This window comes from Haliotis rufescens, unplaced genomic scaffold, assembly GCF_023055435.1.
Source record: "Haliotis rufescens isolate VD_foot unplaced genomic scaffold, xgHalRufe1.0.p SCAF_95, whole genome shotgun sequence".
Taxonomy (NCBI): Eukaryota; Metazoa; Mollusca; class Gastropoda; order Lepetellida; family Haliotidae; genus Haliotis; species Haliotis rufescens.
The window spans coordinates 980,099-1,038,822 of NW_025964389.1; the positions used below are offsets into that span (position 1 = coordinate 980,099).

Below are 58,724 nucleotides of genomic sequence, written 5' to 3' on the forward strand. Positions count from 1 at the left end.
GTCACATTGGGCTTTCTTCTATTTATGCGCCGAGAAATACTTTTAAAGACGTGTTGTATTCATTCTGCTCACTCATTGATATGGAATGTATTTTATACATTGAATGCAACGGTTAACCTATTTACGCTGTATTACATTACTATGATTTCAGGGGCGGTCGGGTAGCCTAGAGGTTAAAGCGTTCGCTCGTCACCCCGAAGACCCGGCTTCGATTCCCGACATGGGTACAATGTGTGAAGCCCATTTCTGGTGTCCCGTGATATTGCTGGAATATTGCTAAAAGCGGCGTAAAACCATACTCACTCACTCACTACTATGATTTCACATATTATTTCCGTCAGTGATATTGTGTTTGAAACTTGGAAATTGTAGTTATGCCCCTACGTTACACGGTGAATACGCCGAAACTATTTCATTATTCTTCACTGTGTTTAATTCAACACTGAGGGACGAAGAAGAAAACGCACAAGGAAATTGTTTTGTAGCTCAAAGGGAAACGGGAAACACATTTCCTTTTTACGATGAATTAGTATTGAATGTGAGGGCGCACAAACTGTGATGCTTTGATATTTGCCATCTCTGTATTGGCTCATACATAATCATAACATATCGGTAATATGATAGGAAAGTTTTCAACAAATTAACAATTGTAAATAAAGTAGCCATCATCTATGTCCGCAAGTTCATCGACGATAAAAGATTACAATTACATGCAAACGCACATTTTTCTTCTTGCATACAAAATTATACACAAATATGACGATAACGTTGAAACACTGACACGTTCATAACAATTCAAGATACATCAACACATGTACAGTTACAACACAGAAATGAAGATTAATCATTATTTGGTAAATGTCTCTTTCAAAACACGTGATGACTCTATGCTGTGTATAATGTGAGTGAAATAAACGGTTTCTGCATCCTGAAAACACTGTACATAACAATAGATGAAATAAAATCCAAATGTGATATTCATAGTCAGAATAGAATAGAATAGAATCAGAACACGTGATAAAATATTTCCCTCCAAACCGTTACAAGGTAATGACATAATACTTGAATACGTCACATGCGACCTCTGCCTGTAATCTCGTGATAAGTTATATAAAACCCTTTCGATAGAATAGAAATTCCAATAGAAATCACTGCACAAAGACGAGTCGATTGAATGATTCCGACTATATCATGAGCATGTGTTATTCAGAAGTTATTCAGCATGGTTGGTTGTGTGATTGTGTTTGGTATGTTTTCTTTGTGGTAATCCCATGTCGCAATGACTCGATGCTTTCGTCAAGTGACTGTCTATTCATGTTATAAAAACTCGTCCTAATCAAGTTTAACACTCGAACGTATGCTATCAAAAGGTTTTGTATCTGAAAACATAATCATACACGTGAACAGCAAAATATGGTTAACAAGTTTTGTGGGCGGTGAAAAGAACAGTGGAAAAAGGTTGGATAGTCTGTGGAGAGGGTCAACCTCCATTCGTTCCGGCCTTAAATCTGCTAACGCTGGCCTCGTTATGCTTCCTGACTGTATACATATTATCCAGCATAACTCCAGTAAATAATATTACAGTGTAATAACTGAGAAATTGGAACAATGTCGTCATTGTCATAAAAACAACAAAAGGTTGTCCCCACCCAACGGAGAGCGACATGCACATTCCTTTCGATCTGCAGATATTGAAGGTAGTCGACATTTATCACCGTCTCACATGGAGTAAACTAGTGAGTGATTTGGGTGTAACGCCGCTTTCAACAGTATTCAATGCCAACAATTCAAGGTTAAAGCAATTGAGAACACTTTTCCATTTACATATATTTTAGTTTCCATGCATCACAGGTTCAACCCCAAACTACGCAAATCTGTTGTATTAACGAGTTATAATTTCCGCATCTCCTTACCACGAAACCCCATTATTGAGAACAAAATCGTTCCGACTGGAATCGTCCTGATTAAGAAATTTCAGGATAGAGAAAGCATGGCTCATTCAACACATTTACCTGGGATAACAATTACATATGCCAAAAGTTGGAAGATACTTATGAATAAAGAATAATACATATGCCACGAGCTTCAATGAATTTATGAAAGAAGAGAGCACTAACTTCAGGACATGTTGAGGTAGTTGAAGACAAGAACGTATTTTGTAATTGAGTAGAGCAGTGATTTTGTTCACCGACCTAAATGACAGAAACAAGTTTGGTATCCATCCCTATACTCCATGGAAAGTAACTTCAGCTGGATTTTGATTTATAACAAAGTGGCTCGACGTCTTCAGTCCATGGTTGGCTTTGTACACTATGTTATGTCAAGCAAAGTTCATTAAGCAAGACCACATTCATATATACAAGCAACATCTGACACTAAACGCCACGTTTCAGTCCTTAGTGAAAAGGAAACTGTAATAAAATATTACAATTTCTTGACTGCGTTTTATGCAGTCATTAGTCTCACAAGGTAATGTTTTCAATGTGTTTATTTCATTAGGCCTTCAGCAACCCATGCTTGTCGTAAATGACGACTAAGCTTGTCGCATAAGGCGACTAACGGGATCGGGTGGTCAGGCTCGCTGACTTGGTTGATGCATGTCCTCGTATCCCAATCGCGTGGATCGATGCTCATGATATCAATCACTGGATTGTCTGGTTCAGACTCGATTATTTACAGACCGCTGTCATATAGCTGGAATATTGCTGAGTGCGGCGATAAACAACAAATAAACAAACATTAAATCCCAGATGTAGGCATAATAGCTTAAATAATCATTGCAATCGTGCGGCGGTGTGGCCGCTTAGCGACTAAAGCGTTCGCTTTTCGTGCACCCGTCATTCACACAATTTTCATTAGAAATAATTGCCAGTGAGTAAATATATGCGAAAACTCTATGCAAAAGCCATAACACAGGACGGCATCGTGAATGTTGCCCAGAATGTTGTTCCTCCGAATGTCTACCTTGACCTTTGTATACGGATTCAAGGAGGACGTCAATGGTTAAACCTTTAATGGAGAACTTGGCTGAAAGCAAGATGTGTCTTTCCGTGAAAACTAAAAGAAAATGGTATATGTTGCTATATACGGCTTCTCGGTTATCATGTAGGTTCTTGATCGGGCTAATTGGCACTGAGGCTTTTCATCGCGCACAAGTATCCTGTCGATTCCTCTATATCTCAGAGCACAGCCAGCTACTCGAGCTCCATTAGCGTACATAGTGAATACTTCGAACATGGCACTGTTCACTTTTTTACTGATAGCCAAAGCCTTTGTGTACATCTCGAGCCTAACGAAATGTCTGAATGTAAACACATTCCTTAAGTGAAATATAGTAACATGTTGCATAAACAAATAATTGACAATGGTATGTGTGACGCCTCTTGATGCTGTGAGAAAGCTATAATAACATTTGGCTTCGATCGAATGCCTATTTATAGTGTAAATTACTAAGCCGATTAATGTTTCGTTGAGACACTTTGCTACCTTTAATCAATGCTCACTGGCATTTACTGTAATGGATGGGTGGTCATGCCTGGTTGACAGCATGATGTCGTGCCCCAGTGACATACTTGTGATACTAATCAAACCCCTGAAGATTGCGGGGTAGAATAGGTCTTCAGCAACCCATGATTGCCGTAAAAGGCGACTATGCTTGTCGTAAGAGGCCACTAACGGGATTGGGTGGTCAAGCTCGCTGTCTTGGTTGATGCATAATTCTCCTGTCATCTTGATATTGATATTATTATTGTATCATGAATTTATATTATAATGTTTCTCATGTACCACCGTTGGTGTTTTTTTCTGAGAAAAATAAACTGAAACTGAGCTAGATGCGACGTCAGTCAACAAACATACACTTACATTTTGATGCAAACTGTTTGAGTGGCGGTTATTACCGGTAGAGCAGGACATGCTTACCCTTTTCGTGGACGCATGAGGTCATCACTGCTTTCGGCAGTTAATCGAGACTGATTAGACTGACGTTTTGAATTTACACTTACAACGAGTCAGGTACAGTCAGCCAACTATATTTATCCTTGAAATCCGACTGCTTGATCCGTGACAGAATAACAAAACCTGTTTTTACAAATGACCAGATTTAATGCCATTTAGACTTTGAGCGTAGCACCACTGTATGTGGGAGTATAAAAATATCTACTGTCAGATAGACGTTTTACCATTGCTGAGTCTTCAGCAACCAATGCTGCCGTAAAAGGCGACTATGCTTGTCGTAAGAGGCGACAAAGGGGATCGGATGGTCAGTCTCGCTGACATTGTTGATGCATGTCATCGTATCCCAATTAAGTGGATCGATGCTCATGTCAATCACTGGATTGTCTGGTACAAACCCGATTATTTACAGACCGCCGTCATATAGCTGGAATATTGCAGCGTTAAATAACAAACGAACAAACAAACTATTGCTGAACCTGAGGAAAACACAGGACTAATCCATGGATCTATTAAAACTATTATTCATGATTTTTTACAGATGAATTAGAAATATGAAAAAGAGATTAGTAACGGGTGATGAAACATGGTCTACCACGGGGATTACGAGTCAAAACGTCAATCCATGGAATGGCACCATTCCACTTCTCCGGCTTCAAAGAAATTCAAGTCTTCAAGATCAGTGACGGAAGTTATGGCCACTGTATTCTGGGATGCAAAGGGTGTGATGCTTGTTGATTACTTAGACTACCAGTGCCTGCTATGCTGATTTCCTTCTTCGCCTGAGATATTCTGTCAAAGAAAAGCGGCGAGAAATGGTGACTGCTGGAGTTCTACAACTTCATGACAATGCCTTTTCTCACACCTCTCGACTTGCAAAGGCTGTTTGGCGACAATGTTGGTTTGAAGAGCTTCATCACCCTCCATGCACCAAGTGATATCCACCTCTTTCCTAAACTGAAAGAACACCTTCGTGGAAAGTGCTACGACGACAACGATGACTTCAAAGCTGCCGTGGATGTGTATTTCAGGGTGGCTGCTGAAAACTTCTTCCTGAATGGAATTAAACAGCTTTCCTATCGATATGAGAAGTGCATTGTAAAGCATGGAGAGGGTGTTGAACAATATTATCTAAAAACACTTTCACAATTCTTTGTTTTGACAAACAAAGGCTTAGAACATTTTGACAAGCCATTGTATTATAACAAATTTATGACAATATCAATATTATGCTGCCTTGTTACAACACGTGCAAAAAAGGGCGGATAGAACATTATCTCGAACGATGTCGTCTCGGTAGCATACGCACCTGAAATTGCCATTAACATGGAAGAGTTGTGTTTTGACATGAGTTGTGATGCGATCCCATATACTATTACGCTTGCACCCCAAAACTGTAGACGTTGAGTAACACAAGCATGACTGAAACATTGACCTGGACGCCTGTAGACCCTTGCACGACCATCAGTGCTGTCCAGATGAAACCTGGACTCATACGTGAATAGTATGCTGTGTCAGCCTTGCCTTCTGTACCTTAGATGCTAACTACACCAAGCTGTGCGTACCTGACGGTGACTAGGGGGCGGATGTTGTGCTCCCTCAACTCTGCGAACATTTCTGCCACTAACTGATCTCAACCCAGGACTTGTCCGAGTTCTTAATGTAGGAGTCTGGTATCGACCCCATAGAAGCACCAACCGAATATGGTTTTCAAGATGACGTGACGTCACACGTGATCGACCAATCTGTGGCAAGTCAGAGCCCTGTAGATAACATCTCCAAATATATGATAGCGTATTTTGATGAATAATAAAATGTCTCTGCACTTCGTGTTGCGCCATTGCTGTTTGCAGCATACCCGCAGCGTATAGACGTTGATTTTCTGCAAGCCGTTGCAATATGTAAGCGTATTTTACGGCTGAACAAAAGTGTTTTATGTGCACCTGATAGCTAAACAATCAATGTGTGCTGTTCACATCTTCCTCTTATGTTATTCGCATATTACATTCAAGATAGATGATGTTTGGATAGTGACCTTGGCCGCTAAAGTAGTGGAGAACCTGCAACAGAGAGACCAGGTTCCAACTTCTCAAAGGCCAACAGAAGATCGGCTAGCGACCATTTTTGACTAGAGTTTGTGATGAGACTGTTTTTGTCATCCATTAAGAGTAAAAGTTGCATTTGCATTCAAATACATACCAAAAATATCGGTCAAAAAGACTGGTATCAGTCTACCCTTTTGATTTTGGACACAAGCGAAGCAAAGATCGTTGTCGTGATACATCCATGTTTTTTCTGACACAAAATATTAACTTAATGATTTATTTATTGACCTTAAACAAATTCCTTGTTTAAAACAGAGACATCTTTTATATTTTTAGATTTATAAATACTGTCATAAAGTCACGATGCGGAAGCATTTTCGAAAACATCTGAAACAGATTTAAATTCTGATCGAGCATTTGGTGACTAATATTCGGTATCGCCAGTTGTTCGTACATTTGCATATTTATGTATGCTCCTCATGAGTACGAAATAACAGGACCCCATTCCTCATTCTGAAACACTTTCAGCTTCCCAGCGAACAGGAAACCAACAAGAATGTCTACACAAGATTAAGTGACCTTAGCATAGCAACAGAATCACTGAATATATATAATAAAATAGTAACAGAAAAGTATCAGCTTAATAAACATTTATTACTCGAAATACATTTCAAACCATGTTATGCGATATCTTTTCGCGAACACTTGGTCTCTTCATAGTGATTCACCGCCTCCGTGGTCCAGTTGTAGTGGGTCCTCCCGGAGAGCGGAAAGTCCGGGGTTCGATTCACGGCCGCGTCATACCTAAAGACGTTTAAAGATGGTACTTGTTGTTACCCTGTCTGGCGCTCGGCGTTAAGGGGCTTAACAAGGACTGGTCGGCTCTGAGTTAGTATACTGTGTCTGCGTGGGGCATTTATGTTAAACTGCGGCATGGTATCTCAATGAGCTAGCACTATAAATCGACATCAGTTCGGACTAGTACAAACACACACACACGTCGCTGTATAAGTGCAGTTATCTTGAAACGAAGTTAAACCCAACTCCATCGTGATTCATAATCCAACATTGATCTGTAGCAATTCAGTTCCTTTTACGTTTTATTATTTTTTATATGTTGATACATGTATGTACCCATATTGCATGTCAGTTGACATTTCTATAATGATCGTATTTCATGTATTATGTGGAAGTTCCAACCATGATACAAGTGACACGAGAAAGTTGCACTTGGGATCAAACCAGGACCTAAAAAACATATTTAAAAAACTCGTTTTTGAATTGTACTTGATTTTCAGTGTATTGACCTCCTAAGTGAACATAGTTGCACTGCATGTAGTTGAACATTATAGATAAATCTAGCGCATGTGTAATTTGCAGAAGAATGTAATAACCGCCTGTCAAAGGCATAATCTCATCATCGTTTATGTTGTGACTAAATGTATAATAACGTTCTTTCAATTTTTAAAAAACACGTTTGATTGATAATAAAAAAACGTCCAAATACAGGGTAGGTTATGTTTGAAGTGTTCTTGTAAACACGATCATGCAAATATTTGACTCGACTATTGCAAATTGGATTTATGAAACAAAAGTTCACTGCCACATATAAATGTGATCTCTATATTTCCTCGGTTAAACATAGAAAAGTAAAAGCGACATTGTGAAATGAATGGGCGTATCTGACTGGGTGCAGAAATTTGCTAAATGGGATTGAAAAATGAGTGTGAGCGTGTAATCTGATTGGTTAAAACATATTTTACAATGTGATTTTCAATGATTCCTTTTCGTAAAGTGAGTTTTCTGAGTGAATATTGATTTATGCAGCTTTTAGCAGTACTCAAGCATTATCATGGCGGAGAACACAAAAAAGGCTTCCACAAATCGACCAATGTGGGTAATCGTTCCTGGGTCTTTGGTGTGACGAGCTAATGTTTTAACCACTTTGGTGATTATAGAATTGGTGGTTAAGTTTACCAAATCTTTCTATAATATAATAACATTTTATGACGCATTTCCTTGATCCATTTTAGATAATTCCTGCCATCGAGTGTGTCAAGTTAGACGTCATCATTGTCACATGATGCTCTCAGAGGCATATCCTTAAGGAGCACATTGTTTCGTATTGTTTTAAGTCGCACACTCAGAGAAAAAAATTCACTGACCGCATCACGACCTACGAATGTTGTAATTAGCTGTCAACCAAAGTCTGGCTGTCCTACATGAAATGTTTGTGGTTATTCCTCACATTCATACGCCTGAAACAACATAACTATTATATGTGAGCATCACTACATTAATTCTTTGATCAAAGAACCTGGTTTCTGGCACAAAATATATGTGTCAAAGATAACCGTAACCTCAAATACAGTTAACGAATCACAATATTCACAGAAACTATTTGAAACAAGTTGAATTAATACCATGTGGATTATCGGAGACTCAAAGCATTTGCTTGTGCTTTTGAAATGTTACAGATGAATCAGGCTCATTTGTGTCAAAGATTTTCGTATTCGACATTGTACACCACTGTACCACATGAGACTTTGGCCAAGAAGTAATTACTTAAGCTTCAGGTTTATGGATGATCTGGTATTGCATAATAACAGTCAAATAACAAATACCCTGCCTCGGAGGTCAGTGAGGCCACCTCACATCTCCATCTATATATCTATGCATAAAGATTCAACGTGACAAAATATGATGTGTGAGTAGGAGGCTTATGTGAACTTTCCCTTATTGTCGGGCAATATCCATGGTTGAGATGCTTTCAGGGAGTGTAGAATGACCACTGTTGTTTGATCTGGTTTGGGGCATTCATGGCCTCAGAAAAGCTTTCAAACAGTTTTGTGATGGACATGTGAGGGGTATCCCGGATTTGGTGTTTCAGAACCTCGGGTGATGTCCGACACAGATCCCTACTTTGACTTGTGCCGCTTGTTCCCAGGTGTTTGTTTTGCGTGTGTTTGTGTCGAGTGGCGCCAGTAGGACGGCGTACGCTCGTCTTTTCGCGGGCATGTGGTAAATCGATATTTGATAGTGATTCATGACTGCATGCTTAGAATGAAAGAGGAGTTATTATATATGAGGACACTTGTTTTTAGATAATGGAAGGCTATTCATAATAAAGTATTGCTGGTCTAACACTGTTACTGACAGACAGACAGACAGACAGGCAGATAGTTTATTTATGTCTCACCTTGTGCGTATATACGATATACAGAACAAAGTAAAACATGCTGAATACCTGCAAGAGGAATAGGAAACCATGAGAACACCAACGAATGTCGTATTTACAAAACATCGTTGTGCCAGTTGTGTTTCTTTCACAATGCTTAATCAGATAGTGAGCACACTTTGTCAAAAACGCATATTACTAGTATTACACAATATCTGAATGACAAGTACACGCAAGAGGAATACGAAACTCATCAGCTGAAGTGTGCTGTGATTAAGTTGACATATGTGATCACTGAGCCCTAGATCATAGTTTCTATTTCCATGTACCACAGGTTATTTAGGAGGAGGCCCGGCTCTAGAGTGCAGTATACCCTCTGTCATCCACATGCAGCTGTCAGTGCCTTCATGAATGTGAGAGTTGTTACATGAATAACGTGTCAAACTTATTGATTGCTGATTTAAGGTATTTTTAAGGTATTTTTATATACTTTGCTATTCGTTTCGTTGCACATCAAATAAAGTTTCGTAAATACGCATAATCTGGTAATCTCATTTATCATGTATTTCAATGTATTTTTTATAACTATTAGTTTACACGCGTTATCTTAAGCTTTCTACATTTCAGATAAATAATGGCTGGTGTCGTACTTGTAACTATTGCCTGCTTGATTCTTTCAACAAGAGGTAAGATCGTTTGTCAATATGTTTTACATAAACATATAACAGATCTCTTCAATTTTCGAAACATACAACTATCAATAATGGTGATTTGTTTAAGTTCTCTGTATGGTCTTCGCCCGTGTTTGGTTGAACATTAATACAAAACATGACGTAAGTCCTACTGACGGTTTTTATTTACAGCCGACCCCTGTCGTGACGACCAGAAATGTTCAGTGTGTATTACGGCATCAGGAAACTGCATCACAGAATGCGAGACTGGATATTACGACCCAAAATGCAAGTCCGTGTGCAGCAAGAATTGCAAGCTCAAGAAGTGTAAAGAACAGGAAGTTTCAGGCACAGAATATTGTACCGAAGGTTGTGAACCTGGATACCATGGTGTAAACTGCAATGTAGGTTGTCTCGTTCCAACGGGGAAATGCACCAATTGTCCAGGGGGATGTGAAGGGGAATTTTGTTACCAAAGCGATACATGTTTCTCGGGATGTCACAATTTCTACTTCGGCTCAGATTGCAGGAATTGTTCCAGCAGGTGCGAATCGTGCAATAGGACAACAGGTACGTGTGACCATTGTCACCCACCATATCATGGCCTGAACTGTGAGTACTCATGTAATAACTCTTCAGGGTCGTGTGAAACTGGATGTGCACCGGGATTATATGGGGATCAGTGTGTCGACATGTGCAGTGAAAAATGTCGTTCTAATCCAGCGGTAATTCCTGACAAGCGGTGTACAGGAGCAGATGTAAACATTTCAAACTTGTGTATTCCTGAGTGCCACAAAGAGAGCGGAGATTGCGTCCATGGTTGTGTGGCTGGCTGGTATGGTCCATTGTGTTCATTTCAGTGCAACTCGAACTGCATTAACAAACGATGTAATATCTCCGGGGAATGTGCTGAAGGTTGCACCGAAGGTCATTTTGGAAAAGATTGTAAACCATGTTCTGAGAACTGTGCCAATTACACTTGCATTTCAAACAGCGGAACTTGTTTAAAAGTGTGTCACAATGGGATGTATGGACAGTTCTGTAATCTCACCAGAACTCTGTGTAATGATCATGTGTGTGATCAGCCGACTGGAAAATGTATCAACGGATGTTTCGTCACAGAGGAAGGATGTACTCTGAATTGCTCAAAGGGTTTTCCAACAACTGAGCGCACAACTGAATCTAGTGGCAAAGGTAACTTTTGAAAACCCTACGTTAACATTAGTGACTGAGCTTTAAAAACATTGATGTTATTTAGATTGGCAGGGTTGTACACGTTTTGTGTAAATATTATTTTCAATTATGATGTCATTTTGGTCAAAAACGTCGATACATGTTAACTGAATGTAAATGATATGAATAGGTGGTTTAACTTCTTTTTAAACGTATTTTCCGTCATATTACTTCATTCGTTAATAATACATCCCGTAAGTTATTTAAGAATTTACTTCCACATGCGACAACAGTCGTACAATGTTTTGCTCTCATTCTTTGAAAGACAGTTCCTTAAGTTTTTTATTTCACTATTTAATACCTCGAGTGATGTAGCGCTGGATCTATACGTGTGAATTCATGTTTACACTGACAGCCATACAATTGCAACAACCAGCTGTATCACGGAATAAAATAGTTCCTCAAAAGGTGACATGTGCGTAGATATGCTCAACTTGCTTCACCGGGATATCTGTTGCAGCTTGTTCACAAGAAATACATTCAAATAATATTATCATTGGGTGAGAAAGGTCTGATAAACATTAACATCAAGTGCACGATAAACGTGACGTTAGAGGTTTCCGAAGTTTTCAATGAAACCTTAGGCGGTTACATGTGTTAGCCATCATTGATCAGTTGGCTGATCATTGAAAGGTGATTATAAATATTTTTCAAATATACTCAACAACAAAAATAACCTGTGACACCAATATTTTAGTGTATTTTTCATACAAGGAAAGGTGGGTTTTCACTATTGTAGTACATGTATGGAATCAAGTCACAAAAACGCAACTGCTACAGAAAAGCATGCATGCCCCATGCATTTCACTGCCCAAGAATGGGTATAAAACCATGCACGTTAACGGGATTCCATATGCATTGTTTAGCATCGTGCTGACAACAACCACTCAGAAAAACACCAAAATTACGCAACTATTCAACATTACGAAATGCCACGCCTGTCCAAAAATGAGCGTCTGCGAGCCATTGGTATGCTTGAAGCAGGATCGAGTCAACGTGATGTTGCAAGACAATTTAACGTCCACAGAAACACCATTTGGTTTTTATGGCAACGTTGTCAAAAGGCGAATGCAGTCAGAGATCAATCTCGGTTTTGCAGGCCACTCGTAACCAATAATTGACAAGACAACTGGATTCGAACAACACACCTACGAAATCGATTTCAGCCAGCAACAGTGACTGCAAAAAGCATCCCTGGCCTTCGAAGAATATATTCACAGACCACACGTCGCAGGGACTGTCGCCAGAAGACCCGCAGATATCCCAATTTTGACAGGAAACCACCGTCAAGCACGTCTACAGTGGTGCAGACAGCGTCTACGCTGGACGGCCATGCAGTAGGGACAAGTTATATTCACTGACGAGTCTCGCTTTCACCTCAGCCACAGCGATGGACGGATTCGAGTGTATCGACGTCGAGGTGAACGTTACGTCAATCATTGTGTCATGGAAGAAGGTCGGTTCGGGGGCGGCAGCGTTATGTTATGGGGCGGGATTACAGCAAGACAGAGGACCCGTTTGATAGTGGCAGAGAGAAATCTCAATGGACAGCGCTACCGCGACGAGATCATCGGCCCGGTTGTTCTACCGTGTTGCGTGGTCATGGCCCAGGCATCACCTTTCAAAATGACAACGCCCGGCCTCATATTACTCGACTTGTTCAACAAAACAACGTGAATGTCATCCCCTAACCGGCTCGCTCCCCTGGTCTCTCGCCAATCGAGCACATGTGGGATTTATATGGATCGGCGCCTTCGACGTCAACCACGTGTTCCACAGACGCTCTAGGAACTTCGAAACATGCTCCAGCAGGTATGGACAGATATCCCACAGGACTTTGTGCGACGCCTGGTCCATTCCATGAGACGAAGATGTGTTGCTTGCATCGCAACCAGAGGTGGATACACACGCTATTGATTTGTAAATTGAAATTTTGGCATGTTCACGGGTTTCTTTTTATGAAATCACGCATTTTTTAAGTCAAAATGTTTCAGATTTGGTAAAAAACATAATTTTGCATTAAATCTTATTCAATGTCACAGGAACTTTTGTTGTTCCATATATATATAAACTAAGGTAAATTAAAAGATTGCTGTTGACCGTAACCGTCAGTCTAGACACGGATTGGGTCGATACTTTGATAGGCTAGTGGAGAGCATTTCTTCGTCTTGTTCACTTGGATGGGTCGTAGCGAGCATATTTGTGAACGATCATGCAGTCGAAATCCAAATGTATGGTATAACGCTGAGTTCAAGATTAAAGGATTTAAATGATCAGAAAGAATGCTTGTATGTATTTATGCAAGGGAATTCCCAGGGGTTTACGCCGGAAATTGGAAGTAGTCAGTCAGTGTTTACGTCAAAATGTGTCGTTCATACACTTTCACCGACCTCTCTTCCATTTATCATGTAAACTTCAAATTAAAATAGTATATAGCGTAGACATGAAGCGTGACATCATTGTTTATACCATCAGTGAGACACATTTTTTCCCATTTTCATTTTCGTTTAGATAAATCGATGGCGAGTGGTATCTTCCTGTATGCAGGTTCACTGATGGCAGTACTGTGTGTAGCAGTAGCTGTGTGCTACATCTGCTACCGCATGGGTATGTCCACATCAAGGTCAGTATGTACAAGTGACATATATAATTCTCGATTTCTATGAACCAAACATTCACAACCAATTCTTACGAATAAATTCTTTAACATTGGTGGAATCGTCAGGTTTCATAGTGACTGATGAACACATGCTCATGATAAAGTCGGAATTGTATAAAAGGCTTTTAGCAGATATTTCTCATTATTAAGGAAAGGGGTTCGTCACTTTTCCTTCGTGTCCACATTTTATCCATGTATTCAATCTACGGTCATATTTGATTCAATATTTACCCATCTTATTGTTCATATCTGCGACACATTTTACATTGTTTCAAAGAACGTTACCATGTCCTTGAAATATTGTAAACACAATGTTACAATGTGGTCGCAGTCAACAATGTTTCGATACAACGTCTAGTTGAATACAAAGAGGATGTGATATCTAAGTAACTACAACGTTCCCTTGTCTGGTGGGGAAGAGTCATGCTTACCCACCTATGTAGGAACAAAGACATATATGGTGCGGTTTATTTATATGTAACTGATCACGTTCATTTTCTCATATTTTGTAGTAATCAACCACATGATGCAGGCCACAGTGCTGTAACAGGACAAGATGAAACAGTAGAGTACCAGGCCTTAAATCGATACTGGGAAATTAGAGAGGCAGACATGAACACGACCTGTGAGCCACCCAACAGACCAGGACAAGATGAAACAAAAGAGTACCAGGCCCTACAACGACACCGGGAAATTAGAGGGGCTGACATGATTGCAGAGTGTGGGCCATCACATCACCAAGATATAAGTAAAGAGGAGGCTTCCATCTTCCCTGTTACAGAAGAAGGTGTCCCTGGCGAAGATGCAGATACCAGTTCGTCTGGAGCCACTGAAACAAACACAACCACAGGTGCAAGATATATATCGCCAATTAGTGATGACTACATTGAACCATATTCTGAATAATTACAATGTATGTTGTTTCCATTTGATTGCCTCACAGCTAATAGAAAAACGACACCGAATCCACTTGTCAAATGTGATAAGTATACGCATGAAACAAAGCTGTTATTACAAGAATGGTTTTCCATCTTAAAGATGTGACTGTTCATGTTTGACGGGGACACTGATGATATCAGAGACGCAACCATGTCAAACAAACTGAATGCATTTAAACGGGTGGTCCTTCAAAGCTATCAGACGTCAACAGGGCTACCTTTACACGAAAATCAGCCCATCAGTGAGACAAAATGGCAAAATCAATGCCTACGGACGGAAGACATTGCTTTCATTTGTACGACGACTGCTATTAGCAACACATCCCTGAATACTGAAGTGACAATGTCCAATCAGTCCGTATCCAACCGTCAGAACCTTGGGTAATTGCTTCAGAGCAGCAGGAATGGCTTCTACTGACATATCACCATCAGAGGCTCCGTTTGACATGGTCTTTAGTACAACGAGCTTGGAACCTGGGAACCTGATGGAAAAGTCATTGGGTGGATGCATGCAGGTTCCTGCTTCATGTCAGGAAAGGACATCTGAGGGTTTTTGCGGCACAGGAATACGGCCTATATGTCCAGGAGCATCAGTCTAACTATCTCTGATGGGGAGGGGGAGCTCGGTAATTTAGGGGTGTATCCCTCACGATTGCCAGCTGGTCCTGGTCACCGTTCAAGGAAACTCCCCGTTTCGACAACCGCCAACTCGACACAGAACCTTATATAATTGATGGTAATGTCAGACCCCACTGTCCCCAGGCAGTGACGGCCTACCCCCCAGAACAATGCTGTGACGACTTTCCTTGGCCCGCCAGAACTGTTCATTGTACACAGGCACTGGAGCCCTATGTACAAAGGTAGCGTGAGTTTGAAGCTTCTATGCATCGGGAGTGGCTGAAGAGATTAAGCACAGGGGGATGCCATGTAGGATTTATTAGCTACCTAACTTTGAAATTCGGGTGTCATCTAGGGCCTCAAGTGACATTTCATCATGTAATACCCATCTGATATCGTCGTATGAACTCTGCAACGCCATACTATAAGAGATGTTGTTGTTGGCCAACAATAATGCCACTAAATCTATACTCAGCAGACAATTGTAGTTGTTCATGCCACCAGAGGGTCTTAGCACATCGTGTCAGTAATGACATTCAAAAGCACTTGTTTCATTACTCATTGGATGTGGTTATTGGTGCACTGAACATATGTGTGATGTAAAAATGTAATTGTCAAATTATTCACCTCTGTAACGCAGTTTGCTTACATATTTGCTAATTTGCTGTTATTAAACATTGTACTCATGTTTTGCACATTTTATGTATATGATTCCCTTGGAAAGGGAACTGTTATTCTTTCTGTAGATACACATTTCTTTCCACAGAAATATAAAAAAAATACCTTCACCTGGTGTGACACAAGGATCTTATTTACAAAAATGTCTAGTTTTTGAAACTCGTCATTTTAAGTGTTTTGGCCACACAAGTGAATAAAGTTGAAACTCTGTTGAACATTAGAGATATTTCTAGTGCATGTTTTTTTTGCAGAAGATTGTAATAATTGCTTGTCAAATAAAATGAAGATATTTCAAAAACACAAGCTTATCATTTATGTCTTCACTGTTTTTGTAATAAGGTTCCTTACGTTGTCTATGAAACACGATTGATTGATAATGAAAACAGATCTGATTAAGAGTTCTTGTTCAGACCATACAACTGATTAACATGTGTCATTTTTCGTGAAAAAAGGGTGCGGACCTTGACGATGTCCTTAACCTTCAGTGCGTAAACCCCGTTACTGATACTGAGTGTGCAATGTATTACGCCCCTACAGTGAACATTTCTTGAATTATCATGTCAAAACATCTATTACGAGGGTATGGTAGGGGATTTGATCCTTGCCAAAAGTAACAGTCAAATCAAAACAATTCCTAAAAATAAAAATGCTACATATTTTTGGAAATGTGGTCCGATGCATGTAACTGACAAGTTTGCCTCAATATATATGAGATAAACTTGATATGACACCACTTGAGGTCATTGAAGGTAGCAACACATATCCAACAAGCCCGATGACACAACCATTAAATGCTTAGAAAGTGTTTTGATCCCGGACGTTGCCGCTTTCACTTCGCATGCTAATTTAATAATAATTTCCTCGTGTTGCATACTCAAAATCATCTCAAAATATGAAAACACATCACGTTTACCTTCCAATGCGGAGCCGGAAATGTTTCGAACTTTTCACTGCATATAAAGATAAAAACAATTCTTTTGACAACATAGATACCACGTTGTATCAGTGCTAATTGTGTTCTACATTATCATAGCAATGTTTTTTTTCCACAATCTGTTGAGCAGGCGAGTCAATGTCGGAAGCATGTGGCATAAGTCACTTTGCATGAGACTGCCTCATTGGTCTAGTGGCATGAGTCCGCGCGGAGAGCTGAAGGTCCGGGGTTCGGTCCCCGGCTACGTCATACCAAAAGACGTTAAAAGATAGTACTTATTGTTACCCTGCCTGGCGCTCGGCATTAAGGGGCTCAAACAAGGACTGGTCGGTTCTGAGTCCGTATACTGTGTCTGAATTGAGTCTTCATGTTAAACTGCATCATGGTATCTCAGTGTGCTAGCACTGTAAAGTGGGTATTATGTCAAGACTAGTACAAGAAGCCATACAAACGTGCATGCACATTGCTATATAAGTGCAATAATCTTGAGCACGACGTTAAACCCTATCACACCCCACCTCACATATCATGACGCATCATCGCATTCCAAGGTAGCGTCTTAGCATTCCAGAGTGACGTCATGACGTTCATACAGCTCTGCAAGTTCAGGTAGACAGTGTTTAAGAATGACATATTCTTTATGAATTTTACGTCGCTAAACATTATGTGCTTGCAGATTTGCACCAAGAAATGTGAATGTGGCCAAATGTTATTTTTTCACTTTTTAATTAAAGTACAAATTCTCGTACTTTTGGGGGGTTGAGTTCCGTCCGGGATTCGAACCCACACTGCCAGAGTTAGACATCTGATCGCCAGCACACAGTCAGCGATTTAACCCACCCAGCCACCGATGCGTCCTCAAAATGAAAGTCTGACAACCTGTAGTCTAAATCACGTACTTTGTGTACCCCTCTGACAAGTGTTTATTGGGACTGCTCCCATGGCCGAAAGCTATAAACACACAATGCCTTTAACAAAGTGGTCAAATGTAACAAATGTTATATGTTCAGCGTATTTCTGTTTTAATTATGTTGACATTTTCATTATCCTCCAAGAATTTGTCAATATCTCTGTCGTTGATCATCCAGGATATCGCCTGTCGCTAAATCATCAAGAAACGACTGATTTAGGTTTGGGGGTATGGCAGTCAATGTTTCTGGAAGAACATGTAGCCGATAACGAGGGACTCACCGGTCTCTGTTTTGATAAAAAAAACGTTGAAATTGTTCAATGGTTTTATACTATTCACAAGACTTCCAACCACATTTCCATTGATCTTGACAAGATCATTCAATTTTATTGGAGATAGGATTGTCTGTGTACTACCAGGTAGCAGAGTTTAAATTTCAAGAAATCCTATCAATTTATATGTTTTGTGTCTACCATAAGCAATGGCAACAAGTGTAGTGAGTGAGTGAGTATGGTTTTACGCCGTTTTTAGCAATATTCCAGCAATATCACGGCGGGGACCAGAAATGGGCGTCACACATTGTACCCATGTCGGGAATCGAACCCGGGTCTTTGGCGTGACGAGCGAACGCTTTAACCACTAGGCTACCCGACCGCCCCGGCAACAAGTGTAAACAATTATCCTAATTGGAAGAAAATATATATTCAGTATATTTTTTTATGTTCAATATGAAGCCTCACATGTACGTTCGGGTTTGTTCGTGGGTAAACGATGAATGAACAAAGAATGAGGAATGTTATTCGGGCAACCAATCAAATGGCAGCATTTCTATACAGCTAATCAGCTGTAAGCGAACATATACTTACCTGCATCTCCCTGAATATCGACAAAGAGAAAACAACAAAGAGACAGAGACTTAACAACACATTTTATGTGGGTACCTTTTACTCATGATTACCATTTAAAGAACTCGTGAACAAATTAAGGTTCAAGGTGTCAATAATAAGCTGAGCGTCATGTATGATCGCCATGACAACATTCATCACTGCATTTCCTACACTGCATTTCCTATGACCTTGAATATAATTAATTTAAACCAAAATAACTTTGGAGACAGTGGAAAATCTTTGGACAAGTTGTTATCATTAACGGCAGCTGATGCAATGCTGTGCATATTTTTAGTTGTTCCACAATTTTGTTTCTTAACGCTAGTTGCAAGCATAGTTCAAACATTTAAACAGTCTGCTGTCTCTTGACATGACCCGGTCGTCTCTCAGGCTCACCTCCCATACAAAGTTTGATATCACAAAGGTACGTTTTGTCTCTTTGAAGGCGGAATACAAATGATTCTCAGTTGGTATTATTTCTTGTTCGGATTCCACAAAGATGCTTTGTACCTACAAGAACCTACGTGCGTGTTTCAGTTGTTACTATATGTTGTATGTTCTTTCACATGTCGCACACAGAGAGGACACCTAATATAATAATGTGGTATTTACAAAACATTGTTTTGCCAATTTTGTTTCTTTCACAATGTTTAATCAGATGCTGCGCACACTTTGTTAATAACGTATATCACTAGTAAGACACGATATCTGAATGACAAATACACGCAAGAGGAATACGAAACTCATCAGCTGAAGTGTGCTGTGATTAAGTTGACATATGTGATCACTGAGCCCTAGATCATAGTTTCTATTTCCATGTACCACAGGTTATTTAGGAGAAGTCCCGCCTCTTGTGCGCAGTATACCCTCTGTCATCCACATGCAGCTGTCCGCGCCTTCATGAATGTGAGAGTTGTTACATGTATAGCTTGTGAAACGCATTGACAAAGGGGCTGATTTAAGGTTTATATACTTTCTTATTCGTTTTACTGATACGTTGATTCTATATGTGCGTTTATTGCACATCAAATTAATTTCCTAAATGCGCATAATCAGCTTAACTCGTCTTGTCATGTTTTTTATTGTATTTAATAACCATTAGTTTTACGCGTTATCTTACGCTATGACCATTAAAAGGGTGAAAGGCATATTATAACGTCGTCTCTTGATTATGTATTAGCATTACTCTGTACACAACATAAGCGTAGTTTTATTTTGTTTATATTTCAGATAAGTAATGGCTGGTGTGGTACTTGTAACTATTGCCTGCTTGGTTCTTTCAACAAGAGGTAAGATCGTTTGTCAATATTTTTACATAAACATAAAACAGATCTCTTCATTTTTCGAAACATACAACTATCAATAATGGTGATTTGTTTAAGTTCTCTGTATGGTCTTCGTCCGTGTTTGGTTGTACATTAATACAAAACATGACGTAAGTCCTACTGACGGTTTTTATTTACAGCCGACCCCTGTCGTGACGACCAGAAATGTTCAGAGTGTATTACGGCATCAGGAAACTGCATCACAGAATGCGACACTGGATATTACGACCCAAAATGCAAGTCCTTGTGCAGCAAGAATTGCAAGCTCAAAAAGTGTAAAGAACAGGAAGTTTCAGGCACAGAATATTGTACCGAAGGTTGTGAACCTGGATACCATGGTGTAAACTGCAATGTAGGTTGTCTTGTTCCAACAGAAAACTGCGCCAATTGTCCAGGGGGCTGTGAAGAGGAATACTGTAACCAAGGCGATAAATGTTTCTCTGGATGTCACGATTTCTACTTCGGCTCAGATTGCAAGAATTGTTCCAGCAGGTGCGAATCGTGCAATAGGACAACAGGCACGTGTGACCATTGTCACCCACCCTATCATGGCCTGAACTGTGAGTACTCATGTAATTACTCTTCAGGATCGTGTGAGGCTGGATGTGCACCGGGATTATATGGGGAACAGTGTGTCGACATGTGCAGTGAAAAATGTCGTTCCAATCCAGCGGTAATTCCTGAGACACATTGTACAGGAGCAGATGTAAACATTTCAAGCCTGTGTACACCTGAGTGCCACAAAGAGAGCGGAGATTGCGTCCATGGTTGTGTGGCTGGCTGGTATGGTCCATTGTGTTCATTTCAGTGCAACTCGAACTGCATTAACAAACGATGTAACATCACTGGGGAATGTGCTGAAGGTTGCACCGAAGGTCATTTTGGAAAAGATTGTAAACCATGTTCTGAGAACTGTCCCAATTACACTTGCATTTCAAACAGCGGAACTTGTTTCAAAGTGTGTCACAATGGGATGTATGGACAGTTCTGTAATCTTACCAGAACTCTGTGTAATGATCATGTGTGTGATCAGCCGACTGGAAAATGTATCAAAGTATGTTTTGTAACAGAGGAAGGATGTACTCTGAATTGTTCAGAGGGTTTTCCAACAACTGAGCGCACAACTGAATCTAGTGGCACAGGTAAATTTCATGTGAAAACCATTGTTTGTTTCACTTACTCCAGAAGTATGTAATACTCATAACAGATATCATGAAATCATCAGATGAAAGGAACGATTAGTTTTGCAAAGATATGTCCACATCCTCCCTATTTTACGATAATTTGGAATTGATATTATAGACACGTTTTATGATTGGTGACCGATATTAAATAAAATGTTGTCTCTTAAGTATAGTTATACACAAGTTTACATTCACTTTCAGTACACTGTAATATTATTAAGAGTCAATTTGATACCAAACTTTACCAAGTTGTAAATGTAACCAATGTGAATGTTATGAAAACGGTATTTGAATTTCTTTAAACTTGTAGGCTGTCTTTTGCTTGTATTCTTTATAAAAATGTCATAAAGTGAAGCTCGTACAAGCTCTTATGTACTGACATTTTTCTTTGTTATAGATAATTCGAGTAGTATCCTCCCGTATGCAGTACTCCTTACAGTAGTACTGCTTGTTGCAACAGCTGTATGCTACGCCTGTTACCGCATGGGTCGGTCCTCCACAAGGTCAGTGTGTAAATTTGGGATATATTCTATAGCAGTTGCAATAGTTTATTCAGCCAGTCAAAATTGTTTAATAAGAATCAGAATTAAGTCTTGAAAGTCTGCTGTGATATTCTTTTATGTTCAGTTAGTATCTGCTGTAATTTATGCTGCTTGTGGCTGTATTTATTTTATCAAACCAAATGTAGTTCACTGATGGTATATGATCATACTATGTCTATCACTCGGCATTAAAACGAGGACTAACTCAAGCATTGGAGCCTCACTAGGGGTATTATTTCGGATAACCTGAGGTACTGAACAGCTAATATATATGTCGTGGGCTTCTAAATACTTTCATTTGGAAAGTATTGTCAGTAAGGAGTCGTATCTGTAACCTCATCAATTTGGAACCGTAACATTATTCATATTTTAATTAAATCCATCTGTTAACACATATGCTTGAAATAAATCCCCCGCCGTGATAAAGCCTTAATATTGTTATAAATGAAGTAAAACCAAATTTCTTCACTAACTCAAATACAACCACATCCAAAAGGTTGTGTAAAAATAGTGTAATTCGCCTTCCTAAATGTGTCTTGTTTTATCACAGCATCACCTACCAGGACGAAATAAGCTATTCGCAGAATGTGGATGAAGGCGAAGAAGAAACATTCCCACCTGACGCAGATGTTGCTACCACTTCGAAACAGCGTAACTCTGAACATATTTACCAGGAGATTGACACAAACGAGATGGGGCCAGTGATTGTGTTTCTCTAGACCGTGGTCATCAATAAAGGGGATATAGTGAAAGAGTGCAATTGGCTTTACACTACCAAATGATACAAGAAACATAACTGAAAATATTTTATGCTCGAACTTACAACCAGTAGATACTAATATTATACAACATCAAAGGCGTGACAAATACAGTGTATTTTTTTTTATGATTTTACAAGGCCTTGTTTTCAATATTGGACGAACTCTCAAATTTGTCGAAGAGTTTTTATCGGAGAGAAACTTTGAACCCACAGCAAATAGATACTGATATTTTAGACTCCTGCATGTTATGGAGTCCAAACTTCGTGGATGTTCATGATTTCAATTTCTGGGCTTTCTGGTCAAGACTTTATATTTTACAGACTGCTGACATACAGCTGGAATATTGCTGAGTGGAGCGTTGAACAACACACAAACAGAACGAACATCTTCACTTGATGCAATTTTATGCATGTTGTCTTACCTAGTGTATTTGTGTTTTCATGATTTTAGCGTTTGGTTGATATTTTTGTTCGTTTCCGAAAATATTTCCTTTCCCTTTCATCATGTGAATAATATAAAGGGACATAACTTCTTTTTTGTTCTGTGTCAAAAAAACTTGCTATCAGTCTACAGTGCGCAGTGCCTTGAAAAGCTGTGTATAAATACTTTCGTTTACTTTGTGTCCTATCATGTTCATATTCCCTTATGTCTAAACATGATCACCCCTTGCACGGAAATTATATTTCACTATTATTTGGTATGTTATACATTGGAGGTTTTGAATGTAGGATACAGGTTTACGGGTGCAAAATGTTGCCGTGAACTACCCATATCATGTTTATCGCGCGTCTGAATCAGGCAGGTCAGTTATTGTGCAACTGACAATAGTGCAGTTATAAATATGCTTCGGCTCGCCACTGTAAGGTGTGTAATGAAGGGTGCGGTAGCGAGACCAGTTTGTGGATAGCCCATTTTCTGCGTAGTTGTGACAACGGAGTTTGAAACTTTGCGAACCCGGTAAGCGAATTATAAATGTTTTCATCAGGGTACTAAACTGCCGGACAAAAAACAGTGTACACCCATGTTTGATGGTGGCTAACAATGAATCATACAATAAATGTGTAGTCGATGGTTATGTATTTGATACCGGTAACATAGTTGTGCTTTGGACCTTCAGGTGTGCAGTGTTTCGGCGACTGTTTTCAGCCTTGTAACGGTTGTTTTTCGTCAAATAATTTTGTAAGTGTATGCTTTCATTTCCAGGCAGTTGAGTATATGTTGGTCCTATTTTATTGTCGTAAAACTTGCTTGAATTACTAATTTTGTAAGGAACGGCAGTTTTTCTTTGTGTTTATTTATTAACCCATATTTTAGTTTCATTGTTGTTGAATCTTGGTTGTCGGCTTATGTATTCAAGAGCGCCTCGGGGATCCCACGGTGGCACAAGACCTGTATTTGTCAATACCCATGGACGAGTTGTGGTATACATATTACTTAACATGGTAATTATCATTTGTACATGCATTTTTTCTTTATTTTCCCAAAGGTTAGGACGAAATAACGTTTTGTGATTTATACCTTGTATATGTACTTGTGTGGTTAAGGGCCGCTCATATTGTTGTGATAGTAAAAAGGTTATAGACAATCCACTTATGTGAGATTGGGTACGTTAGAATACCTTATCAGGATGTGACACGTCCACACTTTCACAACAGACCTTATTGTCGATTCGGAAGTAAATAATAAAGGGCGTGACTAGCATTGGGAGCCATAGGTTCGCTGCAACCTATATTTGTGTGTTTACAGGGCACAGTAGTATTCTTGAAAGCAGCATCAACTAAGAAAGAAGGACACAAACATTTGTGTTTATTTTTTGTTGTTTTATTCAAATCACCGATTGATTATTACATTATGAGAACACAATGAAATTGTATGTTTTATATACGTTTGTACATAATAGATTACATATTATTCTTACTTTATCGCTTTGACCGCAAACTGAATCTGTCTAATAGCATTACAAAAATCAAGATCAGATGTGACTCTGTTCCTTTGTGGCCTCATTCCCGAACTGTCCCGAGGAGACTCCGGGGTGGTATTGGTCCTTAGTAACCTATGCTTTTCACAATAGGCGAATAGGTCATCATAATAATAGGCACCGTCATATGTAATAAATGGGGCGATAAACAACCATTTTAAACTTTTTGTAGGTACATATCACACTACTATTAATGGCTGCTAATATCAACGAATTTGTTTATGTTTATTTATGTGTATTACATATATATTAAAGAACAACAGCAGCTACTAAAGATTTTATATGTATTACCGATACACTGAGAAAGTCATGTGTCTCTATATCGTCAATATTACACGAGTCAGTATACATTACGTTCTCCCATCACCAATGAATACCTACAAAGGTGTAGTGTCGTTGAGAAGTGTGTCGATGTTATGATAGTGAAAGTAATATGGGCGTTTATAACACATGACAGTCACATGAGCCTGCCTTCTCGCTGTATTATTACATCGTGTAAAATATTGCCTACTTTTGAGGCAATGTGTAGATCAAATGACTGCAAGGCTGTGGCCGAGTTGCACAAGATGTGCGATGTGATATGAGCGTTCATTGTGCTAAGCTTTGTTTTCCCCTCCCTGAAAACTGGCTGTGGCTTGATTCGTTGGTGACAATATCCAGTACACAGTCACGCGTTAGTGAGGCGGGTGATGGCGGACCAGGGTTAATACTAAACAAGTATTGGCGATAGAATCTCTGTAAGAATATATTTTCATTGCGAAATACGTGTTCGTCATGTAACATTGTTATGGTTGTTGTGTATTGCAAGTTTTTTCACTGTTTTGATGTTGATATCTAGCAGCGGCGTCAAACCCAGCATGTAATAAAATATTTCCTTCCAAACATCAGGGATCTCTTTTTAAGATCTAATTTTCTGGTTCCAACACGAGTCGCAATTCAGGGTCATAATAAGTCCCTGTGGACACGGGAGACCCAATCGTCTAAGGCGCCGCAGTTCGCTGTGTAGGGTTGCGTCCCTTTGCCACACCAGAAACCTATGCTTGTGGGTTCGAATTATGTTTCTAGAATTGGCCGTGTTCGTGCTCCTAGGTAAACTTAGGGTTTTCCTCCCACATTAAGGTGTATGCCGTCATATAACTGGAATGCTGTTTGAATCAGCGTCAGTCCCATCTCATTCATACACTCATGATATGTCCCCATTAATCATGGCTGTCTACGAGCTGAAAAGCTGACACAAAAAAATTAGAGAACATTCTTGAAGGCATTATGGTTCATTGTGAGAAGCAATGCCGCTCCAAATAGAACATATAATGTACTTTAAAAATTGTATGGTTAGCAATATGTAATGTATAAACACGCCGGAGAAACAGTATCCGCCCAAACAGATTCCAGTGGGTGTTAAACGCTAAAAAGCGGTCAACCTTACATGAATGGATCACTGAATGGATTCAAAAATTCTTGTTTGCTTCTTGCCTGACACCGCAAAGCAATACACCTGCCTGTATAATATAGTACGGCATTGGTAACTGCAGGCGTTCACTCATTGTTGATGCATGTATGGGTTGCTGGTCTTCAGGATACAATTACCAGCCCCGTGAGGTCGCTTTCCCATGACACACGCAAACCAGTTTAAAGTACCTTTCCTCACGCTTTCATGGGAACACTGTATACACTTTATTATAGTGCTTCCAATTATTGAAAATACCGACCTTATGCTGTGTGACTTTGCAACATCAGGTCCAATGCCTCCATGGATTCTTGGGTAAGATGCGTTGATTGTCGTGAGTAAGTGGATTGTTCGGTCCAGACCCAAATTTTTACAAACCACCGTCATATTTCCTGAGTGCAGAGGCTATCACCAAATAAAACAAAACAAAATCGTACTAGCTGTGTTCCCTCTAGGTGTGCGAATAGCTGGTATATTGTTGATGCGGCTTAAAGCAACACTTACTCACTCACTCACTCTAGGTGTGCAAGAAACATATCCTCGTTGAATCTCTGTTCGCTCCGATTATATGTTTCTGGGTACACCCACATGCTCGTGGGTTTCATCAAAGTGGCAACCTGCATCATTTCTGGCGTTCCTTGCACATCATACATATACATAGTGTAAAATAATCGTAACTGAATATGCTGTTGGAAGCGACAGTAGCCACACTAACCAACACTCATTCACTCCACGATCACTCGCAACTGTGTGCTACGTGTATATGTTCACATATCCGTAACAATGTTACATAAAAATCACTCGATCAATACTTACCTTGTATATTGACTTCTTAAATCTTTTGAAAGGTGAATACGCCATGCACACGCGATAGTCATTCTTCCTTACTTTCTTAAATTGGGGATTTAACGTGCGCTTTCCGACATATGCGTAATTCGCGCACAAGAGTCATTCAAGACTTGCATCTCTTTTATCCAAGCAGTATACATAGATGACAGCGTGTACTTCAAATGGCGCAAAAGTAATGGAAGTCCCCATGGAAGTCCCCATGGTCCCTAGTGTGGTGATCTACCTTCAGTTGCTGGCGATCTAAGGCCCTTTTTATATTGTATTGTTCCATATAGTGGTATCGTTTTATGGATATATGCTAGTTTTAAATATTCATCTGTGATATTTTCTGGTTATTTTACTGTCCATCGTTGACAGATTTTTATTAAGTCTAAATATAAGTACTAATAGTATATAATTTCTCGTCACGATATGGCTGGAAAATTGCCGATGTGACGTAAATCACTCACTCACTCACTCGGCTCTATTCCTGGCTACCGATGTTGAATAAATGTTGTAGCTGTAGCAAGCCGTACATTTGCTCCGAACACTAAATATAAGGGTGGGATTATGCGCTCAATCTATCACACATATCAGAAAATCAGGTGGGCAGTAGGGGTATGTGTACGTTTCCTCATTGTAGCAATTATCATGCTGCCATTGGGACATCATCGATCATTAGATGGGTTTTTTTAGTAGCCTTTGTCGATGAGGAATGTTGCAAGATAATTCAACGTCCACAGAAACACCATTTGGTGTTTATGGCAACGTTGGCAACAGACGAATGCAGTCAGAGACCATCCTGGGAGTGGCAGGCCACGCGCAACCAATAATCGACAAGACAACTGGATTCGAACAACACACCTACGAAATCGATTCCAGCCAGCAACAGTGACTGCAAAAAAGCATCCCTGGCCTTCGACGAATATCTTCACAAACCGTACGTCGCCGCCTCAGATGTGCATGGATTATCGCCAGAAGACCCGCCAGACGTCCCATTTTGACATGAAACCACCGTCAAGCACGTATACAGTGGTGTTGAGAGCGTCTAAGCTGGACGGCCATGCAGTGGGGACAAGTTCTATTCACTGACGAGTCTCGTTTTCACCTCAGCCACAGCGATGGACGGATTCGAGTGTACCGACGTTGAGGTGAACGTTACGTCAACCATTCGGCCTACCTTTAGAATACAGTACCACAAACTTTTTAATCACGTGACAATACCCTATGACGTAATTTGTAGTATTTTGTTTCCGGTCACACCGGCGAAACAATGCCCTGTGACGTCAGGGGTCATCGAGTGTGCATAAACTCCTCCCAGTGATCTATCATCTCTACACGAAATGTCATTGAATACGCCAAGCGCTAGTTTACGAAAGCACTTTTATTTTTTATATATTTTTTATTTCGTTTTTCTCGTAATTCAAGTGGCTAGAAGGGTTATAAATGGGAACTAATATACATATATTATTTTTTCGGTGCATTCATTTCCATTATTATGCACAAGAATTATGGATGAACACATCCAAATATCGCTAGTGTTAGGGTAGATTACCCCGAATTCTGTCCTTAGCCCTTGGATCCCCTTTACGATTAATCATCCCTTCACGATCATTAGGGTTCGGTAAATCTACCCGTTTAGTTTCTATTATAGATTCTATAGCGACTCCTAATATTCTTCACACGAAAACATCGAGTAAAAAGAATAAAATGGTTTTGTGTCGAATACTTTGGCTACTGGAAACTGTCCTGGAACATTTACACAAACCACTTTCACCGGCTACATTTTTTCGGTACTTATTCAAAAGCGAACTCACCGTTGTGTCGTCACTAGCCATGCACATGCGCCTCCCTCGTTCCTTGCAACATACTCCTTACAGTGTTCCCTACCACACTTTTCTGTCACAAAATCCACCCGACGAATTATTAAATAACACGTCATTCATGCGTACTCGCGAGTTCGACGCCTGGAGCCGTTTTCAGTTCGCGCCATATCGGATCATTCCTCGCCACTCGGTATCTTGTAGATTACGGAATGGGACGAGTGTGCCAAATGGCATCGGGATCATTCGTAAGTGTCGATAGACTAAAGTCACGAGTCACCATGCCTACCCGTAACCTTCGTAAGGGTCCGTCGCCTATTCGACCCTTCTCGTTCAATTCCGTAACGTCGTAGGCATGACTAGGTAAATTTGCATTTTGTTTCACAGTGTGGACGTAGCTCAGTCGGTTAGCTGTCGGGCTAACAATCCGAAGGTCGCGAGTTCGCGTCCGACGGATTCTCACAAAAACTGGTTGCTTGTCTTTGAGACATGTGACGTACGACGGAGACCGTCCTCACGAGAAGTTGTGGTACTGTATTCTAAAGGTGCTCAAATCATTCTGTCATGGAAGAAGATCGGTTCGGGGGCGGCAGCGTTATGTTATGGGGTGGGATGACAGCAAGCCAGAGGACCCGTTTGATAGTGGTAGAAGGAAATCTCAATGGACAGCGCTACCGCGACGAGATCATCGGCCCTGTTGTTTTACCGTTTCTGAGTCGTCATGGTCCAGGCATTAGCTTTTAACATGACAACGCCCGGCCTCATATTGCTCGACTTGTTCCGGATTCTCTTCAACAAAACAACGTGACTGTCATCCCCTGGCCGGCTCGCTCCCCTGATCTCTCACCAATCGAGCAGATGTGGGATGAGATGGATCGGCGCCTTCGACGTCAACCACGTGTTCCACAGACACTCCAGGAACTTCGAAACATGCTCCAGCAGATGTGGACAGATATCCCACAGGACTTAGTGCTACGCCTGGTCCATTCAATGAGACGAAGTTGTGTTGCTTGCATCGCAACCAGAGGTGGACACACACGCTATTGACATTTAGGCATGTTTATGTTTTTTTAAGAAATCATGCATTTTCTGAAGTCAGTATGGCAAATTAAACCATTTGAACATTTACAGGAGTCTTGTTTTTGTTGCAAACCGAAATTGTTTCAGATTTGGTAAAAAACATAAGTTTGCATTAAATCGTATGCAATGTCACAGGAACATTTGTTGTTCAGTATATGTAGGAAAACACAAATTCGCTTTCACCAGCTGAGAAACATCCGTGAAACAATGTTTTAAGATAACGTCATACAAGTACTATTTGTGTAATGATCATACTGTAAAATACATAACAATTTTAATTAATTACTCAAATTCTGGATTAAAATTTCCGATATGAAATGTTCGCGACTCGTGAAAACGAGGCATGTAGTAATGTGGGTTCCATTGTCACCGTGATTATGGATGATGTTACTAATGTGACACAAATGTGCTAAAAGCATTTACATATTTGTAACTTGAGTGAATGCACGATTCCGACTTTATCATGAGCATGTGTTTAGGAATCACTATCTAATAGTAATGACACCAGGTGTTCGCGAAAAGGCGAGCGTATCCTGCCCCACCGGTGGCACCCGTCACAAACACATGCAAAGGCATGTAACATAACAAAAGCCCAAGGGATCAAGGAATGAAGGTTTTCTTAAGGTTTTACATATTGGATAGTGGTAAACAAAGTTGAAAAGTCAAATGTTTTGGCATAATAGAACCTGGTTCTTTTCTGTGATTGTCCAGCAAATTCTGTCAGTTTGTTTCTGTTCACACGGTAATACATCCACTTATCTCTGTAAATATGACGAAAGTCCTTCCTTGATTGCATTTATGATTGTGGTTAATTATTGAGACAGGGATTTAGTAGTAGATGGAACAGCAATATATTGGTAGGAGGCTGCTCTCGCTATTTTGGCCCATATTTGAATAACAACTGACGAAGGTTCTTATTGTCAACAACAGAGAAGTTTCTTTTAATTATATGAACACCAGGTTGGTAGCAGTATGATAGGTTTTGGCAGCCAGAAGTTGTGGAATTTACATTATTAGCTGCTAAGTCCATGTCCTGCAACGCTTTCCTATAATTGAACAACCTCAGTCGATACTTTGGGCTCTAACTGTTTACAGACCCACCTATAACCAAAAGTGTCTGGAGTCGTTTAATTTATATCAACCACATAGAGTATGATCTTGTTCTTACTTTGTGCAATGCCAATGGTACCTGCAGGAGAGGCAACAAACCTTATAAATAAATATTTACCACCTTCGTCCTTTTATGTGGCCTTGGCTCTGTTTTTAGGATGCTGAAAACAGCCTCAATACATTGACGTTGACAGTTCGTTGGCACACCAGGAACATCTTGTATCATCACTCAGTGGTAGTAATTCATACACACATGCTTATGATGTTGTTAGAAAAGTACAGAACAATAATCAAAGATTTATTTGAAAAGTGTTTTGTCGCTGTTACATATCATTATGACATGTTCATAAAACATATTATTTTAGTGAGTAAGTTATGTTTACGCCGCTTTTAACAGTATTCCAGTCATATCAAGGCGTGTCAGCTTAATGTGGGAGGAAAGCCCGAAGTGATGCAGGTCTCAGACGTTTACCACTTCGGTGAAACCCACGAGCACGGGTATGGTACTGACAAACCTAGAAACCTGTACTTCTACGCATGACATTGTACGAACCTATTGAATGTGAAGATTATGTATTGTTTTATCTTTTCCAGGCACGAAAGTCAAAGGTGAACCAGAAATGTTGATTACCTTTCTTATTCTTGTCATGGTACTTGGTTAGTATTCTTCGTTTTTGTTTATTATCAAATATAGAGACCCATGGACCTATGTAAATATAAGCAGCACAACCCTTTTCATATTCATAAGAAATATCTGCTAAAAGCCGAATCGCTTGTACGATGGTATGTGATACTATATTGGTTGTTAACTTGACACAGGTATTTCCAAGCATAATAATAAAAGAAGTAAAAGCAAAATTCCCACAGAGGTTTGAGTTGGTGTACATGAATTGTTGTATCAGGTTTGTATTCAAATTCTACATATTCTACTTCATCTTATCTGGACGTTTGAATAGTATTTTAATGAATATGTTACTACCTTCAGACAAATGTAAAAAAATAAATATTCACAAAACCTGTGAATATTACAGCCAATCACTTTCCATATCATTCTAATATACCACATCCACTGGTTATGGGTATCCATATTAATACTTGATTATCAACTTATATATATAATAAAATAATAAAGTCTACGTTAGTCCATCATCTTCTTTATATCAGTTTCATACATAGTACTTTCGCTGTCTCATGACACTGAAGAGCTGTCATGAGACAGCGAAAGTACTATGTATGAAACTGATATAAAGAAGATGATGGACTAACGTGGACTTTATTATTTTATTATATATTACATGTACACCGAGTGAACATTTACCTCATTTTTGTGTATATGTATATATATATACAATCCCTCTGCTTAAATCAAAAATCAAATAAACACACTTTAAAGAAAACATGTGTATAATTTAAACATTTAATACTGCCTTGTAAGAATTTTACTCGAAATTCTGGGAAATACTCACCCCTTCAAACCACACACGCATCCGTCTCTTTGTAATGTTGGTAAATGAATGCTGCTTCATGTACAAGTGCCCTTCTACATACAATTGATTACTATTTCCTGTGTTGCAGTCCCAGGGATATGTTGCGAGAGTCCTTGCCGTGCGGGATTATATGGACAACTATGTGACAAACCTTGCGATTCTAGATGTCGACCTCGCGCCAACAAAAATACCTATTGTGATAAAGTCACTGGAGCCTGCTTAGAGGGTTGTGTTCCTGGATGGTGTGGCGATAAATGCAATATTCCTTGCAGCAATAATTGCATTGATCACGTATGTTATCAACAAACTGGGCAGTGCGTAAAAGGCTGCAAAGGAAACTACAAAGGGATTATGTGTAACGAATATGAAGGTAAAATATTTAAGCTCCATGTACATGAGTTTAACTTTGGTTCACGCCTTGACCGTATTGATTTTGCCATCACAAGGGATAACTATTTCAAATCATCATCTCTTAAGGATCGTTTTAATAGTATCAGTTGTCATTTAATTGTGGGATGTTTAAGAGCAATAGAACTTATTGATAAATTTTGATTGTGTAGATAGTTGATTTTTATAATATTGGTAGTGTTTAATGTGTAACTCAGATGGTTAATGGCTGTATCCTCAAAGGGGGTTGAAGTAGTGTTAAATTATTGTCCCCCTGAGAGGATATGTAAGACCACATCCTGAAAGTACGTTTATTCATACCACAGATTTTAAACGTAGTATATTTGTTTTGTTTAAATTATTGCTTAATTGCGTACCATCGCCAGCAGCTGAAGGGATGGTGTAAATCCTGCTGGGGAGCCGTGCGGGTAACAGAAGTATTGTATGTCCCCACGGTCCCCAGTAAGGTGGCCTAACTTTGGTTGCTGGCGATCTGAAGCCCGTTTTTATAATGTATTGTTGAATAGTAGGTTATTCTTTTAATTGTTCTAAACTAGCTTACTCATAAACTGTGATATGCTAGTTGTTATACTGTCCGTCGATGACAGTCTTTTTAATGTCAGTATTATAAATGTTCTCGTCACGATATGGCTGAAATATTGCCGATGTGACGTTAATTTTTAACTCACTCACTCACTCATTTGGTTCACGCACACCACACACTATTACATGATGAACCAGAAAAAGGGTTCAGAAGCGCGACAATATCTCAGGATCTAACTGTGAAACAGGGAGGATATAATTTCCTGTTTGGAACATATTTATTGCAAGCATTCATAATCCACGGTCAGAGGAGGCCTATTCCCTGATAGCTGTATATGCATGGTCAGATTACACATGCCACCAGCACTTCCCCCTGCACGCTTACCTAAGTGTAATTCCGTTTCAACTCTAATGTTATCTGTTGTTGCATATGAGTAAAGTAACAGATGCAATTTCTGCATTTGTGCATGCTCAATCAAGCCAGTTTAGTTTTGCTTTACTAAACAATAACAGCTCTGAATAAAACGGGGAACTTTGTCAGGCTTGACATCTGCAGCGAAACTTTTTTTCCTGTCTTGTCAGACTACCAAACCTACAAATGTATAATAGAGAAATGATATTCACAAAACACTGGATGCATTGTTGTAACCATATTTCTGTTTTGTTAAAAGATAATGATTCAAACAATTTCAAATGCAAGATAAATGCACATTCGCAGTGTCACACCATACACCAACTGACATTTAAATAAAATATCCTTTTATCATATATTTCAGTGTGAAAGATATTTTCATTGCAGTGAACATAACACTATTGTCATACAAGAGTAACCTCCCCTGAAATTCTCTCCCTTTATCGTTAGTGTCAAGCCTGTACACAAGCTGTTGAGTGAGCGAGTTGGGTTGAACGCCGCTTTAAACAGTATTCCAGTTATATCGCGGCGTGTCAGCTTAATGTGGGAGGAAAGCCCGGAGTGATGAAGGTCTCAGACGTTTGCCACTTCGGTGAAATCCACGAGCACGGGTATGGTGCTGACAAACCTGGAAACATAATTGGGGCGAACCGGAATTCAAACCCACAATCATAGGTTTCTGGCGTGCCCAAGGGACGAAACTCTGCACAGCGAATCGTGGGGCCTGAGACGCCTGGGCCACCCGTGCTCACACGAACTGTTGACGTCTTTTTTACGTTAGTTCAACATTTATGGAGTTAATATCACTTCGTACCGTTTGTTATTTTCTCGGAAATGTTTCGTTATAAACAAATTTAATTCATTTAACTCGTTAATCGAGACTGTTCGTTTCGTAAAGCGCCATTTTTGTTACTTGACCAGCGTGTATTCTTTCGATTCCAACAGCGGTCTCCTTGTTTTCAAGAATGTTTAAAGTAATAGTTGATTTTGTATATAATCATATCGAAATGTATGATAAAGAGCCTAAATATTTTGTCCGACTGTTGTTTATTTTTTTTAAGATTTTGCAAACACCAAACTACTTTTAAAGTCGCAAATACACGGGGTGGTGAACCATCCCAGTATGTAAGGTGTGGAAAATTTACGGCAGAATTTTCCGGCAGAATACGACACAAAAAGAATATAATAAATAAGATATTTCATGTGTCTCTCGTCTCGTGACGGGGAAAAGGAGATAAAAGGTGAAAATATCTCCTTTTCCCGTCACTCGATGAGAGAAACATGATATTTTACGAGACACATGAAAAATCCTCTACATATTCCATATGTAGATGAAACAAATAATGTGAGGATGTGTTTAATATTTCCTGGGTCACCCTACTTCTAACTTGTATGTCACAATGAAGAGAATTATAGGGAATTCTATATACAAGTAGCTCCATGTTTCATTCGCTTATTCTGATATTACTTTACCTAGAGAGAATAACCGCTCCACCAACAAAAGACACACCCAAAAGAGATCTACCTGACGAGACACATTCAGGCAACGGGTTCATCATTGCGTTCTCAGTTAGTGTTGTTGTCGTCGTCATTTGTGTCGTCATTAGTATCGTCATCGTTTTCAGAAGGTCAGTTTACATATCATATAATTCAATTCTAATTCGTTAGTTTCCACTAAACAACATTCTGATAAGTATTTATAACAATACTGTTTGCTGTGAATTCCGAGCAAGGTTTACAAATGTAAGAGCTTATCTTGACATATTTCAATTTGAAAACCTGATGCGGTTTGTCGAAAAGTGGGAGTGAACAAAACGAATCAATTTATGTATGCGAGTGCATTAATTCAGGCCGTTTCATATTGAATTATTCTCTTTGCAGAATGTTTAACACACACTGGAAAGGCAGGTAAAGAAAACTGAAACTCGCATAAGCTTATTTTGCATCTTTATTTTGTTCATATTATTCCACGCCTGCAATACTATCTTACTGTGTACACACTACCCGTGGGAATCACGGGTTATAACAGGTCCCTTGCAACTTATGCTGGTCGTAAGAAGATTGGTGGTCAGGCACAAAGGCTTTTATTAAATGTATGTCATTGTACCCTGACGACGTGGATCGTTGTTCACATTATCAATCAATGGATTGTCTGGTCCAGTCTTGATTATTTACAGGCTGTCGTCTTATAATTGAAATATTTCTGGGTTAAGCAAAAAAGTAAATCGCTAGAATGATATGACTTACAAGATCGATAAACCATTTAACTGTACAGGTGGCTCGATATATTACGTATCATTGTATCCTTCATATTTATTCATTTGGTCGTTGCTCATATTAGTTACTGAATAGTTTTTTATTATGTTTATTCAGCAAGGTCACGTAGGCCATCGGCCCATGTCACAGCAGTTGTACAGCAGCCATTCTTGTAATTGAAATTTACATCAGCAGTTTTGTCCTTAATTGCATAGACTTATTAATATGCATAGCCAAATTTCTTATGATATTACATTTATCACTTGACATCAAGACATTGAATTTATGTAATGTGGGAAAAACATAGTAGTTTCTTGGAATGTACTGTTCACGCAATTCGGCATACATCGTGTATACAAACAAGAAATGATACTCATCCTCAACGAAACCTTTTTTTACAAACATTGCAAAACCTTTCATTTCTTGGAACATTTGCATATCTGCCAGTCTCTATTTTTAGTTGGTGAGAACTACATCTAAACTTTACTAAAGCTACACGAAACCTATGGATAGAAATATACCTAATATAATACTCTTGACACATTAAATGTGAATAATTAAATGTTTTTGCACCATGTGACAAGGATGCATACCAGTCTTGCTGATAAATACATTTTGCTCTTATCATAAATTCTGATAAAAATGATTGAATACTACCAATGCTTTGATTATCCCAAACAAAGCCAAATCCCATTTTCAATAATACATATTTAGTAATACATATTTAGTTGATCCAGACACAATTACGACAGGCCTTGGTACATATTGCTGCGATATTGCTGCGTGCGGACCATTCAAACAAATCAAATGATTTAGGGAGCTTTATGCAATTTTAATGTGTACTTCCTTGATAGGCGGGGTTGTGTCTGGCGACGTTGAAATGTACGTCAAGCCAATGTCAACCTGAGACCTCATGACAGATTAGCGGTGGATCGGTTATGGTATGGCTAACCCTCCATCCCCTAACCCCTCATATTGTGCAAGGAAGGGTCATTAAACAGTACTATCGATGCAACATACTGACACCCTTTGTTGTCCCGTTTGCATACCAGTGGGTTGACACTTTGTTTTTGAGGACGACGACGCAGGTGCTAACTGTGCACGCGTCAACCATGCCCACCTCCAGCAGCATAACATCCACAAAATGTTATATATAGTCAGCAGAGAATCCAGACCTTTCCACCGTTGATCACCTCTTGGACATGATATGGAGTTGAGTGCGTCAAAGTCATAGGCCGTCGACCACGTTGGCTGAACTTAGCTCGGCACTGAAATAGGAGTTGGACAGACTCCCTCAAATCGCCATTGGGTGACTCATACTTTGTAGACTGACTGGATGTGACAAATCGTGGCGGTATTACGCACTACTGATCCAAAAACGTCAACTTTTAAAATATCCCAACTTAGCCCCATCGTCCTTCCAGATGGTTGGCAGTCATAACATCTACTGTTGTAATATGTTCCCAATCCATCATTATTATTATTCAACTATTACTAGAATCTTATATTTCTACAATTTTGGAAATTTTAAGTTATTTCCGAGTATCACCTAATTATTTTAAGAGTCTATATTAGGTAACCAAGACACAATGCATACATTTTCGTAAGTGGGTTAGCCATTGTTGAATATATAAAGAGCGATATTTATCATGATAATTAACATTAACTGTATGTATTTATCAACTTCAAGTGGCATTTTTTATCTTGTATTTATTACTTTTTCAGTTTGGTCAAATCTGGTAAGTAATTAGTTATAGTTGACACCGATTCATATCATCAAAAACTTGAAGATTACTTGTGACGATGACTTAATAAGAATTATGTAAGACCAATATCTACTGAAGATTCGTATTCACGGTTGAACCTTTTCTTGGGCAGATATTTAGATACCCATGCCAGATATCTATATGACAAATGAGCTATGTGTTTGATAGACATTTCTTAGAAGTTAAGGGATGACAACTGAAGGTAGACAAGAGGAGTGTCGATAACAACTTTAGTATAGTGTAAAAGCGACGTTTCTACATAGTTCCCCATACCGCTGACAAGCAAGACTAAGCCGTTAATGACAACACTGACTGAATCTCATGATAAAATAACATGATGAAGGTACCAGTTCAGCAGATGTGTTGTCAAATGTTCACAATAATCTTGGGCAGCTAATGATTTCAGTTCAGGGAAAAAAACCTAAACTGAAACATTTCCTCCGACGTAAATCTAAAAAAGAACAAATGTAAAACGTCATGACATCACAAAAGGCTCAAGTTCAGCACTTGGCACATTTTCACAATCCAACCTTTACTTCCACAAGTGTGCTACCTTCACCCTTGGTCACAAATAGAAACGTAAGCAAATATTTAACATCACTCCCGAGACATTCAGGGTGATAACAAGTACCTAGCAACCGACCCTTGTCGTAGGAAGTGACGTAACTGATCGATCATGGTTATACTTGATTGACCGCGGTGATGTAGATCGTTTCAGCCACGGCGCTTCCATAGAAATGGAAGCCAGGTTACTCGTAATATAGATCATGTACTTTGTATACTCCTCTGATAGCTGTCAATTGGCGAGGCTCCCTTGGCCGAAAGCTTTGGATAGAGAATGCTTAAAAGAATGTGGAGAAATGTAACATTTGTTATATCTGTCATTCCACTTTTTAGTAAAGTAAGAATTCAGGTACGTTTTGGGGTGTAGCCCCATCCGGGATTCGAAGCCACACTCTCAGAGTAAGGCACCTCGCCAGCACACAAGGTCAGCGACCTAACCCACTCAGCCACCGAGGCTAGCACAAAAATGGAAGTCCAGCAACTTGTAGTCTTGTTCAGGTAAGTGAGTGAGTGTGTGAGTTTGGTTTTACGCCGCTTTTAGCAATATTCCAGCAATATCACGGCGGGGGACACCAGAAATGGGCTTCACACATTGTACCCATGTCGGGATTCGAACCTGGGTCTTCGGCGTGACGAGCCAACGCTTTAACCACTAGGCTACCCGACCGCCCCCTTGTTCAGGTAAGTGCATATTGGCACAGATCATATGTCCAAGCTATGACTAGACAAAGCCTTTTAGAAAGTCGTCAAATGGTATGTCCGTGCTTTGTGCTTTGACAATGCGTGGTTTTCAATTACCCACAAGGCCCAAAGTCCGACATTATCATAGCCAGCACATCTTTGCAGAAAATGTTTCCGCAAAAACAAAAAGCAGACAATTATCAATTGAAAAGTGTCAATAAGATGACTCTTCAAACGTTTATATGTCGCAACTGCTTCTGCAAAAATACCTGGTACGTCGTGGCTGTATGCCATCACCATTCTTAAAGGTGTCAGGACCAGGTTATGAACTGATGAAGTGGTCTGATGACTCGATATTGACAACAATGACATAATATACATTTCAGATACATACATGCTGTATGTATATATGTGCAATTTTGTTCAAAGGTGGATCTATCGCTGAAGGCATTGATGAAGATGACGAGGAGACAAATCGTCTTTGGCGTAAGTGTAAAAAAAGTAAAAAGAAAACCAGTATACTTAGTACTATATAAAATATTTATATACGATATATTTAGTATTTTGGTATTTCGATTGTGCTTGAAATCTTATGGGATACATTTGTTATCCAATGTTCAAGAATTGATGGGACTTAATGACGCGTACATCCTGAACTAAGTGTGTTTAAAATATTAGACAAACAAATCAAGCATGCCCTTTTTCAGAGGATTTCAAATAGCGCCAAACGACTCAAAAGTTGTTTGCTAACAGTTACAACACTCAAAACCTTAAGTTACTATACTCTTCAAAACAAGAAATGCAAAGCCAGATTTGTGTGAGGTAAGAAGGAGGAGTTGACTTGCTTTGCATGTGTTTATTTTATTCACATTCTCTGTAAATTAATTTTTGGCTCTGAAAATATTTCTCTGGAGTTACTAGACAGAAAGCAGAACTCTTGCATGGTTTTTTTTGTCCTTTAATGCTCTCTTTAAATTCTATGCATGAACATTGACTATTAATGCTTACACAAACTATTATGAAAGACTAACCATGTAGCCAAACATTTATCAAGATGAGCTACAGTCCCATCGTATCATTTGTTTACTACTCACTACGCAAAAGGATCACTTCACTTCTTGGGAGTTAATTGAAGGAACAGAAGTATGTATTTCTTTATATATACCAGAGACATGGGTAATTTACCTGGGATGTGTGGGTTTAAATAGATGAATATTTCTCACATTACAGTCAAGTGTCTCCCCTAAACTGTACAGAGAAGGTTTCATCATTTTGGGGTGTCTGTGTACATGTATTTCTTGTTTTGATTATGTGAGTTTTGCGAAGATTTATATGTAAGAATATATTTATTTCTATTTTTATATAAAAACAATTTGTTGTAGCAACGCAAAATCCTTCAACCAAAGAACCCAAAATGCTCACTGACCTCAACGATGCGAGCTACTGGGGAGACTTGTCTCGTGTGAAAAGCATTTTGTCAGATGGAGAAGTAGATATAAACTGTGTCGACGATTATGGGAGGACACCATTAATGTGGGCGGCACGGCAGAATCAGAAAGAAGTGTTTGACTTTCTTGTCAAAAAAGAGGCTGGCGTGTCACTACTTGACAAAAGCGGAAATAACTTACTTCATGCAGCCTGTTGTGGCGGAGATAAAGATATTGTACGGTCTGTTCTCTCCCGTAGGTTAGTGGACATCAACAGTAGAGATAAATACGGTAGGACGGCAGTGATGATGGCAGCAAACGGCGGTAATCAAGACGTTTTTGACTTACTTGTGATCAATAATGCTGATCTGACATTCGTCGACAGCGCTGATGATACTGTTCTCCATGTTGCCTCTCTTGGAGGTGAAATTAAATTAGTGGAGTATGTACTTTCCCACAATATTGTCAACATTAACGCGAGGAACAAGGGTGGAAAGACAGCAGCTATGCTTTCAAAAGAAAATGGTCATACGCCAGTGTATGATCTTCTTGTGTCGCGTGGCTGTCCCGAGAACTAAGTCTGATATAGTGAATACATCAGATTGATACTAGTACATAACACATAGCATATGTTTGTGTAACGAATTGTCCAGGTAAGTTGTCTACCTATCTGAAAATGATGTTATTTATATTTTCGATTTGCACTTTGAAATTAAAAGCACACATTCCAAATATCCGAGGGAATGGGACATAATTATGCTAAAAACATCAGCTTTGTTTTCATGTTCATAGTGAAAGTAATGATAGTGATCGTTATGATTCACATATAATCACCCACCAAATTACAAAACAAACTGATCGGAAACCAAAACCGGTGTCTGAAATACTCGTCCTCAAAGCATTCACATGCCGACTGTTCAGACTTCAAACCGAAGTTATTAATCAGAATCTCCTTTTGTGTACATGTTACATACACACAGTGAATATATATAAATGTAGATGTAGATGTACCACATGCTCACTTTTATATACAAGGAGTGTCCATGTTGCCATGTGTCTTTAGTTAGTTTGGATACACAATGTTTTCCCCAACTGAAGTAGACCTATTTTTCTTTGCATATATATATATATATATATATATATATATATATAGTGATATTCTTTGTAATATTTAATTGTTATGACAGTTCTTTTATGCTTGATACCATGTAATGATATCTAGTTTAACAGACACACTGTATATATATATGTGTGTGTGTGTGTGTGTGTACATACATCACATGTGTTCCTCTAATACGTGATATATCTTTGTCTCAAACACTGATTTTACGAGTTTGTTTACTCATGAGTGTCTCCCAAATTTATCCTTGTTTATGAAAGGTTCGCTTTCAATCATATTTTGCTTTTCCGTGTGAATAACTAATTGCTTGTTTGAAACAAGCAAGCTGTACTATCATAAATACAAGATACTGAAAGCTCTACCTGGAAGGATCAAGTAGCATAAAGTATCTGCCTAATTGGTACGTTAGACCTATAATAAACAAAGTAGCTATAATCACCAGTCAGAGAACAGGATTTTGTTAAAGTGAGTGAGTTAATGCTTTACGTCACATCGGCAATATTTCAGCCATATCGTGACGATTTTTGTTGTTGTTGTTGTTGTTGTTAAAGATAAGCTTATCCACAACCAATGCCATGTGAGGACATCCCTCCTGCTGGGGGATCGATTAGTCAGGTTAGATACTGTTAGTCCCCTGATCTCCTTTATGGCTGGCTAGATTTGTTGCTGAATTCCAAAGTATAGTTCCTATGTTTGAATATGTTTGGCATATTACCTTCCTGTATTAATTTGACATAATGACCATACGTTATGCCGTAACGTTTTGTCGTCGCTGTATTGCAGAAACGTTACTGATCAATGTTATACACATGTAACACACAAGGTCGCTGTAATATATATTGTTTATAGTTTCATGTACACATGTTTTAAGTTTAAACTTGTTTATAGCTACCAGTACCTTAAGAGATCGACGACGCGAGGCACAAGCGAGAAACTGCTATAGACAAAACAATGTTTCCCTCTCCATTCTAAAACATTCTAAGTATCTTATTAAGTTAGAGACAATGGCCCAATGTTCACTTTTAATATACAATGTGATTTGATATTCAATCGGATATTAAGGCCGGTTGTTTTACCAAGTGATTAAACCGTTGGCTTGTCAGGCCGAGTTCCCGACATGGATACCTTATTGGAAGCCGATTTCTGGTGTTTCTTCATTGTGGCATTTCTGGAATAATGCTTAAAGCAAGAAAAAAACACCTCCTTTCTAACTCGCTCGGCGGTATTGTACACTGTCGAATTTACTCGTATCTGGGCACAAAGAAGTATGTTTGTGCATGGTAAGTCGTGCCCTCACAGGTAGGAGTGTGGATATATTAGATGATTAGGACAGGTTTTACTCTGTTTCCTATGTGCAAGGTGATGTGTTTAGGAAAGAGATGATTTCTGTCTCTACGATGATTTAATTATGCCGATGATGACTTCAATACCATTTTAATTTTTAATACGTGTAGATTCCATTGAATAAGAAAATGTTTCTAATTGTAAGATATCTTAATTTAAGTGAACTGTAGGCCACAGGCCAATGATACAAACATGTAAAGTGTACATTGGAAGTTACATATACATGCTGTACAGTTGCTTGATGGATAGATGACATTAAAATATTAAATCTTTGGTGTGTTGAAAATTCGTAATATTTTCTTTGTATGAATTAGACGCGTAGAATATGGTAACCTTTGCTTAGTAGAATGCCATTGTACTCATCTTCAACATTTTAAAATAATATTATACATAATATGCAAGGTCGTTCCACTATTGCTTCCGTATTGTGTGTCACGCATCCAATCCGAAGATGATGGGAACTACACCGCAATGTGCCAATGTGCAAAGGGCATGTCAACATTTAGTAACATTGTAATATATATTTCCAGGCCATAATGTTGCTTTCACAAATATTGTTTAAATGATTTTGAACTTTCTGTAAGAGATGTATCCTAGTATTGTTCGCAGGATTGTAATCTAAACAGAAATACGTTTGTGAACATTCGTGAACAGTGATGTTCCCATGCAGGGCTTCTAATTGTTTGATACGAGATACATTTACCAGTTTGCAGAGCCTGCAGTTGCATATTATAACAATTCTTTTCATATCTTCAGGGGGCACGGGTGGCCTAGTGGCCTCTGAAGCGTTTCGTTCCTTGGGCACGCCAGAACCTATGATTGTGGGTTCGAATCCGGGTTCGCCCCTATCATGTTTCTAGGTTTGTCAGCACCGAACCCGTGCTCGTGGGTTTCACCGAAGTGGTAAACGTCTGAGACCTGCATCACTTCGGGCTTTCCTCCCACATTAAGCTGACACGCCGCGATATAGCTGGAATACTGTTAAAAGCGGCGTTAAACCCAAATCATTCACTCAACAGTTTTGTGTACAGGCTTGACACTAACGATAAAGGGAGATATTTTTTTTGTATGACAATAGTTCCGTCAAAGTATTATGTTCACTGCAGTGAAACATCGAGTGTTGTGTTCACTGCAATGAAAATATCTTTCACACTGAAGTATATGATAAAAGGACACGCCGTGATATAACTGTAATACTGTTAAAAGCGGCGTTAAACCCAACTCACTCACTCACTCACTCTTCAGTCTACCATTTTCAAAACAATACAAGAATCCTTTACATCTCCTTTATATGCATACATGTAGATACACAATGTATAACGTCCACACTCACCTTTCACAACATCATTTGAGGTGAAAAAACTACTTAAATTGTTTGCAAGCAATCCCATGATACTATCAATTTCGTTACAATTTCCCCAACTCCTCTTACTCACCTGCTTTACATGGATGACCGCGAACTGTTTGCCAAAGGAGAATTCACACTAGAAAAAACACACATTTCAGCAAGTGAAACAAGTCAGCCTGCTTTGTTCTGGATGGATTGAAGTCTAATCCATCTTGGAATATAACACGCACTGTATATTTTTATCACTAAGAACGTTCCATGCTGAGTTTAAATAACCAACTCACCTGTACAAATATGGCTCCATTTCGAAAACAAATTTCACCACTTGAAATGTTACTGCTCATAAGGTTTAATATTGAATAACAGTCAGTACTGACTGGGAATACACGTCACATGCATGTAAAATTATTGTTATACCTGGCGGACCTACTGTGTGTACTAAACAGTGGTCTGTATGGGCGAGTTATTAACCTGTACCTCCTCATGGCTTGTAGAGTGCCACGAACTCTGCATTACACTGATCCACTCAGGGTGGTTCAGCACAAGCCACAAAATTCCCAACATGTAGTTGTGAGCCATGATTCACTCAGACACTGAGCACCATCAATCCGGACATTGTGGTCGTTAAATGGGACATATATCCCATGATTACCATGTCTGGGCGTCCTGCTTAACTAATCACAGATATATTGTCTTTATTTACTCCAGTATTGAAGATACATTATATAAGATAGATGTATGAATATAGATTAAAGCTAAACAATGTAGTTTCATGTCATAGTGCAGGGGGTATGAACAAATGCTGCCACTTGTTAACATAATGAGAGACTAGTAACATAGTTTCGCCCCATATGTTAAGTTCAATGTTTCTCATGCAATCAGACAGTCCGTCTAAGAGGAAAGACATGATGACATCATCATCATTCGACGATAGGTCAACAAAGCAATTCGCATCTGATCGTTTCATATCTTTCTTGCATATTAATAGTACATGACATAAAATAAAAGTGTGTTTGACTATGTCAAGGGCTACAGTTCCGCACTGCCATTCTCGCGATTTTATCTTAGAGCATGCTATTTTGACCATATCAGACAGAACATAAAACTTTAAAGGAACACGTAGTGAAAGTTGTCAAATCCTGTGTTGACCTTCTGATCTTACACTAATATATCTTAACAGGTCTTGCCGGTCGCACATTTGTTTCACAAGCATTAAACAATCTACATTTCTCATCTTTTCACTCATAAGACAAGCTCATTTACATTAACTGGGAACCTTGCAATTAGCTATGCAATCATTCATGACATGGAAAAGATCGTGTTAACGAACAAGGCGCAGCAGGTTGAAACAGGGAGATTTTTAACATCTTTTGTCAAAAGCTGGTTGACATTTGTATTGCCCAAGTTTGCCAATAAATAGTTGCTTTGAAATAGAAGTCACAGCTAGAGGGGGCACAGGTGGCTCAGTCGTCTAAGGTGCCGAGATTCGCTGTGCAGAGTTGCGTCCCTTTGGCACGCAAGAAACCTATGATTGTGGGTTCGAATCCCGGTTCGCCCTGATTATGTTTCTAGGTTTGTCAGCACCATACCCGTGCTCGTGGGTTTCACCGAGGTGGTAAACGTCTGAGACCTGCATCACTTCGAGCTTTCCTCCCACATTAAGCTGATACGCCGTGATATAACTGTAATACTGTTAAAAGCGGCGTTAAACCCAAATCGCGGTGCCTCAGACGACTGGGCCACCCTTGTCCCCCGACCCAGATAGTGACCCCGAGGTAAGCGGAGGCCGTAGCCAGAACAACCAAGCTGGCAAATGAGCTCATTGATATATAATGTGAAAAGCCAGGCAGATGATTCATGTCCCTGACCAACACATTGATAGATAGAAAATACATCTAAGCTATATCCCATGATTACCGTACCATGACTAAAAGTCTTGCTTAACTTATCATAGTATGACACTCAAGGAAGAGAATATATGGATAGCTGTTGAAGGAGGTGAAAGTTTCCTTGAGATTGTCCTTACATGTACATATATATCCCTTCCACAGACCTGATAGTATGACACTGTTATTCCTCATGCTCTATTACGTACAAACATATGTGTTATATGTGTTATACATCAGCTGACAATTATCCTGTTTCAATGAAAGATCAACTAAATATCAACCGCCGAAACATAACAAAATATAGTCTCAAGTTAATCATGAAAAAAGCTGCAGCTAAAACGAAAAAATCCTCTTTCAGAAAAGTAAAATACAACATGACTGTGAGTCCAGACAGTGTTCAGGGTATGTATTCATGTACGCTTTTGAAACCATATCAAAACTCTTTGTAAGGTACTAAATATTAATATTAGCTCGAAGGCGAATTCACTGAAGGGTTCGAGCGACGTTACCTTGACCTCGACCGCCCCCCACATTCAGCTGACACGCCGCGATATAACTGGAATACTGTTAAAATCGGCGTTAAACCCAACTCACTCACTCACTCACTCACTCACTCACTCACTCAAATTGTATTGCCGTTTATGATTGTAAACCTTCTGTCTATTTCTAAATAATTTGTTGAGTGTTCATTGATCTTTTGTGGTTATTTACTGATTTCACAATATGGTTCTGTGAACACGATTTCTTTGTTAATCATCGCGTTTCAATGTGAGAATCGACCCGTGAAGATCGGGGGTAGAATAGGTCTTCTGCGAATAGGCGACTTTGCTTGTCGTAAGAGGCGACTCACGGGATCGGGTGGTCAGGCTCGCTGACTTGGTCTATGCATGTCAACATATCCCAATTGCATGGGTCGATGCTCATGAAGTCAATCACTGAATTGACTGGTCCAGATAAACAGCTGTCATATAGCTGGAATACTGCGGAGTGCGGTTTTAAACAACAAACAAACAATGTGGAAATCAACTAGTCACATTTGTTATAGAAAAACAAAAGGTCAGATCGCATTTAATGGTAATTTCAGTTGTAGGTTTGTCATTTCCTTTTTCAGCAAATAAAATATTTTGTGAACTTCGTATACTGCAAACGGTGTTTTTTAGCATATTTTTTTACGCTTCTTTTGAATAATGTAAACGTGTGTAATTTGAGCATAAGGACGCGATTGAAAGGGTTATTTGCATGGCTCCTTTGGGATTATTGAAGACACGAAAACCATGAATATGACAGTATATTTCACTTAAAACCTGGCAAATACCGATCTACATACAAAGTCCTGAAGGAACAGTATTGTATTTACTTAATTAATAGCTTTTCGCAACAAATAAAATGGTTAAAATATTGCTGAAAGCAGCGTAAAACCATATTCACTGCACCACGAGGTAGTCTTCGTCTATTCACTGCAACACAAGGTTGTCTTCGTATATAACATGTCTGTGCCTGGTATGTTCAGTGTTCCACGAGGTAGTGCTCGTCTATTCACTGCTCCACAAAGTTCTGTCTATATATGACATTCTGGTAGTTTGCTTATTGACTGCTCCTAAAAGGTCTCCTCGCATATGGCACACAAGTTCCCAGTCTTCTCATTGCTCCACAATGCTAATCTTTGTCTCTTCACTGCCGTATATTATTCGATTTCTCAGCTGCGTTAGGAGATTGTCAACCATGGTTCTTTTATGTGTGTTTCTTTTGTCTGTTAAATTTTTATTTCGGCAAAGTACATGGGGTCAGCTGAAGCTGCAGGTTTGTGTATGGTGTAAAGGGTCCATTACACCAGGAAATCATAAGTAGCAGTGTTGTAAAAACGGTTAGTGTTTGTAAAATGGTACATGTAAATTTCATGTTGAGATGTGTATCATAAAATCCGACAAAAATATGTGTTTTAATCAAAGCATGTAGCTTGTGAGCTGGTAACAATTTGTAACAGTTCTTACTTCATTTTGTTATTTATTGTAGCTACCAGTCTACAATAGGCCTGCATAATAAATGGTCAGTGCATTTATTGGAGAAAACTGTCGATCAATCTCCTTTGTTCAAGTTTGAAGCAAGGAGTTGTCAATCTACCGTCAATCTCTCGTGATGCGATCACAGCCTTGAACTGTCGTCTCATGATTCCAATAGTGTCTGGATGGTTGTCAAGGGAAGATTGTTCCGCTCTTCATTAAGAGCATTGTCGAGTTCATGTAGAGTTGCTGGAAGGGCAGATGGTCGCGAGAGGGCGTTCTGCATGTCGTTCCACATGTGTTCGATAGGGTGGAGGTCTGATGACCAGGCAGGTCACTCCAAGCGGGGTGAATTGGTTTCAGTAACATATGCTTGCCCTCGGCAAAAGGCGACTTTGCTTGTCGTAGGAGACGACTGGTCAGGGTGGTCAGGCTCGCTGACTTGGTTGACACATGTCATCGTGTCCCAGTTGCGTGGATCGATGCTCATGATGTCAATCACTGGCTTTTCTGCCCCAGACTCAATTAGTTACAGACCGCCGTCATATAGCTTGGATATTGCTGAGTGCGGTGTTAAACAACGAACCAAACCAAGCGGACAACGATCCCCTGCTGTATATTGGCATCATATTTGAACCCGAGAAATATTTAACATTAAAGGAAAAATCCTTTGAACAAGCAATTTATAAGTTAAGAATCTCTTTAGAATGTTTAAAAATACAAGATATTAGGAAGAAAAAAGATATTGACTATTCAAATATCATGTGTATATATTGTAAATCTGGGTCTATTGAAGACTAGTTTCATGTCCTATTATCTGACATGCCTTTGCTTCCCAAAGAGAGATGTTTTTCTTCCTTGTCTTTTCACTCACCACAATGTCCTCCCTGTATATGACATACCAGTCCCTTGTCTTCTCCCTGCTCAATAAGGTTCACCTTGTATATGACATACCAGTCCCTTGTCTTCTCCCTGCTGCATAAGGTTCACCTTCTGTGTGACATACCAGTCCCTTGTCTTCCCACTGCTCCATAAGGTTCACCTTGTATATGACATACCAGTCCCTTGTCTTCCCACTGCTCCATAAGGTTCACCTTGTGTATGACATACCAGTCCCTTGTCTTCCCACTGCTCCATAAGGTTCACCTTGTGTATGACATACCAGTCCCTTGTCTTCTCCCTGCTCCATAAGGTTCACCTTGTGTATGACATACCAGTCCCTTGTCTTCACACTGCTCCATAAGATTCACCTTGTGTATGACATACCAGTCCCTTGTCTTCTCACTGCTCCATAAGGTTCAAAGTGTGTATGACTTACCAGTCCCTTGTCTTCGCACTGCTCCACAAGGTTCACCTTGTGTATGACATACCAGTCCCTTGTCTTCGCAATGCTCCATAAGGTTCACCTTGTGTATGACATACCAGTCCCTGTCTTCGAACTGCTCCATAAGGTTCACCTTGTGTATGACATACCAGTCCCTTGTATTCCCACTGCTCCATAAGGTTCACCTTGTGTATGACATACCAGTCCCTTGTCTTCGCACTGCTCCATAAGGTTCACCTTGTGTATGACATACCAGTCCCTTGTCTTCTCACTGCTCCATAAGGTTCACCTTGTGTATGACATACCAGTCCCTTGTCTTCGCACTGCTCCATAAGGTTCACCTTGTGTATGACATACCAGTCCAATGTCTTCGCACTGCTCCATAAGGTTCACCTTCTATATGACATACCAGTCCCTTGTCTTCGCACTGCTCCATAAGGTTCACCTTGTATATGACATACCAGTCCCTTGTCTTCGCACTGCTCCATAAGGTTCACCTTGTATATGACATGCCAGTCCCTTGTCTTCGCACTGCTCCATAAGGTTCACCTTGTGTATGACATACCAGTCCCTTGTCTTCGCACTGCTCCATCAGGTTCAACTTGTGTATGACATACCAGTCCCTTGTCTTCCCACTGCTCCATAAGGTTCACCTTGTGTATGACATACCAGTCCTTTGTCTTCCCACTGCTCCATAAGGTTCACCTTGTGTATGACATACCAGTCCCTTGTCTTCTCACTGCTCCATAAGGTTCACCTTGTGTATGACATACCAGTCCCTTGTCTTCCCACTGCTCCATAAGGTTCAACTTGTGTATGACATACCAGTCCCTTGTCTTCTCACTGCTCCTCAAGGTTCACCTTGTGTATGACATACCAGTCCCTTGTCTTCTCACTGATGCACAAGGTTCACCTTGTGTATGACATACCAGTCCCTTGTCTTCTCACTGCTCCATAAGGTTCACCTTGTGTATGACATACCAGTCCCTTGTCTTCCCACTCCTCCATAAGGTTCACCTTGTGTATGACATACCAGTCCCTTGTCTTCCCTCTGCTCCATAAGGTTCAACTTGTGTATGACATACCAGTCCCTTGTCTTCTCACTGCTCCTCAAGGTTCACCTTGTGTATGACATACCAGTCCCTTGTCTTCTCACTGCTGCACAAGGTTCACCTTGTGTATGACATACCAGTCCCTTGTCTTCTCACTGCTCCATAAGGTTCACCTTGTGTATGACATACCAGTCCCTTGTCTTCTCACTGCTCCATAAGGTTCACCTTGTATATGACATACCAGTCCCTTGTCTTCGCACTGCTCCATAAGGTTCACCTTGTGTATGACATACCAGTCCCTTGTCTTCTCACTGCTCCTCAAGGTTCACCTTGTGTATGACATACCAGTCCCTTGTCTTCGCACTGCTCCATAAGGTTCACCTTGTGTATGACATACCAGTCCCTTGTCTTCTCACTGCTCCTCAAGGTTCACCTTGTGTATGACATACCAGTCCCTTGTCTTCTCGCTGCTCCATCAGGTTCACCTTGTGTATTACATACCAGTCCCTTGTCTTCTCACTGCTCCATAAGGTTCACCTTGTGTATGAGTGAGTGAGTGAGTGAGTGAATATTTATAGTCACATCGGCAATATCTCAGCCATATCGTGACTAAATCAAGTGAGTGCCTTGTGTATGACATACCAGTCCCTTGTCTTCGCACTGCTCCATAAGGTTCACCTTGTGTATGACATACCAGTCCCTTGTCTTCTCACTGCTGCACAAGGTTCACCTTGTGTATGAGTGAGTGAGTGAGTGAATATTTATAGTCACATCGGCAATATCTCAGCCATATCGTGACTAAATCAAGTGAGTGCCTTGTGTATGACATACCAGTCCCTTGTCTTCGCACTGCTCCATAAGGTTCACCTTGTGTATGACATACCAGTCCCTTGTCTTCTCACTGCTGCATAAGGTTCACCTTGTGTATGACATACCAGTCCCTTGTCTTCTCCCTGCTCAATAAGGTTCACCTTGTGTATGACATACCAGTCCCTTGTCTTCTCACTGCTCCATAAGGTTCACCTTGTGTATGACATACCAGTCCCTTGTCTTCACACTGCTCCATAAGGTTCACCTTGTGTATGACATACCAGTCCCTTGTCTTCTCACTGCTCCATCAGGTTCAAAGTGTGTATGACTTACCAGTCCCTTGTCTTCGCACTGCTCCACAAGGTTCACCTTGTGTATGACATACCAGTCCCTTGTCTTCTCACTGCTCCATAAGGTTCACCTTGTATATGACATACCAGTCCCTTGTCTTCCCACTGCTCCATAAGGTTCACCTTGTATATGACATACCAGTCCCTTGTCTTCCCACTCCTCCATAAGGTTCACCTTGTGTATGACATACCAGTCCCTTGTCTTCCCACTGCTCCATAAGGTTCACCTTGTGTATGACATAACAGTCCCTTGTCTTCCCACTGCTGCACAAGATTCACTTTGTGTATGACATACCAGTCCCTTGTCTTCCCACTGCTCCATAAGGTTCACCTTGTGTATGACATAACAGTCCCTTGTCTTCCCACTGCTGCACAAGGTTCACCTTGTGTATGGCATACCAGTCCCTTGTCTTCCCACTGCTCCATAAGGTTCACCTTGTGTATGACATACCAGTCACTTGTCTTCCCACTGGTGCACAAGGTTCACCTTGTGTATGACATACCAGTCCCTTGTCTTCTCACTGCTCCATAAGGTTCACCTTGTGTATGACATACCAGTCCCTTATCTTCCCACTGCTCGATAAGGTTCACCTTGTGTATGACATACCAGTCCCTTGTCTTCTCACTGCTCCTCAAGGTTCACCTTGTGTATGACATACCAGTCCCTTGTCTTCTCACTGCTCCATAAGGTTCACCTTGTGTATGACATACCAGTCCCTTGTCTTCTCACTGCTCCATAAGGGTCACCTTGTATATGACATACCAGTCCCTTGTCTTCGCACTGCTCCATAAGGTTCACCTTGTGTATGACATACCAGTCCCTTGTCTTCTCACTGCTCCTCAAGGTTCACCTTGTGTATGACATACCAGTCCCTTGTCTTCGCACTGCTCCATAAGGTTCACCTTGTGTATGACATACCAGTCCCTTGTCTTCTCACTGCTCCTCAAGGTTCACCTTGTGTATGACATACCAGTCCCTTGTCTTCTCGCTGCTCCATAAGGTTCACCTTGTGTATTACATACCAGTCCCTTGTCTTCCCACTGCTCCATAAGGTTCACCTTGTGTATGAGTGAGTGAGTGAGTGAATATTTATAGTCACATCGGCAATATCTCAGCCATATCGTGACTAAATCAAGGGAGTGCCTTGTGTATGACATACCAGTCCCTTGTCTTCGCACTGCTCCATAAGGTTCACCTTGTGTATGACATACCAGTCCCTTGTCTTCTCACTGCTGCACAAGGTTCACCTTGTGTATGAGTGAGTGAGTGAGTGAATATTTATAGTCACATCGGCAATATCTCAGCCATATCATGACTAAATCAAGTGAGTGCCTTGTGTATGACATACCAGTCCCTTGTCTTCGCACTGCTCCATAAGGTTCACCTTGTGTATGACATACCAGTCCCTTGTCTTCTCCCTGCTGCATAAGGTTTACCTTGTGTATGACATACCAGTCCCTTGTCTTCCCACTGCTCCATAAGGTTCACCTTGTATATGACATACCAGTCCCTTGTCTTCCCACTCCTCCATAAGGTTCACCTTGTGTATGACATACCAGTCCCTTGTCTTCTCCCTGCTCCATAAGGTTCACCTTGTGTATGACATACCAGTCCCTTGTCTTCTCACTGCTCCATAAGGTTCACCTTGTGTATGACATACAAGTCCCTTGTCTTCACACTGCTCCATAAGGTTCACCTTGTGTATGACATACCAGTCCCTTGTCTTCTCACTGCTCCATCAGGTTCAAAGTGTGTATGACTTACCAGTCCCTTGTCTTCACACTGCTCCATAAGGTTCACCTTGTGTATGACATACCAGTCCCTTGTCTTCGCACTGATCCATAAGGTTCACCTTGTGTATGACATACCAGTCCCTTGTCTTCTCACTGCTCCTCAAGGTTCACCTTGTGTATGACACACCAGTCCCTTGTCTTCTCGCTGCTCCATAAGGTTCACCTTGTGTATTACATACCAGTCCCTTGTCTTCTCACTGCTCCATAAGGTTCACCTTGTGTATGAGTGAGTGAGTGAGGGAATATTTATAGTCACATCGGCAATATCTCAGCCATATCGTGACTAAATCAAGTGAATGCCTTGTGTATGACATACCAGTCCCTTGTCTTCGCACTGCTCCATAAGGTTCACCTTGTGTATGACATACCAGTCCCTTGTCTTCTCACTGCTGCACAAGGTTCACCTTGTGTATGAGTGAGTGAGTGAGTGAATATTTATAGTCACATCGGCAATATCTCAGCCATATCGTGACTAAATCAAGTGAGTGCCTTGTGTATGACATACCAGTCCCTTGTCTTCGCACTGCTCCATAAGGTTCACCTTGTGTATGACATACCAGTCCCTTGTCTTCGCACTGCTCCATAAGGTTCACCTTGTATATGACATGCCAGTCCCTTGTCTTCGCACTGCTCCATAAGGTTCACCTTGTGTATGACATACCAGTCCCTTGTCTTCCCACTGCTCCATAAGGTTCAACTTGTGTATGACATACCAGTCCCTTGTCTTCCCACTGCTTCACAAGGTTCACCTTGTGTATGACATACCAGTCCCTTGTCTTCCCACTGCTCCATAAGGTTCAACTTGTGTATGACATAACAGTCCCTTGTCTTCTCACTGCTCCATAAGGTTCACCTTGTGTATGACATACCAGTCCCTTGTCTTCTCACTGATGCACAAGGTTCACCTTGTGTATGACATACCAGTCCCTTGTCTTCCCACTGCTCCATAAGGTTCACCTTGTGTATGACATACCAGTCCCTTGTCTTCCCACTCCTCCATAAGGTTCACCCTGTGTATGACATACCAGTCCCTTGTCTTCCCACTGCTCCATAAGGTTCAACATGTGTATGACATACCAGTCCCTTGTCTTCTCACTGCTCCTCAAGGTTCACCTTGTGTATGACATACCAGTCCCTTGTCTTCTAACTGCTCTATAAGGTTTACCTTGTGTATGACATACCAGTCCCTTGTCTTCGCACTGCTCAATAAGATTCACCTTGTGTATGACATACCAGTCCCTTGTCTTCTCACTGCTCCTCAAGGTTCACCTTGTGTATGACATACCAGTCCCTTGTCTTCGCACTGCTCCATAAGGTTCACCTTGTGTATAACATACTAGTCCCTTGTCTTCTCACTGCTCCTCAAGGTTCACCTTGTGTATGACATACCAGTCCCTTGTCTTCTCACTGCTCCATAAGGTTCACCTTGTGTATTACATACCAGTCCCTTGTCTTCTCACTGCTCCATAAGGTTCACCTTGTGTATGAGTGAGTGAGTGAGTGAATATTTATAGTCACATCGGCAATATCTCATCCATATCGTGACTAAATCAAGTGAGTGCCTTGTGTATGACATACCAGTCCCTTGTCTTCGCACTGCTCCATAAGGTTCACCTTGTGTATGACATACCAGTCCCTTGTCTTCTCACTGCTGCACAAGGTTCACCTTGTGTATGAGTGAGTGAGTGAATATTTATAGTCACATCGGCAATATCTCAGCCATATCGTGACTAAATCAAGTGAGTGCCTTGTGTATGACATACCAGTCCCTTGTCTTCGCACTGCTCCATAAGGTTCACCTTGTGTATGACATACCAGTCCCTTGTCTTCTCACTGCTGCACAAGGTTCACCTTGTGTATGAGTGAGTGAGTGAGTGAGTGAATATTTATAGTCACATCGGCAATATCTCACCCATATCGTGACTAAATCAAGTGAGTGCCTTGTGTATGACATACCAGTCCCTTGTCTTCGCACTGCTCCATAAGGTTCACCTTGTGTATGACATACCAGTCCCTTGTCTTCCCACTGCTCCATAAGGTTCAACTTGTGTATGAGTGAGTGAGTGAGTGAATATTTATAGTCACATCGGCAATATCTCAGCCATATCGTGACTAAATCAAGTGAGTGCCTTGTGTATGACATACCAGTCCCTTGTCTTCTTACTGCTCCATAAGGTTCACCTTGTGTATGACATACCAGTCCCTTGTCTTCTTACTGCTCCATAAGGTTCACCTTGTGTATGACATACCAGTCCCTTGTCTTCTCACTGCTCCATAAGGTTCAACTTGTGTATTACATAAAAGTCCCTTGTCTTCGCACTGCTCCATAAGGTTCACCTTGTGTATGACATACCAGTCCCTTGTCTTCTTACTGCTCCATAAGGTTCAACTTGTGTATGACATACCAGTCCCTTGTCTTCCCACTGCTCCATAAGGTTCACCTTGTGTATGACATACCAGTCCCTTGTCTTCTTACTGCTCCATAAGGTTCACCTTGTGTATGACATACCAGTCCCTTGTCTTCGCACTGCTCCATAAGGTTCACCTTGTGTATGACATACCAGTCCCTTGTCTTCTCACTGCTCCTCATGGTTCACCTTGTGTATGACATACCAGTCCCTTGTCTTGTCACTGCTCCTCAAGGTTCACCTTGTGTATGACATACCTGTCCCTTGTCTTCTCACTGCTCCTCAAGGTTCACCTTGTGTATGACATACCAGTCCCTTGTCTTCTCACTGCTCCATAAGGTTCACCTTGTGTATTACATACCAATTCCTTGTCTTCTCACTGCTCCATAAGGTTCACCTTGTGTATGAGTGAGTGAGTGAGTGAATATTTATAGTCACATCGGCAATATCTCAGCAATATCGGGACTAAATCAAGTGAGTGCCTTGTGTATGACATACCAGTCCCTTGTCTTCGCACTGCTCCATAAGGTTCACCTTGTGTATGACATACCAGTCCCTTGTCTTCCCACTCCTCCATAAGGTTCACCTTGTGTATGACATACCAGTCCCTTGTCTTCCCACTGCTCCATAAGGTTCAACTTGTGTATGACATACCAGTCCCTTGTCTTCCCACTGCTCCATAAGGTTCACCTTGTGTATGACATACCAGTCCCTTGTCTTTCCACTGCTCCATAAGGTTCAACTTGTGTATGACATACCAGTCCCTTGTCTTCTCACTGCTCCATAAGGTTCACCTTGTGTATGACATAACAGTCCCATGTCTTCGCACTGCTCCATAAGGTTCACCTTGTGTATGACATACCAGTCCCTTGTCTTCTCACTGCTCCTCAAGGTTCACCTTGTGTATGACATACCAGTCCCTTGTCTTCACACTGCTCCATAAGGTTCACCTTGTGTATGACATACCAGTCTCTTGTCTTCTCACTGCTCCTCAAGGTTCACCTTGTGTATGACATACCAGTCCCTTGTCTTCTCACTGCTCCATAAGGTTCACCTTGTGTATGACATACCAGTCCCTTGTCTTCTCACTGCTCCATAAGGTTCACCTTGTGTATGAGTGAGTGAGTGAGTGAGTGAATATTTATAGTCACATCGGCAATATCTCAGCCATATCGTGACTAAATCAAGTGAGTGCCTTGTGTATGACATACCAGTCCCTTGTCTTCGCACTGCTCCATAAGGTTCACCTTGTGTATGACATACCAGTCCCTTGTCTTCTCACTGCTGCACAAGGTTCACCTTGTGTATGAGTGAGTGAGTGAGTGAATATTTATAGTCACATCGGCAATATCTCAGCCATATCGTGACTAAATCAAGTGAGTGCCTTGTGTATGACATACCAGTCCCTTGTCTTCGCACTGCTCCATAAGGTTCACCTTGTGTATGACATACCAGTCCCTTGTCTTCCCACTGCTCCATAAGGTTCAACTTGTGTATGAGTGAGTGAGTCAGTGAATATTTATAGTCACATCGGCAATATCTCAGCCATAACGTGACTAAATCAAGTGAGTGCCTTGTGTATGACATACCAGTCCCTTGTCCTCCCACTGCTCCATAAGGTTCACCTTCTGTATGACATACCAGTCCCTTGTCTTCGCACTGCTCCATAAGGTTCACCTTGTGTATGACATACCAGTCCCTTGTCTTCGCACTGCTCCATAAGGTTCACCTTGTGTATGACATACCAGTCCCTTGTCTTCTTACTGCTCCATAAGGTTCAACTTGTGTATGACATACCAGTCCCTTGTCTTCGCACTGCTCCATAAGGTTCACCTTGTGTATGACATACCAGTCCCTTGTCTTCTCACTGCTCCTCAAGGTTCACCTTGTGTATGACATACCAGTCCCTTGTCTTCTTACTGCTCCATAAGGTTCACCTTGTGTATGAGTGAGTGAGTGAGTGAATATTTATAGTCACATCGGCAATATCTCAGCCATATCGTGACTAAATCAAGTGAGTGCCTTGTGTATGACATACCGGTCCCTTGTCTTCGCACTGCTCCATAAGGTTCACCTTGTGTATGACATACCAGTCCCTTGTCTTCTCACTGCTGCACAAGGTTCGCCTTGTGTATGACATACCAGTCCCCTGTCTTCGCACTCCTCCATAAGGTTCACCTTCTGTATGACATACCAGTCCCTTGTCTTCTCACTGCTCCATAAGGTTCACCTTGTGTATGACATACCAGTCCCTTGTCTTCTTACTGCTCCATAAGGTTCAACTTGTGTATGACATACCAGTCCCTTGTCTTCGCACTGCTCCATAAGGTTCACCTTGTGTATGAGTGAGTGAGTGAGTGAATATTTATAGTCACATCGGCAATATCTCATCCATATCGTGACTAAATCAAGTGAGTGCCTTGTGTATGACATACCAGTCCCTTGTCTTCTCACTGCTCCATAAGGTTCACCTTGTGTATGACATACCAGTCCCTTGTCTTCGCACTGCTCCATAAGGTTCACCTTGTGTATGACATACCAGTCCCTTGTCTTCTCACTGCTCCATAAGGTTCACCTTGTGTATGACATACCAGTCCCTTGTCTTCCCACTGCTCCATAAGGTTCACCTTGTGTATGACATACCAGTCCCTGTCTTCCCACTGCTCCATAAGGTTCACCTTGTGTATGACATACCAGTCCCTTGTCTTCCCACTGCTCCATAAGGTTCACCTTGTGTATGACATACCAGTCCCTGTCTTCCCACTGCTCCATAAGGTTCACCTTGTGTATGACATACCAGTCCCTTGTCTTCCCACTGCTCCATAAGGTTCACCTTGTGTATGACATACCAGTCCCTGTCTTCCCACTGCTCCATAAGGTTCACCTTGTGTATGACATACCAGTCCCTGTCTTCCCACTGCTCCATAAGGTTCACCTTGTGTATGACATACCAGTCCCTTGTCTTCTCACTGATGCATA

At 40.4% G+C, this 58,724-nt stretch overlaps 3 protein-coding genes across 3 annotated transcripts; all 3 read left to right on the top strand.

Moving 5' to 3' along the window:
* Nucleotides 1-13,596: 13,596 nt before the first annotated feature.
* Nucleotides 13,597-15,906, top strand: LOC124127524. The gene is made up of 2 exons (XM_046490912.2): nucleotides 13,597-13,704; nucleotides 14,253-15,906. The coding sequence occupies exons 1-2, from the start codon at nucleotides 13,601-13,603 to the stop codon at nucleotides 14,644-14,646; spliced, it is 498 nt and encodes a 165-aa protein (XP_046346868.2). The 5' UTR covers nucleotides 13,597-13,600; the 3' UTR covers nucleotides 14,647-15,906.
* Nucleotides 15,907-19,851: 3,945 nt separating this feature from the next.
* LOC125377704 (protein draper-like) lies at nucleotides 19,852-22,475 on the top strand. Its single transcript, XM_048391686.1, has 4 exons — nucleotides 19,852-19,994; nucleotides 20,171-21,172; nucleotides 21,612-21,717; nucleotides 22,307-22,475. The coding sequence occupies exons 1-4, from the start codon at nucleotides 19,943-19,945 to the stop codon at nucleotides 22,473-22,475; spliced, it is 1,329 nt and encodes a 442-aa protein (XP_048247643.1). The 5' UTR covers nucleotides 19,852-19,942.
* Nucleotides 22,476-23,345: 870 nt separating this feature from the next.
* On the top strand, nucleotides 23,346-41,019 carry LOC124127523 (ankyrin-3-like). Its single transcript, XM_048391689.1, has 8 exons — nucleotides 23,346-23,474; nucleotides 31,378-31,440; nucleotides 32,359-32,640; nucleotides 35,090-35,240; nucleotides 35,494-35,520; nucleotides 37,594-37,607; nucleotides 39,309-39,365; nucleotides 40,262-41,019. The coding sequence occupies exons 2-8, from the start codon at nucleotides 31,404-31,406 to the stop codon at nucleotides 40,882-40,884; spliced, it is 1,191 nt and encodes a 396-aa protein (XP_048247646.1). The 5' UTR covers nucleotides 23,346-23,474; nucleotides 31,378-31,403; the 3' UTR covers nucleotides 40,885-41,019.
* Nucleotides 41,020-58,724: the final 17,705 nt, after the last annotated feature.

Coding starts and splice junctions, on each gene's coding strand:
- LOC124127524 (XM_046490912.2), top strand. CDS start 13,601: ATGGCGAGTGGTATCTTCCTGTATGCAGGTTCACTGATGGCAGTACTG. Junction 13,705..14,252: donor ATGGGTATGTCCACATCAAG/GTCAGTATGTAC, acceptor CATATTTTGTAG/TAATCAACCACATGATGCAG.
- LOC125377704 (XM_048391686.1), top strand. CDS start 19,943: ATGGCTGGTGTGGTACTTGTAACTATTGCCTGCTTGGTTCTTTCAACA. Junction 21,173..21,611: donor AACTGAATCTAGTGGCACAG/GTAAATTTCATG, acceptor TCTTTGTTATAG/ATAATTCGAGTAGTATCCTC. Junction 21,718..22,306: donor ATGGGTCGGTCCTCCACAAG/GTCAGTGTGTAA, acceptor GTTTTATCACAG/CATCACCTACCAGGACGAAA.
- LOC124127523 (XM_048391689.1), top strand. CDS start 31,404: ATGTTGATTACCTTTCTTATTCTTGTCATGGTACTTG. Junction 32,641..35,089: donor TATGTGTAACGAATATGAAG/GTAAAATATTTA, acceptor TACTTTACCTAG/AGAGAATAACCGCTCCACCA. Junction 35,241..35,493: donor ATCGTCATCGTTTTCAGAAG/GTCAGTTTACAT, acceptor TTCTCTTTGCAG/AATGTTTAACACACACTGGA.